The sequence below is a fragment of the Bos taurus genome, chromosome 7, assembly GCF_002263795.3.
Source record: "Bos taurus isolate L1 Dominette 01449 registration number 42190680 breed Hereford chromosome 7, ARS-UCD2.0, whole genome shotgun sequence".
Taxonomy (NCBI): Eukaryota; Metazoa; Chordata; class Mammalia; order Artiodactyla; family Bovidae; genus Bos; species Bos taurus.
In genome coordinates, this window is record NC_037334.1 from 75,110,448 (window position 1) to 75,172,774 (window position 62,327).

The 62,327-nt window shown below is 37.2% G+C and overlaps 3 protein-coding genes across 4 annotated transcripts; 2 read left to right on the forward strand and 1 right to left on the reverse strand.

The window, feature by feature from the left end:
* Positions 1 to 5,497: 5,497 nt before the first annotated feature.
* CCNG1 (cyclin G1) lies at positions 5,498 to 12,762 on the forward strand. The gene is given in 7 exon segments (NM_001013364.1): positions 5,498 to 5,699; positions 6,943 to 7,206; positions 9,100 to 9,353; positions 9,909 to 9,987; positions 10,068 to 10,166; positions 10,383 to 10,577; positions 11,540 to 12,762. Coding segments are annotated over 5 exon segments (888 nt in total). The 5' UTR covers positions 5,498 to 5,699; the 3' UTR covers positions 10,575 to 10,577; positions 11,540 to 12,762.
* A 7,459-nt stretch (positions 12,763 to 20,221) lies between these two features.
* On the reverse strand, positions 20,222 to 26,160 carry NUDCD2 (NudC domain containing 2). Its single transcript, NM_001040553.2, has 4 exons — positions 25,757 to 26,160; positions 23,553 to 23,601; positions 23,184 to 23,335; positions 20,222 to 20,420 (listed from the first exon to the last, which is right to left on the reverse strand). Exons 1-4 carry the CDS (start codon positions 25,943 to 25,945, stop codon positions 20,337 to 20,339), a joined length of 474 nt encoding a protein of 157 aa, NP_001035643.1. The 5' UTR covers positions 25,946 to 26,160; the 3' UTR covers positions 20,222 to 20,336.
* A 351-nt stretch (positions 26,161 to 26,511) lies between these two features.
* On the forward strand, positions 26,512 to 60,178 carry HMMR (hyaluronan mediated motility receptor). 2 transcript variants are annotated; one of them, XM_005209695.5, is made up of 18 exons: positions 26,512 to 26,615; positions 29,768 to 29,866; positions 30,351 to 30,433; positions 34,647 to 34,694; positions 38,443 to 38,631; positions 39,689 to 39,775; positions 39,860 to 39,960; positions 41,927 to 42,001; positions 42,132 to 42,310; positions 42,983 to 43,131; positions 44,555 to 44,769; positions 46,972 to 47,088; positions 52,864 to 53,010; positions 53,270 to 53,422; positions 53,508 to 53,607; positions 54,435 to 54,611; positions 57,777 to 57,939; positions 58,878 to 59,811. In XM_005209695.5, exons 1-18 carry the CDS (start codon positions 26,570 to 26,572, stop codon positions 58,895 to 58,897), a joined length of 2,148 nt encoding a protein of 715 aa, XP_005209752.1. In that variant the 5' UTR covers positions 26,512 to 26,569; the 3' UTR covers positions 58,898 to 59,811. The 2 variants fall into 2 exon arrangements, with proteins under 2 accessions (XP_005209752.1, NP_001193550.1); NM_001206621.1 differs by having other exon boundaries at positions 26,570 to 26,615; positions 30,354 to 30,433; positions 58,878 to 60,178.
* Positions 60,179 to 62,327: the final 2,149 nt, after the last annotated feature.

Here is a 62,327-nt window from a genome sequence, read left to right on the forward strand (position 1 = left end):
GCCCACAGTAGTAGCTATAATGGTCATCTGAGTTAATTCACCCATTCCAGTCCATTTTAGTTCACTGATTCCTAGAATGTTGACGTTCACTCTTGCCATCTTCTGTTTGACCACTTCCAATTTGCGTTGATTCATGGACCTAACATTCCAGGTTCTTATGCAATATTGCTCTTTATATCATCAGACCTTGCTTCTATCACCAGTCACATCCACAACTGGGTATTGTTTTTGCTTTGGCTCCATTCCTTCAGTCTTTCTGGAGTTATTTCTCCACTGATCTCCAGTAGCATATTGGGCACCTACTGACCTGGGGAGTTTCTCTTTCAGTATCCTATAATTTTGCATTTTCATACTGTTCATGGGATTCTCAAGGCAAGAACACTGAAGTGTTTGCCATTCCCTTCTCCAGTGCGAACTTATTATCCATCCCTAATCCCTCCTTCTCCTACCAAAGCAGCAGACCCCAGAGACACCTTCAAAAAAGAAACAGATGGCCCCTGGAGAATTACCCAGCCGATCCTTCCAACCACTATCGTCACAGAGAACAACAATCAACACATCCTACTGCCCAAAATCGTTTACAATTTTAATCTGAGACTACAAAACACAATGGTCTGGCATCCAGAAAGTCCTCAATAAATATGCATTGAATGCTGGACAAACAGTAAAAGGACAGCATGGGCAAAAAGGTAATGAGTATTGAAGTTGAGGAGTCAGTTTACAATGTTACAACTTTTTTTAATACTGTAAAATCAAAATTCAAGTTTTTTGTTAAGTATATTTGTATGTGTGTGTGTGTGTGTATGTGCCCACACACACACACACATTCAGTAGCTCAGTCAAGTGCGACTTTTTGCGACCTTATGGACTGTACCCCACCAGACTCCTCTGTCCATGGAATTTTCCTGGCAAAAATACTGGAATAGGTTGCCAAACACTGGGGTTGGTTGCCATTTTCTACTCCCAGGGATCTTTCTGACCCAGGGATTGAACCTGCATCTCTTGGGTCTCCTGTATTGGCAGGCAGATTCTTCACCACTGCACCCCCTGGGAAGCCCTGCTAAGTACATTTAGTAAACAGCAAAACAGTTAAGCATATTTAGCAACTAGGAGATAGACAAGATATTCCTCATTTCTCAAGATAATATCACAGTTGTTAATCTGAGGACTAAATAAGGTCCTGTGTGTTTAAGTTTAGCACATGGGAAATATGTAATAAATATAAACTCTTGACTATTGGCTGGTCTTTGCTTTGTGCCCTGTACTCAACAGAGTCTATGGCCATTAGACTAAATGCAAGCAAGTGGGAGATCTCCATCCAATGTCTCCAGGTACCTTTATATAACCAGGCAGTGGTTACTTGACAAAGTTTATTTTTCCAGTGACTATCTCAATTAATTGGAAAGGGTGACTTTATCTGAGGTAGCTAGAATCTCTCAAAGGCAAGATATAACTGAAATTACCAGTCTATTTTATTTTATATATATATATATATATATATAATTTTATATATTGTACAATTTTATATGATGTATAATAAATATATAATTTTATTTATATAATATATATTGTGTAAAATTTATAGATATAATTTTATATGATATATATATAAATTTAACTGGGCATTCTTTATTTTAATTTTGTTTTTATTGGCATCTAATCACTTTACAATGTTGTGGGAGTTTCTGCCTTACTACAGAGTGAGTCGCTTCCCAGGTGGCACTAGTGGTAAAGAACCCGCCTGTCAATGCAGGAGACATAAGAGACTTGGGTTCAATTCCTGGGTCACGAGGATCCCTTGGAGGCGGGCATGGCAACCCACTCCAGTATTGTTGCCTGGAGAATCCCATGGACAGAGAAGCCTGGAGGGCTCCGGTCCATAGGGTCGCAAAGAGTCAGATATAACTGAGCACACACACACACAAAGTGAATCAGCTATATGTATACATATATCCCCTCTCCTTTGGACCTCCCTCTGACTCCCCCCTCCATCCCACCCCTCTTGGTCACCACAGGGTACCAAGTTGAGCTTCCTGAGCTATATGGCAGGTTTCCACTCTATTTTACAAATGATAGTAATCTGATTTCTATGTATCCTTTTCCCTGCCTTCCCATCACCACCCAAACTATACACAATTTCTCAGTCCCAAACTATCCCAGAGATCAACAAAGACTGCGTGAAGCCATGATCTAGCAAGTTCTCTTCTAAGACAGAGCAGATGCACCAGAGAACATCTGGATACATGGAGGGGGCTGTAATAAGTAGTTTCCAGGAAGGATCAGGAAGTAGAGGGGAAGACAATTCAGCTGTGATCCCTTTGATCCTCAATTTTTTTGGCCCTCGTCACTGTTGGACAAGGCTACATTCCGAAGTTCTGGACATTTGTCAGAGAGCCTTAACAGAAGGAGAAGTGCAAAGATTCCTCCAGTCTCCAGGATAGAAACAGAACCAAGGAGGAAGTTCCCACAGCTAGGGCAGCATTTGACAAGCCATCATGTTTACCTGCTTGTTATAATTTTTTGCTGCTCAAAGTACTTCAACAGTCTGTAATGTAGAGAGTATGATTAAAGCCTCCTCTTACTGTATTGGATTTTTGCCCAGCCTTAAGGCCATTATTCTGAGCTTTGGTTCTTCCTGCACTTAACTGTTGATGGAGAAGAAAGTATGAAACTGACAGCTGAATATATCACTGAGCCTAGAAAATAGCCTGGAAGTCAGTCCTTTAAAAGATTCCCGATAGTCTCATCACTCAATCTACAAGTCTTTAAAAATAAAATCACAGTTAACAAAAGGCTCATTTTTTTTTCTTTTACAGTAGTACATAACTGTCTTACATTTGCACATTTTGCTAATTAGGATTTTTAAGTTATTTAAATGACAGTCTGTATTCTAATATTATCGAATAAAAATGACAGTGGAGGTGAGAGGTTAGGAGAAAAGGTAAAAAATGTTCATTTGATTTGATTTCTATTTAATCAATGCTTCTTCAGTACTACTGAAACAGTTTTTTTCATACAGGGAATTTCAGGTTTTAATAAAAAGTAATAATAAGATCATAATGTAAGAGAAACATTTTTATTACATAAACAGTGATATATTACCTAAGGCTGCTGTGAAAATTTTAAGTATAAAAGGCATAGAAATTAATACATGCACTTTAGATACTTTTATTAGTGTTAAGTAAACAATTCTACTGGAGATGGAAATGGCAACCCACTCCAGTATTCTTGCCAAGAGAATCCCATGGACAGAGGAGCCTGGTGGGCTACAGTCCACGGATTTGCAAAGAGTCAGACATGACTTAGCAACTAAACAACAACAATAACAAATAATTCTAACAATCTGATTCTAGAAGACTAAGTCTAAAATAGATAAAACAGAATTAAATACATCCTTAAGCAAAACATTTCAAAAGAAATGTTAGCAATAAAAGATACTATTTATCAAGTACTTACTGTGCTCTGGGCATAATGCCTACCTCTTTTTGTACTTTGTATTATTTAATCCTCCTGATAGCACTATGAATAAAGTGTATTTAGCTCCTATTTGTTTTTAAGAAACGACAATGGAAACTCAATGTGATTAAAAAGTTGCTAAAAGTCTAAAACCTAGTTAGTAATCTGTGACTTCAAAACAAATCGGTTTATATTATCCACAAAACCACACGTTCCACAAGGACAGGAACTAGTATATCCCATCCTCTACTGGCATACAATATGTCTTCAATAAATAGTGAAAGAGTGCATATATATATATATATATACCTATATTCCTAATTTGGTTCCTAACTGGTTCCTTTGTTACTAAAGGAGAAATATGTACATTTGTAAACTCATGCATTACTGTAAAAATAATTTTTTAAATGTTTTAACGGAGAAGGCAGTGGCACCCCACTCCAGTACTATTGCCTGGAAAATCCCATGGACGGAGGAGCCTGGTAGTATGCAGTCAATGGGGCCGCTGAGAGTCAGACATGACTTAGCGACTTCACTTTCACTTTTCACTTTCATGCATTGGAGAAGGAAATGGCAACCCACTCCAGTGTTCTTGCCTGGAGAATCCCAGGGACGGGGGAGCCTGGTGGGCTGCCATCCATGGGGTCACACAGAGTCGGACACGACTGAAGTGACTTAGCAGCAGCAGTAGCAGCAAATGTGTTAAATTGCCCTTTTATACTCATTTCATGAGTTCATTTTCAAGGAGGACCAAGGACCCTTCCTTGGTCGGACCTTTGACAAACGGAGCTTTGACAAACGGACCCAGTGATGCTTTAGCGACAATATTTTTCAGGCATTAACTTTTTCTCCCTGGTTTTCCCTACCCTTTTCTCCTCATAACTCTGCCCCCGATTCAAGGCTTGGTTCTGCGTCATTTGCCTGTCATTTGCCTCGGGGAAGCACCTGGCAGGGCAAACAACAGAGATGTCCTTTAAGATTCTCATTTTTTCAAAACCCAGGTAGCCACTAACCAGGAAGAGGCCATGAGAACAGAGACGTCAAAGTACATACAGTCCGTTAGAAATGATAACCAACTCCTCCTTCTCCAATCCTCAACCCCTTTTTAATGCAGATTCTTCGCATTTGTGAGAATAGGGGAAAAAAGGAGGGAAGGAGTCCAAGAACGCTTCAAACTAATTATTTTCCCACTTACCAGGCAGAGGCTCACAAGCAGAGATTAAGTTCATGGCCAGTAAATAAAAAGAATAATATCGCTTCACACACGGGATCTGTGGACTCAGATTTTTAATCATTGCAATCATTCTTGTCTACTCATTCCTCTTAAGGGTCAACCACATACCTTTCGTTTTAAGCCATTATAGAACTACCAACTTTTCTAATTCGTTCACAATTCAAATTCAGGAAATTCAGGAAGACCAAGAATCTATGTAGCCCAACTCCACTCTTTGATTAAATTTTACAAAAAGCAAAATAAGACAAGGAACCAGTGATTTCCAAAGCGCACATGGGGAGACTTCTAGAAACTTCACAAACCACACCACAGAAAACCCACCACCTCTCCATCTGTAATGAAACATAGGGGTTTCACTTTTTTGTTAGAACCAGCCACTGTGAAACACAGCAGAACCACTCTACTAAACGGAACTGAATGAAAACTCCCAGTACATTCTGGAACGATATTCTGGCCAATCCTTTTGCCAGCAGAGGCCTTACCCGGGCCTGGGTTAGTAAACGCAGCGGTTAACTCCCCCTCTTCATCGAAGACACTTGCGGAAATCCTCCAATGAGAGACGCTTAGAGGCAGGGGCGTGGTCTCAAGGGGCGGAGAATTTGACTCCGGGGATAATGAAAAACGTGTGCTGATTGGCCGGACATCTTCCCTCTACTGACCAGCCCTCTTTGGACAGAGGGAGCCATCCATCAAAAGACTTACACCAATTAGCGGGGAAATGCTTCCCACTTCCCCCCTCCCATCGCAGCGAGAAAGCCCCGCCCTCCAATATATTACTCTGAAGGCCAGGCGCGGCCCCTTCGGCTCCGAACTGACCCAGAGAAGGGCAGTGTCGTCTCGGCGGCGCTGCAGAAACCCCCACCCAAGACGGCTCCCCCTCCCCGGGCCTGTCCCCTCTTGCCCGCGAGTCCTCTCGCCTCGTAGGCCTCTCGGATCGTATATCGTGGGGTGAGGTGAGAGCAGGCCCGGGGAGGGTGGTTACCGCTGAGGAGCTGCAGTCGCAATCAAGGTGAGCTGGGATTTCGGGGTTCATTGCAGGGTGCAGCTACGGAGCAGGGTTGGGGGCGCGGGGTGGGGGTAAGGAGCCGGGGTGGAGGATTCGTCTCGCGCCCTTTTCCTCGGTTAACTTTAGACCGAGCAACAAGTTCAGGCTAGTCCGAGCCTGGAGGGGCGGGGCCAGATTAGACCTCCCTAGGCGTCTTAATGTCAAGTTGGCGTGGTCCCAGGCACCATCCCGGGGGCGAAAGAGTTGGATCCATGAAGACTGTGACTCCACATTTGTCCACCTCTTCCGTCGCTCAACCCTGAAGATGCTCTGCTTCCTGCCTTTCGGTTGTTGGGGAGAGGGACTGTCCATATAGCCTGTGCCTGGGGCATAGTAGGCGTTCAGTATTGCCCTAAATTAATGAAACTCCCAGGTTCCTCTTTCAGGATGGATTAGCCTCCTGTCCCCACTGCGTGTGCTCTTAACACCTGAGTTTCCTTTCGTAACATCAATGAAAGTTAACAGTTGCTGAGCACTGAGTGCCAAGCACTATGCTAAACTCTTTAGTTGAATCATCTTGTTTAATCTTAACAGCCATTTAAAGACGCAGATATTGCCTCGTTTTACAGACTATAAATAAGCTCGTTAATATTGTCCAGGTGTTTATTAGGCACCTATTATATGTGCTAGATACCTGTGTACCTGAAACTGAACGTGTTAGTCACTCAGTCGTGTCCTATTCTTTGCGACCCTATAGACTGTCGCCCTCCAGGCTCGGGCGTTCATGGAATTCTCCAGGCAAGAATACTGGAGTGGGTAGCCATACCCTTCTCCACAGGATCTTCCCAACCCAGGGATCGAACTGGTTTCTCTTGCATAGCAAGCAAATTCTTTACCTTTATTTCACATAAGTCTATGAAATGAGTAATAACCTATTAACAGATTAGGAACTGAGGACTAAGAAAAATTGACTAACTTGAATAGTTCACATTGTTACTAAGCGGCAGAATACATACTACCGTCTAATTTCAAAGTTTGGGCATGAAGATTAGCATTTATTTATTTATTTTGAAAAGGCCGTCTAGGAAGTCACAATTTAGGATGGATGTAACCAACTGGTTGGGGAGGGGGAGAATAACAGATGGCCCTTGGCAATGACTGAGACTCACTAATAGCATTGAGAGAGGGGATGCTTGTGTTATAAGGCACCTGGCAGGACAGGAAGGGCTGTTCTTTCACTCCTTTCTGGGCTTTGTTCTATATATAGATGATAGAGGTACTGACAACAACTGACTCTCAGAAACTGCTACACCAGCTGAATGCCCTGTTGGAACAGGAGTTGAGATGTCAGCCAAAGGTCTGCGGCTTGAGACTAATTGAATCTGCACATGATAATGGCCTTAGAATGACTGCAAGACTGAGGGACTTTGAAGTAAAAGATCTTCTTAGTCTAACTCAGTTCTTTGGCTTTGACACGGAGACATTTTCTCTAGCTGTGAATTTACTGGACAGATTCCTGTCTAAAATGAAGGTATGTTTAAAGCTGCATTACCCTGAGTATTTCATGATTTTGCTCAATGTGTTTTGGACATGGTATTGCCAGCTTTGGGCTGGTATTCATAACTTGACCATTTTTTTGTTGTTTTCGGCAAGTAACCAAAACGTTGTGGTAATTCTGTGTACTATAGCATTGATGAATATTCTTCCTTTTAATCAAGAGTAATGCATCAGCTATTAAACTTAACTTCTGACATTGAATAATAGTCTAATATCAAATCATTGCAAAGCCTCTCAGTAGGAGAGCTGGCTGTTGTAAAATTTTAAAAGTCTTGTTTGATAGTCTGGGTATTTTCATTTTTTTACTGTTGTTTTTAAGAAATGTGTTAAAGGCAGAATGCTAGATTGTGGGTTAAAAATTAGAATTTGTTTTTTTTTTTTTCCTTTTTGTTCATGCTGTCTACCACCTGGTCAATAGAGTATATTTTTTGATCTTTGTTCATATATAATAAAGTTCCAACTGGTTTAGCCTTAAAGTTACCCAAGTCATGCCTATGCTTGGCATTTCCAGCCTAAGTTTGCATATAGTAGAGAGTATCTTCTGAAGGAGCAGATACACAGTTGTACCCTGTATTGGATAAGCAGGACATCTGTGTAGCTTTCAGAGTTTAATTGTTAAAAATACATCTGACTTCTCTGTGTCCATGGTTTTTGGCAGATAATGAGATAATGTGACACTTAAAATGAAACTCATGTTTTATTCAAAGTACCTAACAGAATGCAACATATACAGAAAGAGCTCAATGTTTGTTAAATGGTTCAAGAAACTTGTTCACAACTCTCTTAGACACCATGTGTAGGCACTACCTTTAATTCTAAATGTGTCACAGGTGAATGACATGCATCTGTTCCTCAAGTATATTATAATCTTAGTGGGAGTAATGTTTGCACTTACAACTATCATTAGTACAAGGAATAATAAGAAAAGAATTACATTATACTTCAAACGAAATATAAATATATTGCTGAAGGGGTTCTAAGAAGAGGAGAGCCCAAATACTGGTAAAAGCTTTTTAAAGCTTCAGTTGAGCTGAAACTTAAAGTGGATAGAGGGCTTCCCTGGTGGCTCAGTGGTAAAAAATCTGCCTGCCAATGCAGGTGATTGGGGTTCAACCCCTGGTCTGGTAAGATCTCACATGCGGCCACACAACTAAGCTCATGTGCCGGAGCTACTGAGCCTGTGGTCTAGACCCCAGAAGCCGCACACCCTGGAGCCCATGCACTGCAACAGAGAAGCCACCACAATGAGAATCCCACACACCACAATGAAGAATAGGCCCCATTCTCCACAGCTAGAGAGAGCCCGCACAGCAAGGAAGACCCAGCATAGCCAAAATAAAGCTTTTTAAATAAACTGGATAGAATTTTGATTGTAGACATTCAGAAAATGATGGATAAATTTAAAAGCTTGGTAGTGAAGAGAGCTTTACAGGTACAGTAAACAGTGTCACAGTATTTAAAAACATTTCACAAGTATTACTACAAAGAAAACAGCCTGGGAAAACACAACATTCTGAAAAGAAATTTTGTGTATAAGCTGTAAGATATTTCAATCCTCATATGAGTCTTTGACCAAATAACTTACCACTTATCATTCTTCAGTGATTTAAAAAACCAGAAGAACTAAGAATTGTTATGTGCTAAAGGCAAACAGTACGCTGCAACTTACTCCATTTACTCAAAAATTGGTTCCAAGTGGGTGCATATGGTTACAGCCTACAGGTGAGGCATCAGTGGATCTTGCTAAGTCCTTTGCCACTGAGAAATTCACCTCACAAATACATTTTTCTAAGTGATGGGTCTGAGTTCTAGATTATACTTTTTTTTTAATTGAAATAAGGTAGAGATGGACTTATTGTCTTTTCAGGTACAGCCCAAGCACCTTGGGTGTGTTGGACTAAGCTGCTTCTATCTGGCTGTAAAATCAACAGAAGAGGAAAGGAATGTCCCATTGGCAACTGACTTGATCCGAATAAGCCAGTACAGGTTCACGGTTTCAGACTTGATGAGAATGGAGAAGATTGTATTGGAGAAGGTGTGTTGGAAAGTCAAAGCTACTACTGCCTTTCAGTTTCTACAGCTCTATTACTCACTCCTTCAAGAGAACGTGCCACATGAAAGGTATGTGAGCTTTGTTTTCAACAAAGGAGATGTAGAAACCAGAATATTGTCTGAATGTTACATAAAATCAGTATGCTGGGAGAATTTCAATCAAGTAAAATGACAGCTAAGCCACTTGAGTTTCACTTCACTCTCCAGCAAAAGTGAGGAGACATTCAGTCAAAAATAGCTTCTTGGAGTCTTTGAATTCTTAAGATGGTAAATTCTTTAACATTACATTTTCCATTTATAGGCTAGTTACAGAACCTAATAGGCAAGCATCGAACACGAATTTATGGAAAAAGAAATTTTCAATTCAAAAACAGATTTATTAAAATGAAAAGAAACCTTGGTAGTTGTAGAATAAATTTTTCTTTTTTGGCCCAAATTATTTAAAATTCATCTATGGTATCCTTAAGTTAATGTCTTTGAAGGAAGGAAACTTCTTCAAATAATTCATTTTTCTATGATAAGTGTGCATAATCTTCACTTTAAAATTGACTTCATTATTTTTCTAAAAATTTCTTTTGACTCGATGTAAAATTACCTACATAAAATTTCGTTTTCTCTTTAAAGGAAGAGTAGCCTTAATTTTGAAAGACTAGAAGCCCAACTTAAGGCATGCTACTGCAGGATCATATTTTCTAAAGCAAAGGTAAATATTTTATAAAGATTAAATCTGTTTATATACCTATTTTCATATTCAACATTTACTTTAAAATGTATCTCTTTTAGCCATCTGTGTTGGCATTGTCTATCATCGCATTGGAGATCCAAGCACAGAAGTATATAGAGTTAACAGAAGGAGTAGAACGTCTTCAGAAACATTCCAAGGTATGTCAAGGTCATAGCCTAAATCCTATTCACAGCTGTAAAAAAAACTAAACCACTTGTTCCTAAAGTAAAGTGAGATGTCATGTGTTTGCTTGAAACTTAAGTAACTCACCCTTAAATTTTTTTGACACGGAAAGACATGTTAATAAGATTGTAATTATTACTATAATGAAAACTATAGGACTATTAACATTTTTTTTTTAAATTTACATACAGATCAGTGGCAGAGATTTGACTTTCTGGCAGGAGCTTGTATCCAAGTGTTTAGCTGAATATTCATCGAACAAGTGTGCCAAACCAAATGTTCAGAAGTTGAAATGGATTGTTTCTGGGCGTACTGCACGGCAACTGAGGCATAGTTACTACAGGATAACCCACCTTCCAACAATTCCCGAAACAGTCCCTTAATTGGTAAATTTGGTTCGTAGTTATTCTCCACGTTAGAGAAAATTTTCTAATGCTATATAATTTTCTTCTACAATTCAAGAATATAAGTCTGAATTATTTTCAAAATAAACAAAATGGAGTTGGAATAGCAAAGGGGAAAATGACCTCACTGATCTAGTCAGCTAATATTTGAGGGCATGTACTACATTCGTGGAGAAGGAAATGGCAATCCACCCCAGTCTTCTTGCCAGGAAAATCCCATGGACGTAGGAGCCTGGTGGGCTGCAGTCCATGGGGTCACAAAGAGTTTGACCCAAATTAGTGACCAAGCACACTACATTCAAGGTATCAATACAACATCCCAAGAGTAAGGAATTATCTAAACTTTGATATATACGTTAGCCATTTCATTAAATTATCAGCTTACAAAGCCACATCCTCCTTAATAATGTAAACTTTAAAAGTAGCACTAAAACAGTGTTTTTTTCCTAATTGCATATCATTTTGTTACATGTAGACTCCACCTTTAGTTCATTTAAAGTTACACAAGCCTGAGTAAAGGAACAGGACCAAAATTTTGAACCATACATTGAACTAATTTGAGACTATTAGCTTATTAGGAAAATCAGTATGAACTCAGGTGTTACACTCAAAGAAAAATAAGTTAGGACAGGTGGTTTCTACACTGGGTCTTTGGAAACTGCCAGGGTGTCTCAGCACTGTAGTTGTGTATCATTGCTCTAATAGTTGAACAGTGGAAAGTATTTACATGCATAAAAAATGTAAACCTCCTCAGGAATATATGATAGACTTTCTTACCATCTAAGTTTAACTCACTGTGGTGATTTAACTTTCTTCCTACCAAAACTAAATGTGAACATAGAACACATCTACATAAGACATGATTATGAATCTTAGATATTTTAACAGGTAGTAAAATTTGTTTGGCAGACTTCTAATAACTTGGTTTTTTGTTTGTTAAATAGGATGATTACAGCAACAAAAAACTTCTGAAGCCTTTCTCCACAATCCTGAGCTGTGGATTCCATAATATTATAACGGATTTAAGCTGTGAAGCCTCAAAACATCACAACTAGATTAGCATCGGTGTTCTCAGATTTGGGAAAACTGCCTAATTAACATTACCCTATAGTGGAATTACTCAAATTTGAATTCACCTATGAAACATACAAATCAAAGTAACAGTATAAATGTGAAATGCAAATGACAAGCCTGGAAAGGTAAACTGTGAATCTTCATTTCTAACATTGATCCAAGTTTCTATATTGGGTCAATATATTGTATTTAGGTGGTGTTTAAAAAGGGTAACCTACTTAAACTATGAGGTTTACATCAAAACCACCATTTCACAAATGCACTTTTTAAGGCACAATAAGGGTCACTATTCTAGACAGTGAGAATAGTTAGTTTCTTGGCACCTATAATGCAAGTAATTATTAACCCAGAGATGTGGACCTTACTGCTACATAGAAATCACATTTAAATTTGAGGGCATTTATGTAAAGCAAAACTACCAACTCATTAATTTTGGCATGTTATCTTTAATATTTTTCTAGAAAACAGGTGATGTTTGTATCCATGATTTTAAAAGTTTTATATAAAATTTACTGCCTCAGTCTAGTCCCATCAAGAAAATTAGTTTTTACTGTACTAGTAACTCAAAACAAATTAGCGTCACTCTGAAAACTTTTTAACACTCCATCAGTTTTTACTGAGGACTGTTTTTATAAAACTTGGTTCTAACTTAGAATTTTGCTTAAAAGGAAGAGAATATACTTACATTAATTGCCCCTACTGTGTGCCAAAAGCAAGTATTAGGAAAGATAAGTAGGCATCTTCATAAGTATAAGGTTGCTGAGGTGTAGTGTTTGGAGATCTACAGGGTTAAAGTGTTGCAGAGAGTTACTCAGTGCAGTGTGTAGCCTGAATCCATCCAGGATGGCTGCACCCAGTTTTGACATCATTTTATGGCTATAGAGGCATCAGAAAATGAACCAAAGACCCACAGTGTATCTCATACTTGGTAAACCATGTTTTATGGATAACTTTACAGTTTTCCCAAAATACTGATACATTTCAATATTTTGAATACATCAGTGTTAATTTTGAGTTGCCAGAGGTAACCTAACCAACTCCCATTATGTTTTGGTACTAAGGGATATACCTTTCAATAAAGTTACTGAAATGCATTCCTTTGCCAGGTGGTTTTCTATTTGTTTCTCTTCTAACTATTTTGGCAATGTGATAATAGCACCACAATAAAAAGCTGTCTCCACTCACTTTAAATTTAGCACTAAAGTACGAGGCATGGTGGGCTTCCCTGGTAGCTAACTGGTGAAAAATCCTGCCAATGCAGGAGACATAGGTTTGATCCCTGGTCTGCGAATATCCCCTAGAGAAGGAAATGGCAACCTGGGAAACTGTATTCTTGCCTGGGAAATCCCATGGACAAAGGAACCTGGTGGACTAGAGTCCGTGGGGTCACAGAGAGTCAGACATAACTTAGAGACTGAACAACAACAAGATACATGGTAAGGAAAAAAGTTATGATAGTATAGCTATTACCTAATTGACACTTTGCTTTCTAGTGGTTTTTTAAAGATAAACACAAGATGATGACAAATATGCTTAATATGCATCAAAAACTTGCTTTATGCATTGTTGGTCACTTTTATTATTTAGGTTCCATTGTATGGGCATGCCAAGTCACTTCAGTCATGTCTATACTCTTTATGACCCTATGGACTGTAACCCGCCAGGCTCCTCTGTCCAAGAAATTCTTCAGGCAAGGACACTAGAGTGGGTTTCCATGCCTTCCTCCAGGGCATCTTCCCAACTCGGGGATGGAATCCGTGTCATAATCTTACGTCTCCTGCATTGGCAGGTGGGTTCTTTACCACCATCGCCACATGGACTACCCCATCACTGTTACAACTGTCCTTAATACTAAATCACCCTCAGATTCAGCCCATCTGTAGTTGTGTGACTTTCTTACCTAATTAAACAGGATTCCAGCAGGTGGTTGGTAATGATAGGCAACCACCAGGTATTGTATTAGTCTGGTTAGACTGCTTGTTAATTATTAATATATGATTTTGAACTGTTCATTTAACTAACAAGCTAGAAAGTAGATACTGTAAGGAATTACTGAATAAAGAAAAACTTATAAAAGAAGGTTCCTATTGTATTTGACTCAGGTTAGATTGAATAATCCTTGTTTTCATAAGTGCTGTTTTTTAAAATAGGCACTTTAACCTTTTCTAAATTATGTGGCATACTTTTTAAAAACTAGATATTTCTGATCTAACATTTGTGGTTAGCAGTGATGGTTTTTACTGTCAGGTACTATTGTCAGATATTTTAGATGAATCATTTCATGTTATTCTCCAAACTGAATGAGAGTATCCCATTTACAAATAAACCAGAACAGCAGAGCAGGTAAGAGATAAGCCCAAGGTCACATACCTGTACTTGGATGTGAGATTCAAATCCAGGCAATTGTGACTCAGGCTATGTTCCTAAACACTCTGCGCATTACTTCCCAAAATAGATTAAATGGACTTATGTGAAATTGTATCAAAGTTAATAAAGTATATTAAAAAATTATAAAAGAATTCACCAAGATATGAGTCTTAAATATGTATGCACCTAACATCAGAGCTTACAAATACAAGAAGTAATACAAACTAACAGCAGTGAAAGGTCATATGGACAAAGCTTCAGTTGCAGGCTTAAAAGATTCCACTCAGTAACGTATAGTACTAGAAAATCAACAAGGATGTAGGACTGAAAAGTACCAACAACCATATGGATCTACTTTATTTAAAATTCATCCCAAAATAGAATAATAAGCATTCTTTTCAAGTGAATGTGGCATAGTCACCAAGAGAGAATATATCCTGGGTCATAAACAAAGAAATGAACTAAAATCATATAAAATGTGTTCCCTGACCATAAAACTAGAAAAGAGTTAAAGGGACAATCTCCAAACACTTGGAAGTTAAATAAGAAACATCTATGAATAATCCATGCCTGTAAGGGAAAGTCTAAAAAGAGAATGTGTTTTGAACTTAATGAAAATATCAAAATACATGGAATGCCGCTAAAGCAGTGCTTAGTAATCATAGTATCAATCATTTTTGTTAAAAAAGGTCTCAAAACTAGTAAATTTCTATTTTAAGAAACTAGAAAAAGAGCAAAATAAACCCAAAGCAAGCACAAGGAAGTCTGAAGAAGGATGTGTAAAAAAAAAAGTGTATGAAACTGAAACAATAGGGCTAATTAAAATTTAAAAATTGGGGTTTGAAAAGAGCAACAGATAAACTTCTAGCAAGACTGATAAGAAATTTTAGGAATGAAAAGGATGGGAGAAAGAAGCAGGTTCAAAATTAGAAAATCAATATAATCCACCATACTAAGAGTCTAAAGGAAGAAAAAAAAAAGGATCAACTGATATAGAAAAAAGCATTTGAGAGAATTCCAGTCCACTCATGAGAAAAATCAGCTAACAATTAATAGATGAGAATTTCTTCAATCTGATAAAGGTCATCAATGAAAGCATACAGTTAACATAATGTTAGAATGCTTTCAAAACTAACATCTAGAACAAGACAGGGATGGCCATTTCCACCACCTCTTTTTTTCTAGCAAGTACAATGAAGCAAGAAAAGGAAACAAAAGACTACAAACTAGAACAGACAAAAACTTTCCTGTCTGTGGTTTATGCAAAAATTTCCAAGGAGACAACTATCAAAGTCACAGGATCAAAAAGTTTCAAAAGGAAATAACTTACAACATCTTCAGAAAATGAACACTTAGGAATAAATATAAGATGTAAAGGTTCTAGAAGCAGAAAACAATAAAATGATCTAAATCAGAGGGGCTAAATGAAGAGGATGCCCCATGTTCATGGATCAGAAGACATGCTATTCCAGTGGAAATTTCAGGACTTTTTGTTGTAGATAGATTAGCTGATTCTAAACTTTACATGAAAAAGCAAAGAAAATTAACACAGCGAAACCAATTCTGAAAAAGTTGAAGGAATCATGCTACCCAATTTTAAGACAAAGCTACCATTGTCAAGGCAGTGTTGTATTTGTGAAGGGAAAGACACACCGATTCATGGTATAGAACAGAGACCAAAAACACCCATATAAATAGCAATTGATTTTTGTGAAAAGTGCAAAAACAATTTAATGGAGAATGAATACCCTTTTCAACAAATGATTTTGAAACAACTGGATATCTATATGCTAAAAAATGAAACTCCACCTATATTTCACAGCTTCTCCAAAAAAAAAAAAAAATAGGTCACAGATCTAAATGTAAAAGATAAAAATATAAAACTTTTAGAAGAAAACATTGGGAAGAAAATCCTCGTAACCTGGGATTTCAGAATTCTTAGACATGACACCAGAAGCATGATGAATTAGCCTATATCAAAACAGCATTCAGGCTTCAAAAGGCACTGTTGAGAAAGTAAAAATCATACAAAAAGAAAATATATGCAAATCATATATGATAAAGGGCTTGTCTCCAGAATATATATAAGAACTTTTACACTTCAATATTAAAGAGGCAGATAACCCATTAAAAATGGGCAAAGGATCTGAATAGACATTTTTTTCAAGGAAGATACACAAATGGTCAATAAGTACAAGATAAGATGTTCAACATAATTAGCCATCAGAGAAATGCAAATGAAAACCACCACATGATACCACTCCACATTCACCAGGATGGCCAAGATCAAAGAATCACATAACAAGTATTATGGAGAAACTGAAACTCATACTGCTGGTGAGAATGTAAAATGGTGTAGCTGCTTTGGAAAACAAACATGATTGGAAAATAAACAATCCTCCTCAAATGATTAAACATAAAATTTTTGAAAAACTTGAGATTACACTCCTCTGTAAGGAAATAATAGATGTACATAAAAATTTGTAGTTCAATGTTTATAGCATATTCATAGTAGCCAAACAGTGGAAACCTCCCGGATGTCCATCAACTGACAAATGGGTAAATAATGTGGTAATCATACAATGGAATATCATCCAGCCAGACAGAATGAAGCACTGACATTCTAGAACATGGATGAACTTCTAAAACCTTATGTAAGTTAAACCAGAAACAAAAGACCACATTATGACTCCATGTATATGAAATATCCGTAACAGAGAAATCTGAGGTGAAAATAAGTAGTGATTGCTTGAGGGGGTTGGGTATATGTGTGGAGGGTGATAGTTAAGAAAATACAGGTTTCAGGGATTTCCCTGGTGGTCCAGTGGTTAAGAATCTGCCGTCGAGTGCAGGGGGCCTGGGTTCAATCCCAGGCAGGGAACTAAGATCTCACATGCCACAGGCAACTAAGCACCACAGTGAAGACTCAGCACAGCCAAAATATAAGAGAAAAAAATATGGGTTTGGTTTTTTTGAGGTGATGAAAATTAAAGTTGACTATGGTGATAGTTGAATATATGACTATACGAAAAACCACTGAGAAATTATATACTTTTATGAATAAAGTATATGGGATGTGAATTCTCTCTCAAAGCTATCTTTTAAAAAGGATTACATATGATTCTATTTCAATGAAATTCTTGAAAAAAACAAAATATAGAGGCAGAGACTAAAATCAGTGGACTCCAGGGTTTGAGGCTCGGAGTAGGGTATGACTATAAAGAGAACATGAAGGAGATTTTGTGGTGATAGAACTGTTCAGTTTCCTGATTTTGGAGGTGTTCACACATATATCTAGACTTCCCTGGTGGGTCAGATGGTAAAGCGTCTGCCTACAATGCGGGAGACCTGGGCTCAATCCCTGGGTTAGGAAGATCTCCTGGAGAAGGAAATGGCAGACCACTCCAGCACTCTTGCCTGGAGAATCCCATGGATGGAGGAGCCTGGTAGGCTACAGTCCAAGGGGTTGCGAAGAGTCGAACATGACTGAGCGACTTCACTTTCACACATATATCTATGTAAGTTAAAATTCACAAAACTACAAACAAGTTAATTTTACTTATGTTTATTCAAAATATATTTAAAAAAGTTTTAATGTCAAAAAGATAAACCAATTAAAAAAAAATCTCTTCCCCATTCATCCTTTAAGTTATTGGGCAAAATGAACAACACAGCTATCTTGCCAAAGGGTGTGCCTGGGCTGTAGTGGACAAGTGGGGCATCAAAAACCAAGCAAGTCAAACAGGTACCTCTGCTTAGCACAGGGTGTTGAAGGCTGAGCAGATTGAGAAAGGCATTCGCATGGGAAGATGACCTAGAATGGGGAACCAAATATATTAAGGATAACAAGATCAGGTATCTCACGTTGAAAGTTTTGTATAATGGGAGAGAGTAAAATGAACCCCATGGGGTCAGAAATCAATGTTTAAGTGTGAACTCATGGTTTTCAACATATATGTAGACATAAATGTATAGATGTAAACATATGCATAATACACACACACAAACAGCAACTGCTAACAGATCCTGGTTTCTAAACACCATTCTTCACAGAGAACCAGGACTCTGGAAAAATGTCTGATTCTTGGCCAAGGGTAGGGAAAGCATAAGAAGCCTGGAATATCTTATGCCAGAGAATGAGAAATTGCTCAAATAATAACGGAAACATGTCAAAAGGACATAAAAGCCATCTACAAGAAATTTCCACTGGCCAAATCTAGAAAAATTTTGAGGATAAAAGTAATGGGAATAATAGATTTTTACTCAATAAATAAAGTGGAAATAATGAGTGTGTATTATATAAGACATACATTTAAAGCTTGATGAGAAACAAGGTAATACTTTGAAACTACATCACACAAAATATACTTAAGTCATAAGCATGAAAGAATGGCTTTGTAGTGGAGAAGATGGGCAGACACCACTTCATCAATGATCTAAGTATAGCTGTCCCTCAGCTTCTGCAGGGTATTGGAGCCAGCAATCCCCTCAAACATCAAAATCCACAGATGTTCAATAACATGACATCATGTTTGCATATAACCTACATATAATCTACCCACATCCTCCCTGATACTGTAAATCACCTCTAGAGTTATAATACCTAATAAAATACAATGTAAATACTATGTAAATAGTTATAAACACAACATAAATGCTATGTAACTAGTTTCTTGTTGCAAGGCAAATTCAAGTTTTGCTATTTGGAAGCTTCTGCACTTTTTTTTTTTTTTTAAACTATTTTCTATCCTTGGTTGATTGAATCTGAGAGTTTGAAAACCACCAATATGGCAGGCCAACAGTAAACACTATCAGAAAAAGGGTGAACTGTAACCAGTAACTTGTGACAGGATGCAGTAAGAACACAGTATCACTTCTCTTCTGCAACGGTCAGATTCATAACCTGATTCTCATCGTGTAGAAATATCAGACAAAACACACCATAATAGATGTACAAAACTAGCCTGTGATCTTCTAAAGTGTCATGGTTATAAAAGTCAAGGTTAATATGAAGACTTTTTCCAGTCTGAAGCATACTAAAGACCCCTGATATCAAAAAGTGAGAAATGGGGAATTTCATGGCAGACCAGTAGTTAGGATTCATTACTCTCACTGCTGGGAGCCTGGGTTCAATTCCTAGTCAGGGAACTAAGATCCCACAAGTGGTGCAGCACAACCACAGAAATAAAACAAAAGGCAAGGCAAGATTCTGACTGGATCCTTTTGCTATAAAGAACATTACTGGGACAATAAGCAAACTTGAATGGAATAAACGTCCAGAATTAGGTGGTCATAATGTGTCAGTGCTAAGTTCCTGATTTTAATGGTTGTATTTGAAGCTATGTAGGAGATGTCCTTTGAAGGAAATACACACTAAAGTACTCAGAGGTGATGGGGCATCATGTTATCAACTTACACAAAAACCTGGAGAATCAGGAAGAAGACAAGTCTGTGTGCTTTACTTGTAACTTCTCTATACATTCAAGACTATTCAAAATATTTAAAATTAGAAAGGACAAAAAGGATGAAAGAAAAAATTTCAAGACAATTCTTACCTATATGCCTGGATCAATGAAGATCAAAAAGATATCACTGAGTTATACTCATTGACTGTGTTTCTTGTCCCTAACAAAGGATTCACCAATAACCAAATTTGCTTCAGTGCTTCCTTTTGCATTAGTCTATTCTTATTGATACGTTTTTAGCTACTTTTCAATTTCTTGACATAAAGGCATCTCTCAAAGAATAATATACTAATTCAGAAATTTTCAGTAACTCTTAAAATTAACTTAGAATATATTCATGAATTATTTTTTCCTTTCTGAAAGTTTTCTTCAGTAATACAATTTCCTTGTGTGAACTGGTACACTTAGACAAAGGGGTACACAATTCCTATTTAGAAAAATTTATTGAACATTATTCCTGCATCACAGTTATTGGAAGAAAAACTTAATATTCCCTGAAGGCACCCTGTCATTTTACATGATCTATACCCTAAAACTTTTTGTATTAAAAATACAGGCTAAATATGAAATTAGTAAAGTGCAGCATATAAAACATCATGCTGAGCAAAAACAAGTCCAAAATAAAAGTTACCACGTATCAATAGAATAGTTTCCACAGTATTTAAGATGTTTCCTATGTAAATCATATTTGAATGCAATTTTTAGAACCATATTTAAATGTATTTTGCAATTTGTTAACTAGGTATCCACATTTTTATTCCACCACATAATCTGTTCCTCTGATTAAGTTGGCAACATCTGCTAGGATCCACAAAACGCAGCAAGAAGGTCACAGTTATTTCTCAAGATTCGAGAAATCTGGTCCACCTTTAGTGTAGTTTCCTGAGATTTCTGCTCCACTGAAGTCAAAACCAGGATTCTAAAAGACATGGAAAAAAAAAAAAATTCAGATAAAATTAAAAGGAAAAATATAAATAAGCCAAAAAGAAAATGGTAAAAAGATATAAACTGGCAACTGACAAAAAAGGAAATATATTAATAAATGGCCAATAAACATGAAAAGATATCCAATTTCACTGTAATCGCCAAAATGGAACCTAAAACTATGAGATTTTTTTCAATTTTCATATTTACAAATATTTAGAAGATTAGTATGCATATTATAATGTTCACAAGTGTATGGGCAAACATATTCTTTACCATCAGTATATAAACAGATTTTAATAATTAGCATTTTTTTGAGAGCTTATTATAGGCCAGGCAGGGTTCTAAGAGGTATATATATATATACACTAAAATATTCAATTCTCGTAACAGTCTTATAGAGGAAGTACTACCTCTGGCTTCAGTTGTTTAAGAGGCATTTTACTTATTCAACAAACATATATTAAGTTGCTACTGTTTAGAAGACACCATGAAAGGCATGCAGAATTTAAGAGTGAACAAAATAGACAAAAGATCCCTGTTCTGGTGTATATTCTAACAAGAGGACAAATAATAAACCCTAAGCTACCTGGTGCATGGGCCAGCACACTTTTTTGTGAAGAGTCAAGTAGTAAATATCAATACTTTAGGCACTGAAGGCCACATAGTCTCAGTCACGGCCAAGACTTAATTCTGCTGCTGCTATATAAAAGACAATACACAAACAAATGAGCATAGCTGTGTTCCGGTAAAACATTTCCTTCAAAAGCAGGCAGTGGGCTAGATTTGACTGCTGGCTATAGTTTGTCAGCCCCATGATGCAGTGTATTAAAAGTCAGTAAGTGTTATAGAAAAGAAAAAAGATGTAGGGTAAAGTAAGGAAAATGAGGAAATTAGAATATTCAAATAGGATCATCAAAATATGCTTCATTGAGAAATTGCTGGAAAACAGTGAAGAAATCAGGTAAACTTTGGGAAAAGAGCACTGCAGTCAAAAGGACAGAGAAGGAATGGTCAGGCATGTTTAATAAAAGGCAGAAATGCCAGCATGGCTAGAGCAGAATGAATGAGAGGGGCAGCAGCAGGACAGGAGATCAGAGACGTCAGGGAGGACCAGATGAGTCTGGGCCTTGTAAAAGACTTTGTCTTTTACTTGAGTGAAAGAGTTCTGAGAAGTAATATTGTCTGATTTACATTTTAAAAGGACTGCTCTAGCTGCTATTTTCACAAGACTGCAGCTTGGCAAGGGTAGAAGTAAAGAGAACAATTAAAAGGTCATTAAGAAACACTTTCCTGGTGGCACAGTGGATAAAAATCTGCCTGACCAATGCAGGGTTCACGAGTTCAATCCCTGGTCCGGGAAGATTCCACATGCCAAGGAGCAGTTGAGCCTGTGTTCTAGAGCCAGGAAGCCGCAACTACTGAGCCCATGGGCTGCAACTACTGAAGCCTACACACTCTAGGGCCTGCAAGTCCCAACTAAGGAGCTCCTGTGCTGCAACAACTGAAACCCGTGCATCCAGAGCCTGTGCTCTGCAGCAAGAGAAGCCACCGCAATGAGAAGCCAGTGCACTGCAACTAGAGAAGAGCCCCTGCTTTCTGAAACTAAAGAAAGCTGGTGTGCAGCAATGAAGACCCAGTTCAAGCCAAAAAGAAAACCGGGTAGGGGGAAGGTCATTAGACTAACCTAAGCAAGACTTTAAAGGTGGTCCAGATGAGAGTGGTGGTAGAATGGTGGTGATGTGCAGTCAAACTCTAAACATACCTAGAAGGCCGTGACAGTAAGGCTCCTGACAAGCAGGGTGTGAGACAAAGAGAAGAGTGGAGGATGATTCCCCAATGTTGTTCCATCAGAACAACCAGTTTCTATCAGATGAGATGAGAAGGCACAATAAATGTGTGAGGGAAATTAGGAAGTTCACTTGGATATGTTGAGTTGGATATGTCTGTTAAACAGCCAAGATGTTAAGTAAACAGCTGAATACGCAGTTCTGACATTCTGTAAAAAGTCTAGGCTAGAGACATACATTTGGGAATCATCATCATTTATGTAGAAATTATCTATCAAAACTTTAACAGTGCTTTGATCCAATAATTCTCCTAGATAGCTATGTTAAAGGAAAATGTGAGTATTTTCAGAGATGAAAGCACAAACTTTGTTTGAAATAGACACAGAGAAATCTAAATCTCATCAAAGAGGAAGAGCTAAGTAAAAATAATACACTTAAACTAGGAAACACTCTAAAGCAATTAAAAGGAATGAATTTTATCCACATATACTAGTACGGAAAGAGACCTAAGACATATTATTAAATGAAAAAGCTACATGATGATACATACTGTGTGATCCTCCACTTATATTAAAAAAAACAAAACAATAAACTCAATGTATTGAGATGAGAATGAGACAGAGATACCGAATGGGAGATACTAAAGGGCCTTTCACTTTTTTACACGACGTATGTACTGAGAGAATTTTTATCAGTTTATTCATGAACTACTGATGCAAACTAAATAAATTTAAACTTAGATATCACAGTGGTACAGATAAATTCCTCTGGGGCAGCAGGGGTGGGGTAGTGAGGTTAAATCCCTATATAGAAAGGCCAGTCAGTTTTCTAACCATTAAACTGAAAAAATTTATCTGAAGAATGCTAACAATTTTTTAAAATGACGTTTGAGTTTTGATTTCAAGTAATAATTATTCTATGAGTTTAAGATGTTTAACTACACATATTCTTCAACTGATCTGACTTACTTCTTTCTGAAATCTCTCTAATGTAAGTTTTCTCTGCATTTGGTCTTGCACCCAAGGGTCAGCTGCATAATCAGATTCTAGAAGAGAAGTCCAACAATTTGCTGCATCTCTCTTCGTCTTTGTAAGAACAATACGGACCATTTTTCTATCCTCTAAACAAACAAACAAAAATCACAAAGAAATCAAAGTTCATCATTAATTTATATTTTCAGAAACCTAATTAGGAAATGTTGACATACAATTGTTTTCAATACATTCCTTTACTATAGCTTACAAAGTTGCAAATCTACAGCAGGGGGAAACATACTAATTTCCAAGACAAAATTAACTTTTAAAAAGATTCTAAGAAATGTAATAGATTACCCTTACCCAGAGTCCATGTTCCCTCATCAGCTATTGTAGAGTCAAAGAGTTTGCCCTGAAAAATAAACATATGAGGTACTAAAAGAAATTCCATTAATTTTCATAAAGTTTTCCGGATTTAAGACTTCCCTTATTTCCTATCTAATCTACATATAACTACTTAATTTGTTTAGAGTAGGGAGAACAAATTTTCTACCATTTCAACACATCGATAGGTGGCCAACCCTAAGTTCCTGCCTAGCGAGTAAAAGAGAACCTAGTTTACACGATGGAGTATATACTACAGTAAAGAACACAGAGCACTCTACAAAAAGATCAGGGCTCCTTAATTTTTAGAAGATGAAGAACTACTACTGATTGGTCAAATGTGATGTCAACATCTGAAGTGTGTTAACTTTACCAATAAACTACAAAAAGAACTCTCCTACAGATATTAAGGAAAAATATCTTAATATAAACTTTAAAAAAAACTGGTTCAATCTCTTTGTAAGGCAGTTTAGCATTAAAAGAAAAAAAAAAATGAAAGCACACACATTCGTATATACCTATGATGTCAGATGAGTTGTGACTGATTTTTCAGAAACTCTTGTTTTAAGAAAGAACTAAGTAAAATATAAGTTTAAAAGAGACTGCACCTGCTCAAATCCAATTTGATTTGTTGCTACTTACCAAATTTTAGCTTTCGGAAATGAAATTAACATGTCACATTAAAAAAAGAAAACAGTCTCTTCAGATGTCAATTCAGGGGGTGGGGCGGGGGGGTGTATGAATACTACTTGTATAAATGTACCTAAAATCCTAAAGACAGAGTTATTGCCAAATTCCCTGCTGCTGCTGCTAAGTCCCTTCAGTCGTGTCCAACTCTGTGCGACCCCATAGACGGCAGCCCACCAGGCTCCCCCGACCCTAGGATTCTCCAGGCAAGATTCTGGAGTGGGTTGCCATTTCCTCCTCCAATGCATGAAAGTGATGTCGCTCAGTCGTGTCCGACTCTTCACCACCCCATGGACTGCAGCCCACCAGGCTCCTCCGTCCATGGGATTTTCCAGGCAAGAGTACTGGAGTGGGGTGCCATTGCCTTCTCCGCCAAATTCCCTAGGTTACTGCAATTACTAAAGTAAATTTGAAATGTAATTTGAAATCACCATTCAGTAAATTATAAATAGCACAACTATTCAGAAAGGTCATCAAGAGCCAAGCTGACATAAATCAGTGTCTTTCACATAAATCTTCCTTTTCTGAGACACTCAAAACACTTTCATATTAAGATAATAATAGGAACATGTAGTGCAAGCTTATTACATATTAGTTATTACCTACTCCAAGCTCTTCACTCATAGATACCATGCTACTTTTAAAATGATCCTATGAGAAAGGTACTATAATTATCCCACTTTAGGGATGAAGGCTTAGAAAATGAATAATCTCTTGCCCAAGGTTACAACTGGGAAAATGGCCAAGCCAGGTATACTCTCAAGCAGTCTCCCTTCACCATTACACAACACTGCCATCAAATATCTGGGGCTTCTAAGCTGAAGAAGAAATCTAACTTCAAGTTAACTGAATTAAACTATACATTTTAACAAGGAAGAAATGGGTCCCAGACCCAAAGGATACTGATAAGAATAAAAGGGATATCCATTACTTTCTTCACAACTTCTTGACCACTGGCTTGAACACTCCACAAACTTACAGAATTTTTCCAATTTTAGATGAGAAAATAAATCAACGGACATCACTTCCAAATCCTCAACCCAACATCTTTATTTTCGTTTTTCATTTCCTATAACCTCCTATATATTTATTGATTTAATTATGCCTCCCTGCGTAAAGGAACAGTATCTGGCTCGTTCACCGCGGTCCTCCCAGCACCAAGATCAGTGCCTGGAGGTACAGATGTCAAAAAATATTTGTTTTCCTTCAACGATCTAGTTAGGCAGTTCTCAGTGAAGACCCGCAGAGGAGTTTCATTTGGCTTACAAACAAAGCAAGGTAAACTGGCTAGTTTCATGCCAACTTCAAACAACGAACGGCCCTGAGGTCAGGGGCTCCGACCAGGCCAAAATCAGGGCAATCTTATTCACCCTTCGGCCAGCCAGAGAGGCCTAACGGCCTTCCAGTAATCTTTCCATGGAAACCATGAACTTGAGGACTCCGGAATTTGGGGAGGCCGGGAAGAAAATGAGCACAAGCCCCGACCTAGCCGCTACCTTGAGGATCTCGCGGCCACCCACGGCCAGCGCTACATGCCGGCTCTGCAGGCCGCACTGGATATCCTGGGCGCGAGTGCCTGGCGGCACCTGAACTTCAATGAACACCTCCTCCAAGGTCTGGTACCACTGGCCCCACGGCGTTCCGCACGGAACCACCCCACTGCGCTCCTCAAACGGGGCTGACATACTCCAGTCGCCTCCCGGAAGCGGTGGCACCGAGCAAGCAGAGTTCACGCCCGGAATCCCCGCCTTGAGCCACACCCCGGCTGTCTCCGCTCGGGTCACTGCACATGCGCAGAAATGTAACCTGCGGTCTCCGCTTGAGTGCGCGTTTCCCTTTCAGTTGGCCATTGAGGAGGCCGACAGGACCCAGGTTTAAGGAACTGAAATCCAGAAAAGTTCGCATCTAAGGAACGATGGAAGAGGGGTGGACTCAGAGAAGTTAGAATTCATTACACTGCCACCAATATGACGTCAAAAGCGACGGAAAACTCGCTGGTGTGAACTGCGCTTGCGCAAACGCGGCTAATGCGTAGTTACAATTGAGTAACGCCAGTACTGATTGGACCAGTGAGCGAGAGGAGACAGTAGTAGCCTCCTATTGGATGGTGGCCTAAACGGGTCAAGTAATGTAACGCAGCGAGAGCCGAGGATGCAAGCTTTTTGGTCTTTGGCGTTCCGATTGGCTGACGTCGGTGGGCGGGAGTTAAGTGGGGCGATTTGAATTTGAAGCCAACAGGCCTAAACAACCCGCAGGATAGTAGCCGTAGACCGGTAGAGATCTTCGGTTTTGCGGAGCTGGTCGTCAGCATGTCCTTCCCTAAGGCGCCCCTGAAACGATTCAATGACCCTTCTGGTGCGTACGGGAAAAAGTGCTGGGGAACAGGATATGCTCTCACGCCCCTTGTCCTGCTTGGGTTCCCTTCATCAGAGGCAAATAGGCGATTTTTACGGCTGGGATGGGGCTCGTTAAATCGATCCATTTTCCTGAAACACATGCTAAACATTTAGTACTTGCCAGGCACTATTGAGGTTAAGGATATAACAGTGAGCGAAGCAAAGTCTCTGCTCCATGGAGGTTAATTCAGTTGGAGAATGCAGCCAATATACAATTAGTGCTGTGGAGAAGCTAAAGCCAAGGGAAGGGAATAGGAATTAGGAAGCATTGGTAGCTGTTGATCAAGTCCGGAGTCCTCACTTGTATATATGTGTGCGTATATACACATACATATATTTTACTATTGCTTTTGGTGTGGACTTGTGAATTTCTTTTGAATGTCCCATTCAGGCGTAAAAGAAGAAAGATTGGTAAAGGCAGTTTATAGGTATAAAATTATGGCAGTAGCACTTACTGAAAACACTATAGATGAAGTAAAGGGAGCAATTCCCCCAAATCCGTAATATTCATTATTTTATCCATAAAAGAATGGAAGCTTACATTTGCTCACTGTCATACAACTGAACTGGCAGAACAGGGGCCTGAAACCAGGCCTGCATGAATCCATCCTGTGCTCCTGAGCCCAGTGGATGCTAACTGTATTCAGGGACTGTGCTAAGGTCTTCCTTACTGGGTCTGGTTTATTCTTTCCAACAGCCAGGGGAGGCGTGTACAATTGTTCTCATTTTACAGGTGAGGAAACTAAGGGGGGTTGTAACTACTGAGCAGCCTGCAGGTGACAGAACTTAACATCACAGCTCATGATTTATCCATTATAATGTACACTTTTTAAGTCTCTCATTACATCTTAATTTCTGTCAAATAACATACAAACGGAAATGAGCATCACCCTGCTCACAAAGGAAGGCCAGTGAAGAATTGGATCAACACAAGCTTATTTTTTAACTAAAGACTTAAGGACCATATAATTTGTCAAACATTCAAAGAACTACTCTAAGTTATGTCATTGTGTCCTTTTAGGAGATTTGTTTGCTTTATAATATATTGAACTGGTTTTGACAATTACATAAAACTTTAGGCTCACAGCTTTATTAATAATAAGTGACCATTTATTTGATGCTTAGTGTGTGTATTAGGCACTGCAATGATTTTATGTTACTCCAGTAATTCAAACAACCAAAGTATGAGGTAGATACTATTTTTTTAGCCCTGTTTCATGAATGAAGAACAGTCTCACATAGAAATAACTTTCCAAGGGTCTTAAAGTTAGATTGGAAAAGGAGAGAGTATAATGTTCTTATTCATCATCTTCTCCCTGTGGCTACAAAGTACCTGGCCCATACTGTTATCATACCAGATTTACTATTGCTTTTGGTGTGGACTTGTGAATTTCTTTTGAATGTCCCATTCAGGCGTAAAAGAAAAAAGATTGGTAAAGGCAGTTTATAGGTATAAAATTATCATACCAGATTGACAGACAAATCTGGATTTGAACCCTAATCTAACTGATTACTATACAAAACTCTGTTCCCAATCCTACATCCCCAGGGACTTTCTGTTTTCTCTGCCACACTACCAAACTCTACCTTGAGGTAAATACTGAGGGTAGGGATGTGATTGAGACTGTCCCTAACTTCAAGCAGTTTTGTCTAAGGTGGGAGATGGATAAGTACATTAGTATAGGCCATTACAAAACTGCAGGAAGTTCTGCAATAGGAATAGTACGTGCAAGCTGCTATGGAATGGAGGTTCTAGCTTGATGTGGGCATTTGGAGAAAATGGAAGAGGTGACATCCAGACTGAGATCTAAAGTAATTAAGAGCCAGATCTCAAGTCATCTTTGCATAAGTACATGGAAATACCTTTGATCTGAGACTCTAGTTACATGAGGTTATACAGCATAAATTGCTGGAACATAGAAATACAGTCTAGTGTAGTTTGTACTTTGCATAGCATGGCTTTATAGATTTCCTAATGTACTGATATTAGACACAGATGGATCATCACTAAATTTTTATTCCAAGCTAAATCTTCAGGGCTAGACATTTTTAGTAGCATAATTTCTAAAATCTCAGTGACTCTCTTTGAATAGATTTGATTCCAAATATTTTATTTCTTAATTCAGTTCTTACTAACAGCTGTGTTTCTTGTTCTGACATGTTCATCTCAAGACTGGACATGTCCATCCCAAGACTGTCTTTGTTGTTTGCTGAGTTGTCTGTGTTCCTTTGACCTAACTGAAATAAATATCACTGGGAAGATAATGATACTGTTCTTCACAGAGAGGCCTACTTTATAATATCAAATGTGCTAATTTTACATTTGAAAATGAAGCATTTAAAAAAAATGTATTAGAGTATAATTGATTTACAATGTTGTGTTAGTTTCAGGTGTGCAGCATAGTGATTCAATTATACATATATTTATAGGTTTTCAGATTCTTTTCCTATATAGATTATTACAGAATATTGAGTAGAGTTTCCTGTGCTATATAATAGGTCTTTGTTGGAGATCTGTTTTATATATAGTATTATGTGTATGTTAATCCCAAGCTTCTAATTTATCCCTCCTCTCCACATTTCCCCTTTGGTACATGTTTGTTTTTGAAATCTGTTTCTGTTTTGTGAATAAGTTACTTTATGTCATTTTTTTAATTAGAAAAGAAATTTATTAATGTATTTTTACATTTATGCTACTCACTTTACTATTACTTTTTTTAATTGAAGTATAGTTGATTTATGATATTGTGTTAGTTTTACGTGTACAGAAAAGTGACTCAATTATATTTTTTCTGACTTATTTTCTATTATAGGTTATTATAAGATAGTGAATATAATTCCCTGTGCTGTACAGTATATCCTTGTTGTTTATCTGTTTTATGTCTAGTGGTTTGTATGTATTAATCCCATACTTATAATTTATCCCTCTACCTCCTACACTTTTGTAACTGTAAGTTTGTTTTTTGTGTTTGTGAATCTGTTTCTGCTTTGCATATGGATTCATTTGTATTAATTTTTAGATTCCACATATAAATGATATATGATTTTTGTAAAACATGTTAACATGTAAGTCACATTAGATGAGATTTTAATGTTTTATTTTTCTTCTAGGATGTGCACCATCCCCAGGTGCTTATGATGTTAAAACTTCAGAAGTATTGAAAGGACCAGTATCCTTTCAGAAGTCACAAAGATTTCAAAAGCAAAAAGGTAATGGATCCCAAAATAGAATAATGGTTATATGATCTTGTAAATTTTGAAGTTAAGGATAACATTATTTAAATTTAAAGATGCTATAACATTTCTAAAAATATGAAGCTACAACTATATTTAAATTTTCTTAATTGATAGATATACAAAAGGGTCGACTTCTGAATAACACTTTTATCATTACACTGTCATATAACCAGAAAAATTAAGTAAGACACTCACATAGACATGTAGTTTTCCTTTTGGTAATTACATTAATCCTCTTGGAGAATATTAGAGGGAATATTAGGAAAATCAAGAAAGTGTTAAAATGTGTAAAGAAATGTGTCATTTGTGCAACTAAGTACTTGAAAATGTACAATCAAGAAAACAATAATTTTATATTGCTTCACTAATAGTTTCTATAAGGAATTTGGGAATTGGTATTTTGTCTGTACTTCAAACACGTAAGCACGAAACATGATCTGTACAATTCATTTTATAGCAGAATCACAACAAAATCTTAACGTTGACAAAGAAACTACCTTGCCTGTTTCAGCAAGAAAAGTCAAGACTTCAGGATTAAAGGTGAGGTGCCCTTATATTCTAGCTGGTTCATCAACTGTATCATAAAAACATTTCTGAAAGGTATTATATTTGACTAGAGTAAGTTCAGTTTATAAATTAAGGTAATCAATAAATCTATAAATGAGTAAAACATTATCATTGGAACTCTAGTAAGTTTTACTTATCAGCCTATGTCATTACTAAATATATTGTGTTTAAATGTACCCTTAGTTCAGAATTACAAAATGGTCTCCACTTCTCAGTCATTCCTATAGATGGATAAGCTATATAATACCTAGTGAGCCCTTAAAAATTATGTAATGCTTTGATTTTTTGAGTTATCATGATTTGACTTTACAAAGTAAGGGGAGGGTAAATATTGATGAAGGAAAAGAAAAAACCATTCTAATGTCCACAAGGGTTTGCCATTCAGAAACTGCCACGGAGTGGGAGGAGATTAAATCCTTAATATCTTTATGTTAGGACTTGTGCAGGAGTGTACTGTTACTGTTTCCGTTAGTTCATAAAGCAAGTTGTACTTTCTTAATGACTTGTACAATTTGGTATTTAAATGTGAAAAAGATTCAGAGTTGGGAAAGAGTTCCCAAGCTCTTTGGTTAGAAAACCAAAGCTATAAGCTAAGCTTATTCTTGTTTATTCACTTGACAATTACCTAAATCTCTTATTCTATTAAAAAAAAAAAAAAAACAAAACTGTGGTTGTCCAGTATGAAAGTGGTAAACCACATGTAGCTACTTAGCACTTGAAAATGAAAAATTAGATTTTTAGCATTATTTGATTTTAATTAAGTCTGAATTTGGCAATAAGGGGTTCATGATCTGAGCCACAGTCAGCTCCCAGTCTTGCTTTTGCTGACTGTATAGAGCTTCTCCATCTTTGGCTGCAAAAAATATAATCAATCTGATTTCGGTGTTGACCATCTGGTGATGTCCATATGTAGAGTCTTCCCTTGTGTTGTTGGAAGAGGGTGTTTGTTACGACCAGTGCATTCTCTTGGCAAAACTCTTAGCCTTTTCCCTGCTTCATTCAGTATATCAAGGCCAAATTTGCCTGTTACTCCAGGTGTTTCTTGACTCCCTACTTTTGCATTCCAGTCCCCTATAATGAAAAGGACATCTTTTTTGGGTGTTAGTTCTAGAAGGTCTTGTAGGTCTTCATAGAACCGTTCAACTTCAGCTTCTTCAGCATTACTGGTTGGGGCATAGACTTGGATTACTGTGATATTGAGTGGTTTGCCTTGGAAACAAACAGAGATCGTTCTGTCGTTTTTTGAGATTGCATCCAAGTACTTCATTTCGGACTCTTTTGTTGACCATGATGGCTACTCCATTTCTTCTAAGGGATTCCTGCCCGCAGTAGTAGATATAATGGTCATCTGAGTTAAATTCACCCATTCCAGTCTATTTTAGTTTGCTGATTCCTGGCTGGTTTTAGAAAAGACAGAGGAACCAGAGATCAAATTGCCAACATCCACTGGCTCATAGAAAAAGCAAGAGAGTTCCAGAAAAACATCTATTTCTGCTTTATTGACTATGCCAAAGCCTTTGATTTTGTGGATCACAATAAACTGTGGAAAATTCTTCAAGAGATGGGAATACCAGACCACCTGACCTGCCTCTTGAGAAATCTATATGCAGGTCAGGAAGCAACAGTTAGAACTGGACATGGAACAACAGACTGGTTCCAAATAGGAAAAGGAGTATGTCAAGGCTGTATATTGTCACCCTGCTTATTTAACTTCTATGCAGAGTACCTCATGAGAAACACTGGGCTGGAAGAAGCACAATCTGGAATCAAGATTTCCGGGAGAAATATCAGTAATCAATCAATCTCAGATATGCAGATAACACCACCCTTATGGCAGAAACTGAAGAGGAACTAAAGAGTCTCTTGATGAAAGTGAAAGAGGAGAGTGAAAAAGTTGGCTTAAAGCTCAACATTCAGAAAACTAAGATCATGACATCTGGTCCCATCACTTCGTTGGAAATAGATGGAGAAACAGTGGAAACAGTCTCAGACTTGATTTTTGGGGGCTCCAAAATCACTGCAGATGGTGATTGCAGCCATGAAATTAAAAGACCCTTACTCCTTGGAAGGATGACCAACCTAGGTAGCATATTGAAAAGCAGAGACATTACTTTGCCAACAAAGGTCTGTCTAGTGAAGGCTATGGTTTTTCCAGTAGTCATGTATGGATGTGAAACTTGGACTGTGAAGAAAGCTGAGTGCCGAAGAATTGATGCTTTTGAACTGTGGTGTTGGAGAAGACTCTTGAGAGTCCCTTGGACTGCAAGGAGATCCAACCAGTCCATTCTAAAGGAGATCAGTCCTGGGTGTTCTTTGGAAGGAATGATGCTAAAGCTGAAACTCCAGTACTTTGGCCGCCTCATGCAAAGAGTTGACTCATTGGAAAAGACTCTGATGCTGGGAGGGATTAGGGCAGGAGGAGAAGAAGATGACAGAGGATGAGATGGCTGGATGGCATCACCGACTCGATGGACATGAGTTTGAGTGAACTCTGGGAGTTGGTGATGGACAGAGAGGCCTGGCGTGCTGCAATTCATGGGGTCACAAAGAGTCGGACACGACTCAGCAACTGAACTGAACTGAATTTTAATTAATGTGTTATTAAAAACTGATATTCAGTTCAGTTGTACTTCCTACGTGTTTTTGGAATAACTTGGATATGTGAATCTACTTTTTCATCTCTATGTTTTGTGAAGTCTAAATATAGTTAGATATTAGAAATATCAACAGAATCAAGTATCAGTTTCTAACTACACAATTAAAATTAAATAATAATAAAATTAGCCACCACTAAACACCCTGCGTGCCACAACTAAGACTTGGCACAGCCAAATAAAGTAAATATTTTTAAAATAAATAAATATAGTTAGATATTTCTATTGAAAATTTAGCACTTGAATTGATATGTACTAGAAGTATAAAATGGGCTTTCCTAGTAGCTCAGTGGTAAAGAATCCACCTGCCAATGCAGGAGATACAGGTTCGATTCCTGGATCGGTAAGATCCCTTGGAGAAGGAAATGCAACCCACTCCAGTATTCTTTCCTGGGAAATCCCATGGACAGAGGAGCCTAGCAGGCTACAGTTCATGGAATCGCAAAAGACTACTTAAGGACACTATTAGCCCCTAAACAATAATATAAGTATAAAATATACAGCAAATTTTGAAGACTTAGTACCAAAAGTATAAAATATCTTGCTAATAATTTTATACTAATGACATGTTGAAATATACTTTTGATATTTTGGGTAAAGTGAAATGTGTTATTAAAACTTTTTCTTTTAAATATGGCTATCAGAAAATTTGAAAACATGTGCATGGCTTACATTATATCTTTATGGACAGCACTGATAGAAGCATCCTTTTTTAGAAATTGATGTAAATTTCTTGACTTGAATTTCTTGGATAAACAGTTCTGAAATTTTAAATTAATTGCAGAATTCCCAAACCAAAACTAAATTACATACAAGTTTGTGTTAAACTCCTACATAATAGGCCTTCAAGGAAGGCCTATTTCATTTTCTTGACCTTCCTAGAAAATGCCATCAGGTGGGAAATTAAACATGTGACAGGCCAACCGCCATGTTAGAAATATATAAAATGCATTTTGTTCAAGATGTTTATGACTTCTTCCATCTGTAGATGGAAAAGATAGATATTCTGTTTTTGGCCATTATCTCACAAAGACTGGTGAATATAAAAAGATATGTAAAAAACACATCTTACTGAGAATAAAGGCAATGAGTAGATTAGAATCAGTTTGTACTATTTCAGTTTTTCTTCATGTCTTTGCATTTGTTTTATTTTTTGTTTTGTGGATCTAGGTTTAAGTTGGTATCTCTTTTTAAAAGTCTTTTTTTTCTTCTGAGACAGTATAATAAAATACTCAGAATGTATTATTTAACACTAGAAAAGAAGACCTGTTATTTTCACTGAACTTGTTAGCAAAAGTCTAATCTATTGGGCTAAAAACATTCAAACCTGAAATATTTTAAGATTTGAAGAAACTTCTCCTTCATTGGCTAGATAAATCACCTACAAAATATTTACTAGATTTAATGAAATGTTTAAAATAGAAATTAATCTTTTAGAACCCTTAATCTTTCCTGACTACTAAAAATCAAAATTGGCTATGATATTTGTGGCACTTAAAGCTGATTGTTACTGTTCTTTGATTTTTAAATAGAAGGAATCTCAGAAGAATGATAAAGATTTGAAGATGTTGGAAAAAGAGGTGAGCAATACGTTTAAGTTACTGAAAAACATAGACAAGGATTCTGTTGCTGTTTGAGGGGTCAGATAATGAAACATATGTACCATCCAGACTGGTACCCACAGGGTAACCAATCGTTGGCTTGGATACCATATTGTAGACCTTGATTGTCAATGTAGTATACAGTTAGCATACTAAGGGAGGGATATAAGATCATCTATGTCATGAAAAACTGATAAGTAAAGCTCAGTATTTTAGTTTGTATGTGGATCAAATGTTTACCTTTCCTCATAGCATACACTATTCCTACATGCTAATCTCTGTGTTAAGATAGTAACTACCTAGAGAATTGCTTGGTAAGCATGAAATCGTAGCAGGTTAGTTGAATTGCAGTGGAGTTGTGCTAACTTAATGCATCTCTGCACTAAAGTATATCCTTTCTCAAGGATAAAATGACCAACTGCGTGTGTACTGTCCGATACGGTAGCCATTCACCACACGTGACTATTTAAATAAGATTAAGAATTCAGTTCCACTAGTCGCACTTCACCTGCTCAATAGGCACTTGTGGAGAGGGGCTACCACACTGAACAGTGCATTTCTACCGTAGAATAAATCTTTTTGAGCAAAACTAACCCTAAAAACCTGCTTACTTTTTTTTTTTTAACATATATGTATATGTGTGTGTATGTATATGGATGAGTACCATTGCTTTACAATGTTGTGTTTCCTCCGTACAACATAGTGAATCAGCTATGTGTATACACTTGTCCCTTCTCTCCTGAGGTTCCCTCCCATCCCACCTCTCTAGGTCATCACAGAGCCCTGAGCTGAACTCTCTGCTGTACAGCAGCTTCACACTAGCTATTTATAAAAAAACCTGTTTACTTCTGTAAGCAGGGCCAGGCAGGTCACTGCCAGCTTTGCTTTTCTGGCAGTCTTTTTTCTACATTTCCACTACTGACCAACTCTTTCTGGTAGACATATTAAAATTTTCCATTGATTACAGTTAAATGTTGGCTTAGGCCAGGAATATGTCAAGATAACTTTGAAAATCTCTGCCCTTGTTTCTCTGATCCTTTATTGTATCTATTTTAATAACATTAGCTATCATTTTATTGAGGACACATGCCTGTGATGTAGGGGTAAATACTTAGAGATTTAATAACTAAGTGTCTCTGGAGATAGCTGATAAGGGAGTGGCAGTTCCAGAGTTAGAACTAGTCATTTGTATCAGTTACTTAATCTTTTAGAATAAAAATTTTTTACAAATGCTGCTATATATTATTTAACCCCCCCAAGTATTTGTTGTTTGTTTGGGTAATTTGAATTAAATATCAACATTTAATTTAAAAGCAAAATTTCATGGAAAACAAACTTAGATTTCTGACTACTGTTGCAGAATAAAAAGATCTCACAGGACAATTTCTGTCTTCCCCTCCAGGGGAATCTACTAGGCTTGTGCAAGGTTGCCTTCTTTTTTTTTTTTTAATTATATTTTTTAATTGACGTATAATTGACTTAATGTTGTACAAATCTCTGCAGTACAGCAAAGTGACTTAGTTCTACACATTTTACACAAAAACATTCTTTTTTTTTTAACTTTTTTTTAATATTCTTTTCCATTGTGGTTTATCCCAGGAGATCATACAGTTCCCTGTGCTATACAATAGGACATTGTTGCTTATCCATTCTAAAAGTAATAATAGGTTGCATCTACCTGGGTTGCCTTCTTTAGATGTCGCATTTGCTGTCAGTCCTCACCTGGCTCTTTTATATTGTCTACTTGGTCATGTAGGCATTTGAGTTTACAAACCCTTCTTTATACTTCTTTAACTGAAAAAAGTGTGATGTAGATAGTCTTAAATGTTCTTTTTTCTGCTTTATAGTACTATGCTATGGACATTGATTGTAAACCAATAATGTAAGAATAAAGACTCTTACAGTTGGGAATCTTAAATCTCCTTCAGTTCCTAGCATCTAGTTCACAGTCATATATGTAAGTGGTGCTTGATATATTTTTAGTTAAGTATTATTGGCTTAGAATACTGAGATAAGTTTGAATACAAAGCCAGTAAGAGTAGAGAATGCTTTTTTTTTTTTTTTTTTAATTCCCCGCCCCTAGAGAATGCTTTTTATGTGACTTAATATAGCTGTGCTTTCCTGATACTTTTATACCGAGCATAAAGTCTATTTTGAAGTGAAGTGAAAGTGACTCTTTGCGACCCCATGGACTTTACAGTCCATGAAATTCTCTAGGCAAGAATACTGGAGTGGGTAGCTTTACCTTTCTCCAGGGGATTTTCCCAACCCAGGGGTCAAACCCAGGTCTCCCACATTTCGGGCAGATTCTTTACTAGCTGAGCCACAGGGGAAGCCCAGGAATACTGGAGTGGGTAGCCTATCCCTTCTCCATCGGATCTTCCTGACCCAGGAATCAAAACTGGGGTCTCCTGCAATTGCAGGCTGATTCTTTCCCAACTGAGCTATCAGGGAAGCCATAAAGTGTATTGTGGTAAATGTTTTATATGCACTAGAAAAGAATGTAAATGCACTTGTTGGTTATAGTGGTCTATATACATCAATTAGTTCAAGTCATTTAATAGTTTTCTTCAAATCTATTATTTGTACTGATATTTTTGTGTGTTTATTAGTTCTGAGAAAGGTATTTTTAGACTTTCAGCTCTGTGGATTAATTTCTTTTTAATTCTGTCAGTTTTGACTTTGTATATTTGTTACAATATTACTGTTGTGCATGAAAATTTAAGATTATATCTTCTCTTAAAATAACCTTTTGACCATAAAATTTCTTTGTTACTAGTAATAATGTTTGCCTTAAGTCTGCTTTGTATAATATTAACTTAGCCATGCCAGCTTTCATTTATCTAATGTTTACATGGTAAACCTTTTCTGTTACCTTTATTGTCAGTCTGTCAGTCCTTAGATCATTTCCTTCAGCCTAAAGAATTTCCTTTAATATTTCTTGTTGTGCAGTTCTACTGTTGACAGATATTCTCAGCTCTTTTTTGCTTTTTCCCTCTGAAAAATGTCTGTATATCACCTTCATATTTAAAGGCTATTTTCATTGGGAATAGAATTTTATATTGGCAGATTTTCCCATACATTTTAAACATTTTATTATCTTCTGGCTTCCACATTTCCTGTTGACAAATAATGTGTTTTTTATTTTCGTTTTGGTTTTTACCCATTAGTTGCATCAGTATGATGGCTTGCTAATGCCTACCACACCCTACCCATAAGCCCTGTTCTGTTTTCCCAGAAATAAAGGTGTTTAGCATTTTAAGCTGTAATTTGAATTCCTATAATTAGAACTAGAGAAAAGAAGAACTTTTATAGGTAGCAATGCCTTAAAAGTAAATAAACAGTATAATTACACCTAGAAGTTTATGGCAGTTTGAATTCTCTGTTCTTAAAATGCTTACAGATTTTCAAGATGTGTCATAAAGTAAATATGATTGCTCAAACAGCTAAGACTATTGAAGAACATCATATCACAATCAGAGGTTTTTCTAGAACTTTAATGTTTTGATTATCATTAGTACCTAGTACTGGAGGAGAGCATGGAAACTCCGTGTAGTATTCTTGTTTGGAGAATCCCCATGGACAGAGGAGCCTGGCGGGCTACTGTCCATGGGGTCACAAAGAGTTGTACACAGCTGAGGGACTAAGAACAGCACAGGACAGCATCTAGTAACTGTATTGGCAGTAATACGGGAGTTATTCATTTCATCTCCTTGTTCCTGTCCAGATCCGGATTCTTGTGCAGGAGCGTGGAGCTCAGGACAGGCGGATCCAGGATCTGGAAGCTGAGGTGGAGAAGATGGAAGCAAAGCTAAACGCTGCCGTCAGGGAAAAAACATCTCTCTCTGCAAGTAATGCTTCACTGGAAAAACAGCTTATTGAATTAACCAGGACTAATGAGCTCCTAAAATCTAAGGTATTTGAACCTCATAATCTTTACAATTGAATAAAAAACAATTATTTTTTTTTTTTCCTCATAGAGCTGTTTGGGAATTTTAGGCCTAATTTAGTCATTTAACGTCAATAAATGTACATTAAATATTAAGCCACTCCCAATAGGAATTATTATTGCATCTTGTTTATTATGGTGCCTGGCACATAAGAGAATATAAACAATCATTTACTTTTTGTTTTAACATCTGACATTTTCTCACCCTCTTTCAAAGTCACTCCCAATTAGTAAGACCACTAATAACGTTTTAGAATTTACATCTAGAAGTATCTTTAAAGATCTTTCTCTGCAATAAATAATAGCATGATAGCAGGCCTCTGTCTTAAATCTCTTTGGGAATACAGTAGAAAATGAATAAATGTGTGGACTAAATATGCTCAGTAGATAAATTGTGTTTATCAATAAACTAATAGATCTTAAAGGACTTAACATGGTCATCCTCCTTTTTATAGAAGTGGCAGGAAGCTGTAAATCACCGTTCAGCTTAATAAGAATCTATTATTCAGGGCCTATAACATGCTGGGCTCTTTGCTTACAAAGGGAGTAAGGATGCATAAGAATTAAGCACAGGCAAGACAGATTCCTGAGCCTCACTTAGGGAGATTATCATTTATTAGGCCTGTGATGGACCCTGTAGTCTGCATATTTCGAAGTAGATGAAACAATGCAAATGCAGTTTGTTAAGCAAACACACTTGAATTAACCAATTTTTACAGACAAAACTCTGCAAAAATCTTGTTTTAGAGCCACACAGTAGACTTCCCAGCATATACAGATAAATAATCACTGAAGCTGATTTCAAAAGTAGACCAGAAAGTCACATAAAGGAAAAGGAGGGACAAGAATAGAAGTAGTATAAAGCCAGTAATCCTGGTGTGGGTTAAGGATACTTTTCTCTACTAAAGTATGTTGTAAGCAAATAGTAGTCTCTATAATAGATAGAATACTCAATACTTAAGTGATTTTTACACAACTTTAGTAGAAAATATTTCTCAATTTTTTATGTGTTTGCTCTACTCAGTTTTCTGAAGATAATAACCAGAAGAATTTGAGAATTCTAAGCCTTGAGTTGATGAAACTGAGAAACAAAAGAGAAACCAAGATGCGGGTGAGTGATACCTTAGGTAAGTTTTCTGGAGCTGGGGATCTGAACAAGTTCTCATTTCCTAAAACAGGTATTTCTGTTGTGTAGAGCATGATGGCTAAACAAGAAGGCATGGAGGTGAAGCTGCAGCTCACCCAGAAGAACCTCGTGGAGTCTCAGGAGAAAATAGTACAACTTGAGGGGAAACTGTGAGTGACTAAAAGAAAAGAGGTTACGTTGTGTAACCAGTTTTGTACTTGGCTTTCTTGGCTGGTTATTACTCCATACTCATCTCACTGCCTGCCTCTACTTGCCCTATTTCTCTTCCTAAGTAACAGCTGAACCCTAATCATTCCTCAACATTTTATGCTGAAAAGAAATATGAATGTATTATGTTTGTACATCTTCTGTATCAGTGTTGAGGAAAGGCACATAATCTTATGGAGGTTGTAATGAGACTGAAACTGAGAAGCATTGATACAGGAAGCTATGAATAATTTACAATCCTAGACTTCTTTTAATTACTCAACTGTAATTTGCATACAGTAACATGCAGAGATCGTAAGTATTCATTTTAGTGACTTGACAATTGTGTACTCCTATGTAACCACCACCCAAACAAGATAGAGAACACTGTCATTCCCTCAGAAAGTCCCCTCGTGCTCCTTCCTGCTCCCTGTTCCTCCCCACAGTTACCCCCCACCCCTGCACCCACTTTCTGACTTCCATCATTGTAAGTTAATTTGACCTTTTTGGGGATATTTATCATCACATGCATGCACATATGTATATATGTGGCTTCTTTTTTTTTTTTTCCTGGACATGCTGCACATCTTGCAGGCTCTTAGTTCCCTGACCAGGTCTCAAACCCATGCGCTTTGTATTGAAAGTGCAGAGTCAAGATTCATCCATATTGTGTGTATTACATGTTTCTTTCATTTCTGAGTAGTATTCCACTATACGAATATACCTCCATTTGTTCATTACTCTCCTATTGATCAGTACTTGGGTTTCCAATTTTTGACTATTGTCAATAAGACTACTATATTTACCTTTTTGTAGACAAAGGTTTTTGTCTCTCTGAGTAAGTATCTAGGAGTGGAATTTCAAGGTCATAGTATGTACGTATGTTTTCTATGTTGTTTGTTTTGTTGTTTATTTATTTATTTGGCTGTGCCATGTCTTAGTTGCAGCATGCAGGATCTTTAGTTGTGACATGTGGGATCTAACCTGGGCCAGGGATTGAACCTGGGCCTTCTTTATTGGGAGCATGGAGTCTTAGCCACTGGATCACCAGGGAAGTCCCATGTAATGCTTTTTCAAAAGCTCAAAGAGTTTATACAATTTTACACTCCCACTTCACAATGCATGATGGTTCCATTCATTCCATATCCTCACCAATATTTGTCCTGGAGGCAGGCATGGCAACCCACTCCAGTATTCTTATCTGGAGAATCCCATGGACAGAGGAGCCTGGTGGGCTATAGTCCATAGGGTTGCAAAGAGTCAGACACGACTGAATCGACTTGACAGTCATATATGCACTGATATTTGTCAGCCTGTCTGATTTCAGCCTTTCTAGTGGATGTAAAATAGTATATCATCTATGTTTTCAATTTGTTGCTGTTAATGTCAGACATCTTTTTTATGTGCTTATTGACCATTCATATATGTCCTTTCGTAAGACATCTACTAAAGTCCCTTGCCCCTTTGTCAATAAGTAACCGAATAAAAGGCAGCCTGGAAGAAAGGCTTTGAAGCACACAAAATTCTATTTTGTATGTGTGGTGGGTGGGGATTCTAAGAAAGCTACAGGAAAGGTGGTTTCTAATACACTCAGAGTGTTACAGATCTATAACTGTATATAGACTCTCATCATCATAATCCTTTTGTCAGAATATATTTGGAAAGCTTTCTCACTTAAAAAATAAACAATAAACTTGAGCCTCCTACTTGCATAAATTGTCAACGTGAGCGGTCACACAAACTAATGGTTAGGAGTTTAGAACCTAGAGTCAGCCTGCCTGAGAGAACAGTATCTGGCACAGAGTAAGCATCTCTGTAGAGTAAGCTTACTCTGTACCAGAATGAGGCTTACCCTGTACCAGAGATGCTTACTCTGGTACAGAGTAAGTATGATTATTGTGTATATTAATGTATGCATTTTTTTTTTAGTGTTTCAATAGAGAAGGAAAAGATTGATGAAAAATCTGAAACAGAAAAGCTCTTAGAATACATTGAAGAAATAAGGTAATATGAAGAGTAGTTTTTGGACTTTGTTTTATTGAAGTGCGATGAATACATCATTTTCATCTCTTTTCATTTAATGTTGCCTCTGCTTAAATAGATGTGCTCTTCAATATAATTTGTTTTAATGCAGTTGTGCATCAGATCAAGTGGAAAAATACAAGCTAGATATTGCCCAGTTAGAAGAAAATCTGAAAGAGAAGAATCATGAAGTTTTAAGCCTTAAGCAGTCTCTTGAGGAAAATATTACTATATTGTCTAAACAAATAGAAGACATGAAGTCTAAATACCAGGTGCTTGAAGAAGAAAAAGGTATTCTACTGTCTATAGTACTATTTTCTTTAGATAAATACTACCTATGATAGTTTTTAAAAGTACTGATATGTTATAGCAACTTTAAATAATTACATAAACAACAATGAAAATTTTGTTTTATGCCTGGGAATTTTTATCTTTTATGATACTTGTTATCTGTTTATTTGACTATATTGCTTATCTTGGTTGAAATATATACATTTGACCTCCTCATTGGGTAGCCATTTAAAATTGGTAGATACATAGAGCTAGGTTTGAGGATTTTATTATATAACGTATATACTGTTTTATATGTAATAATGACAGGAACTTCAGAATTTTTTTTCCCTCTTTGAAAGTACTTGACCTCTATGTGTGTGTGTGAGTGTGTGTGTGTGTGTGTGTGTGTGTGTGTGTGTGTGTGTGTTCGTCACTCAGTCGTGTCCGACTCTTTGTGACCCCATGGACTATAGCTCACCAGGGTCGTCTGTCCATGGAATTCTCCAAGCAAGAATATTGGAATGGATTGCCATTCCCTTCTTCAGGGGACCTTCCCAACCCAGGGATCGAACCTGGGTCTCCCGCATTGTGGGCAGATTCTTTATGCTCTGAACCACCCTGGGAAGCTGGGTTTTTCAAAGGTAATATTAGTATCTAACTACACCATTGTTAATATTTTTCCTTTTCTAGAAGACCTCATCAATAGGAACAGAGAACGGGACGAAAATCTAAATTCTGAGATACAAAGCTTAAAAGAGAGGTCTATTCTTGAAAAACAAGAACATGAAGAGCTACAACAAAAAGTATTGCAAATGGATTCACTTCTGCAACAAGAGAAGGTAGTTTACAATATTAAAAAAGCCTAGTGCTTCTCTTATGTCATACATTTCCCTGTGTATCAGAAAACCTTTAAATTGTATATATCCTTTGATCCAACAATTCTACTTTTAGATTCTTATCCTGAGGAAGTAATCATGTCTTTGCTGCATATTTAACTGATGTCACCACAGTCATTCATGATTTGAAAAATTTAAGCAACAGTTGAAACAATATAGGAAAATTGTTTTAATTTGTTTTTCAGCACATTCTTGTGTTAGATTACTATGTAGGCATTTACAGTTCTGTGGTAAAAGAGTGTCTAATTAGACAAAAAACAAAATGTAACTTTTTGAAATCCAGATTACATGAACATTTTATATATCAATGAGAAACACAGGAAGTTCATTAAAAAATCATAATAATAATTCTGGTGATCCAGTGGTTAAGACTCCGAGCTTCCACTACAGGGGTCACAGGTTTGATCCCTGGTCAGGGAATGAAGATCTTGCATGGCTCTCAGTGCTGCCAAAAAAATTTTTTTAATTAAACAGAAAAGTTTTTTTAATGGGCATAGGATGGAAATAGAAAATTCTTAGCAGTAGAAATTCAGATAGCTTGTAAAATGAGAAGATGCTGTACTTGTCATAATAATCAAAGAAATCTTTTGGTGTTTTTTTCCACTTCCAAGATTGGCACAAATTAAAACATTTGGTAATATAATATATTGGTGAGAACTAGTCAAGCAAGCAAGTACTCATGTGAACTAATGTGAAATATTATATTGTTGGCAATCTGCAATGACAAAGGAATTAGGTAGATCTGTATATACTGACTTGAAAAGACCTCAACAACTATTTTTATGATATTTTAAATGACCTTTTTATACATAGTGTATTTAATTTATGTTTTAAAATAATGTACATATATAAAAAAAGACCATAAAGCTTATAATGCAAAATGTAGAGGTTATCTTGATTGGAATGGGGAGTAGTCAAAGTCAATTTTTCCTTTTTTTGTAATGTTAGAATTTTTTTTGCAATGGTGATTTACTTGTATTTACTTATTCTTATTTACTTATATAACTTTAAAATATTTCTATATAACATTGGAATCATAATACTCTTTATATAGTATCATATGAGAAAAATATATGATAAAAGCCAATTGTAGAATATAATTTTTGTTGTCTAAGAAGTGTGTGTTGCATAGGAAAAAAACTGAAATAACATTTACCCCAATCTTAACAGAGGGTAGGATATAATCCATGACAGAATGAATATGAATCTCTCAAGTTTCTCAGAGGCTCTTGAGTTTAGTGTCCATACTTCATTAGTTGTACTTCTCTCTTGTCCTTAGTAAAATCTCACAGATTATTAAATTTAATTATTTATTAAATTGTCAAAACCTTTCAGATGATTTTGCTGGCTTTCTATCTATATGCAGGAATTATCTTCTGGTCTTCAGCAGAAGCTCTGTTCTTTTCAAGAAGAAATGATTAAAGAGAGAACTCTCTTTGAGGGAGAATTAAAGCAGGCCTTGGATGAGCTGGATAAATTACAGCAAAAGGAGGAACAAGCTGAAAACCTGCTTAAGCAACTGGAAGAGGAAGCAGAATCTAGAGCTGCAGAACTAAAACGCCTCAAAGAAAAGCTGAAAGGGTTCGTATTAATAGGACTTCATGTTTATAATTAAAAGTTATTTTCTAGTACATTCTCTTGGGATTCCCATACCAATCGTGAGTGGTGAGGTTGGAATTATTTTACAAATAAGAAAATTTTTTTTTTTTTTTAATTTTATTTACTTTTGACTGTGCTGGGTCTTCATTGCTGCATGCAGGCTTTCTCTGGTTGTGAGCAGGGGCTACTTTCATGGGCTCTAGGGCACCCAGGCTTCAGTAGTTACAACACATGGGTTCAGCAGTTGCCATGCAGACTCGAGTGTAGGCTCAGTTCTTGTGGCACACAGGCTTAGTTGCCCTGCAGCATGTGAAATCTTCCCAGACCAGGGACTGAACCCATGGTCTCCTACATTAGCAGGCAGATTCTTAACCACTGGACCACCAGGGAAGTCCACAAATAAGAAAGAGACACAGAGAGGTAAAGTACATGTGCGGGAAGTACAGATAGAAAGGTATGTGACAGCCCAAGTCAGAAGCCATGCCCTTTTCTTATTTAAAGTTCAAAGAGGGAGCCACAAACACTTCAGAAATAGCAATCAAAAACCAAAATGGGGAAGAAACAACCAGAACTGGAGGAAATCCTGAAATTAAAAAAAATGTATCATTAAAAGTAGAAAGCCTGAGATCCAGTGCCTTTTTTTTCATTTAATTTCATATTGTTTTCACATTATATGCCCTCCACATTTATTTACAGTATTCAAGTTGATTCTTGAGTTCAAATTGTAAAAATACTTGAATTCTTGGGATCTCAGCAGTAAACATTTTCTAGAAAGGTAACTAGACATAACCTTACAAAATCATCACTTATATCACAACTATGTATCTATCTCTTATTAGGTGCTTTTTTATTAATCCCTTTTCTATTTTCTTTTAGTGGTTAGTGATTTTAAAAAACACCAAATTTTTTTATCTATGCCTGCATTTTGGGAAATAGTACCAAAGTGTAATTAGGGGGATTGTTTCATCCTGCAGCCAGCCTCAGGGAACAGGTACATTAAGAAACTTGAGTGGATGATGTCAATTTCAGAAAGAAAAATGAGATAATCATTTATTCTAACTCAAAGAACTCAGTTCAAAGGTCAGGAGATAAATATTTTATTACTAGATCTGTTAGTTAAATGTGTGATTCTGAGCAAGACTGTCTTAATTTCTTTTGTTTTCTGTTTCATTAGATACAAAATAAAGGAGTTTTATGACATTATTTGTAAGATCCTTTCCAGTGTGGAAATTTCAGGATTCAGAGAAAAAAGTTGACAAGATTCCTCTAGGGAGCAGGAAAAAGTATTTTTATTTTAAATCCTTTAGTAATAGTTAATTGCTTTTAGCTGTGGGGTGTATTTTTAAAATCCTATGCTCATTCCAGAATGAATTTGAATAATTGTGTATCCTGTTTCAGTGTCCAACTTAGCCTTTAAGCGAATAATGCTGCTTATAGTTTTAGTTCTATGTGTTCTTTAAAATACCTCTTATAAGCTCATATGCCTGTCAAATAAAGTTTGTCACCATTGTAGAAATATGTAATATTCATATATTTGAAATCTGTATAGATTTGTAGTCTATAGTTATAAAGATGACTTAAAAGCCATTCTGTCTAGGCAAAATAGCCTCCTCAATAAGTTGTTGAATCTTTAAATAATTAGTAATTTATTTTGTGGGTTATTGGTATAGTCACAATAAATCTACATAGTCTTGTAATTATTTTTTCAAAAGACCTTCGTTTTAAGAAACGAAGTTACCTTAACTCTACCTAGTGTTCCCTAAATATCCTAATTCAGAGAATTAAATTTTATTCAACCCAAGAGCTTCTTAACTTATAATCCTTCACATTCTTCAGTCTTGGATGCTGCCAAGATTCTGTCTTAGAGTCTTTTTAATCTCATTTCTTCCCCAAAAGTGTTTAAACTACCTACATAAGTACATATGGTATGAAAATAAAAGTAAGTAAATTAGGATAAAAACAAAAGTAAAATAAGAATGGGAAAGATAAGATGAAGCTGCATGTAAATAAACATGCTAGCAGATATAGATCATGAATGTAGATCTAAGCTGTCCAATGTGGGGTATATGATTCACAGTGTCGAAGGTATATCCTAGTCTCTTTCTTAAGCTAACGGTATATTAAATGGTATATTAAATTAAGATGCAGTTAGCATCTTATCTTTTAACCATTCCTTTTTCTTAGGAAAGAAGCTGAACTGGAGGAAAGTAATGCTGCTTATACTCAGGCCACCCTGCTTTTGCAAGAAAAACATAACAGTACAGTGCAGAACCTGGAAGATGTTACTGCTCAATTTGAAAGGTATTTTTATGAGGAGCCTGCTCTCAAACATACGTGAGCAAGCAAGGGGTGTTCACCTAGGGACATCTGTCAGCAAAACTATATGAATAAAACAATTGTTATTACTTTAAATTCCACAATGCCCAATCATAAATGGGCATTTCATGTTACCTGTAGTCTTAGAATATATAGTAATTTCCCTCTCCCGGTACCCACTTCAGATTTCATACACATCTGTCTGACTCTCCTGATGTCATCATTTTCCTCACGAAGAATCCAAATGCTTTTATTTCCTCTTCATGGAACCTATAAATGTACCTGCATCTTTCACCCTATCTTCTTCCCACCTATTACAGATGAGGTATCTCATTCCTTAACCTTTAGTGACCTCTTTCCATCATTCATCCCTTATCTCTTAATTTTCAACCTTTCTTCTAGAATTTTTCCAGTCAGTATTAGAACATGTTAATGTGCCTTCGTCTTTAAAACACAACTTTTTAAATCTCCCTTCACCCCCCACTTCTTTCTGCACCTTTCATTCCCAATACTGTTCTTACCCCCAAATCCTCCTCATGTTTATAGCCCATCTTTTTTTCTTTATTTTATTGAAGTATAATTGATTTACAGTGTGTTAATTTCTACTGTATATATAGATAGATTCCTTTAACTATTCCTTTCCATTATGGTTTATGTCAAGATATTGAATATAGTTGCCTATACTATATAGTAGGACTTAGTTGTTTATTCATCCCATATATATGGCTTCCCTGGTGGCTCAGAGGTTAAAGTGTCTGCCTGCAACGCGGGAGACCTGGGTTCGATCCCTGGGTCGGGAAGATCCCCTGGAGAAGGAAATGGCAATCCACTCCAGTATTCTTGCCTGGAGAACCCCATGGATGGAGGAGCCTGGTGGGCTACAGTCCACAGGGTCGCAAAGAGTCGGACATGACTGAGCAGCTTCACCTATATACTAGTTTATATTTATAGTTTATAATATAATCTCATAGCCCATCTTCTTGATAGATATTATAATGTATCTACTTCCTATCCAGTCTACTTATTTTCCCTTTTTTAAAGAAAGTTTATTTTGGAGGGCACTACAAATTACAAAGGATAATACAACAAACACTAGTACATCACACAGTCTCACACTGAGTGTATTAATGTTAACATTTTTACTTACTGTATTTACTTTATATAATTTTGGATGGAGGGCTCTTCTTTTATCTATTTTAGTATATTCAATAAAAAGATACAATGTGTACAGAAATCCTAAATCATAAAGGTAAATTTAACATGCATAAGCTCATAGAAGACAACCTATAAACCAAAAGAGTTTCAACAGCTTGCGACCTATATGAATCCTCCACTGTCCCATCTTCATTCCTCCCCGCAGCAGGTAACACCATCTCAAAATCTACATCAGTTACTTCCTTGCTTTTTTCCTGTGTATAATTATATAATGTATGTCCATATGAATAATACCTAATTTTGCTTTTTCCAGAACTTCACCAAAAATGTCCTAGTAGTATATGCCATATCCTGGGACTTGCGTTTTCACTCTGCATTATGTATGTTTTTAGTGTTGAATCACAGTATTGCCTGAGACTATAGTTGGAGCTTAGTCCAACATGACTAAGTTGGACTTAGTCATGTCCAACTCTCTGCAACCTCATGGACTGCAGCACACCAGCCTTCCCTGTCCTTCACTATCTCCTGGAGTTTGCTCAAACTCATGTCCATTGAGTCGATGATGCCATCCAGCCATCTCATCCTCTGTTATAGAATATTTGATCTTATCAGTCTACCACTATTTATCCATTCTGGCTTTGGGCTTTTGGGTTGTTTGCCATTTCTTTCATTTTATTAACAGTACTGTGAATATTCCTGTGATCTCCTCTTGCATACCTGTAAGAATTACTCTAAAGTCACATTTAAGTAAGTGTTCAACTTCAAATTTTAATTCCAAATCATTTTACAAAGGGGAGGTGAAAATCTACACTCCCACTAGTGATGTATGAGTTCCCATTGATGTACCTCCTCTCTGAAGCTTGTTAGACTTCATAAATTTTGCCAGTATACTAAATGTAAAAGGACCTCTTCTTGTGGATAATTCATTTTTCCTTTTCTGTAAAAAGCTTATATATGACTTTTATTCATTTCTCTAGAGCATTATCTTTTCTTGGTTGATTTGTAGGGTTTTTATCAGCAATATGGGAGGTAGATATCTTACAGAGTGTGGCTTGTCTTTTCATTTTCTTTATGGTTTCCTGTGATGAATGGCAATTCTTGATTTTAGTGTTGTTAAACTTATAGAGTTTTATGTGAACACTTTTACATACAAAAACTTCTTTCTATCCTAAGAACTTAAAGATATTCACCTTTTTTTTCCCTAAGTTTCAAAATTGCACTTTTCATTTTTCCACCTAGAACTGATTTCTGTATGTGTAGTGATAAAGGGATAAAATTCATATTTCTTTTTCCATATGGATAATCAACTGCCTAATACCCATTCATTAACTAGGACCTTCTAATCTCTCTGATGTGTTCCTGCATCTGATATATTTTGACATACATAGCGTATATATATGTGTGTGTGTGTGTGTGTGTGTGTGTATATATGTACATGTATGTGTGTGTGTATATATATATATATATTGTTTTTTGAATTTTTGGCCATGCTGTGTGACATGAGGAATTTTAGTTCCCCAACCAGGGATCAAACTCAATCCCCCTACAGTGGAAGCACAGAGTCTTAACCACTGGCCTACTGGGGAAGTCCCTATATATTTTAATTTTTATATGTCAGCATACATATAATTAATATACATATGACAAACCTAGACAGCATATTAAAAAGCAGAAACATTACTTTGCCAAAAAAGATCTGTGTAGTCAAAGCTGTGGTTTTCCAGTAGTCATGTATGAATATGTGAGTTGGACCATAAAGAAGGCTGAGCACTGAAGAATTGATGCTTTTGAACTGTGGTGTTGGAAAAGACTCTTGAGAGTCTCTTAGACTGCAAGAAGATCCAGTAAATCCTGAAGGAAACCAACCTTGAATATTCTTTGGAAGAACTGATGCTGAAGCTGAAGCGCCAATACTTTGGCCACTTGATATGAAGAGCCAACTCATTAGAAGAGACTGTGATGTGGGAACGATTGAGGGTAGGAGAAGGGGACAACAGAGGACAAGATGATTGGATGGCATCTCTGATTCAATGGACATGAGTTTGAGCAAGCTCCTGGAAATGGTGAAGGACAGGGAAGCCTGGTGTGCTACAGTCCATGGGGTCACAAACAGTTGGACACTACTGAGCAACTGAACAACAACTATATATATCTGTATACATATATAATTTTTAGTGCTGTTCACAACTCTGGAAAGAAATTTTCCTTCTTGATACTTTGAAAACTAGTGCCTTTAGAGGCATTCTGTGATGTCAGTCACCATTAGTATGCGAGTAGCATTAAAATTTATTTCTTCAGACCAGACCTCTCCCTTCATCCCCTACTCATATATTCAGCTGCCTACTTGACTTCAAGTAGATCTCTCACTGTTGTCTGGTATTAACCCCACCAAAACAACTCTAGATCATCTTTGTCTCCCTTTGTCCCTCTCGTCTCTCATTCTTGTTGATCACAGTCGGTGACATCTCCATCTTCTGAGTTTCTCCTTCCGTAAGTCTTGAGTCATCATAATCATCTTTTCTCCCTTTCTCCCAACGTTCAATTTCTTTCTTGAGTTTTTCCATTCTGCCTCCAAAAGAGATCTCACATTTTTCTTTTGCCAATTCCTTGGTCCAATCCTCCCTTAGCACTCATCTGGGCTGAAAAATAATCATCCTCTGGTTAATCCTCCAGTTCAGCATTCCTGGCCCTCCCCAGTCAGTTCTCTGCATATCTCTGGAATAATTTACACACTTACTTAAGAGACCTTTGAAGTATGTTCTTTATCATTCAGGTAAGCCCACTGTGCCCCACCAGTAAGGACTCATGCCTCTTGCTTCTGCTCCTGCCTCTCTTGTTCTTTTTTTTTTTTTTTTTTGGCCTCTCTTGTTCGTTAGACTCTTGTCACAGCTCTTTTTTTTTTATGCTTAGTATTTTATTTATTTGTATTTGGCTATGCTAGGTCTTCATTGCTCTGCGGGCTTTTCTCTAGTTGCAGTGAGTGGGGGCTGCTCTCTAACTCTGGTGTGTGGGCTTATCAATGAGGTGGCTTTTCTTGTTGAGGAGCGTGGGCTCTAGGGCACTTGAGTTCAATAGTTAACAACACAGGCTCAGTAGTTGTGGCGCACAGGCTTAGTTGCTCCACAGCATGTGGGGTCTTCCTCAGACTGGGGATTGAACCCATGTCTCTGGCTTGACAGGCGGATTCTTTACCACTGAGCCACCAGGCAAGCCCCAGTCCCAGCTCTTAGTGGACTGTGTTCTACCTGCCTCTGAGCACATACACATCTTTGCCCTCTGAAATACTTTCCCCAATTGGCTCGCTAAATCCTTCTTATCCATCACACCTCAGTTCAGTTCAGTTCAGTCGCTCAGTCGTGTCCGACTCTTTTCGACCCCATGAATCAAGGCACACCAGGCCTCCCTGTCCATCACCAACTCCCGGAGTTCACTCAGACTCATGTCCATCGAGTCAGTGATGCCATCCAGCCATCTCATCCTCTGTTGTCCCCTTCTCCTCCTGCCCCCAATCCCTCCCAGCATCAGAGTCTTTTCCAATGAGTCAACTCTTCACATGAGGTGGCCAAAGTACTGGAGTTTCAGCTTTAGCATCATTCCTTCCAAAGAAATCCCAGGGCTGATCTCCTTCAGAATGGACTGGTTGCATCTCCTTGCAGTCCAAGGGACTCTCAAGGGTCTTCTCCAACACCACAGTTCAAAGGCATCAATTCTTTGGCGCTCAGCTTTCTTCACAGTCCAACTCTCACATCCATATGTGCCCACAGGAAAAACCATAGCCTTGACTAGACAAACCTTTGTTGGCAAAGTAATGTCTCTGCTTTTGAATATGCTATCTAGGTTGGTCATAACTTTCCTTCCAAGGAGTAAGCGTCTTTTAATTTCATGGCTGCAGTCACCATCTGCAGTGATTTTGGAGCCCAGAAAAATAAAGTCTGACACTGTTTCCCCATCTATTTCCCATGAAGTGATGGGACCGGATGCCATGATCTTCATTTTCTGAATGTTGAGCTTTAAGTCAACTTTTCACTCTCCACTTTCACTTTCATCAAGAGGCTTTTTAGTTCTTCTTCACTTTCACACCTCAACTTAATTGTAAATTCCTCAGAAAAGCCTTTTCTGAATCATGAAGCAAAATGTAGGTTCTCCAGTTTTATCAGCTAACATGTTCTGTAGTTTGCCTTTAAAACACTTAGAACAAAGTTAATTATGTAGTTATTTTTCCTTTTATTTTGCAACAACCTGAAGAGGCATTTTTTTCTATCACCCGCAAGATAATAAAGTATGACAGTAGGTAGAGGGATTGTGTGGGGTTTTTGTTTTGAGGTAATTTCCATGTTTGGTAGTTGATTTCTTTTTATCTTTGTTCATAGATTCCGCCCATACTAGGCACTTGACTCTTTTCTTTAAAGGAACCGCGTATGTCATATAAGTTCGTGTTTAGTATTAACTTGACTTCAAAACATTGAATTCTTACCTGTGCAAATGTGAAAATACATAAGGTTTTGTTTGTTTTACCTAAAAGTGTATAAAATATAAACCAATCAGCTATAGATTTGTCATGCATATGTTAGAAAAATCCTTTAACCTTGTTTTTTAAAAAATAAGCTATAAAGCCTCAACAGCAAGTGAGCTAAAAGATCTTAAGGTGCAGAACGAATCACTTAAGGAAAAACTGGCCAAGGCTGAGCAAAGTGCAGAGGATGTCCGAGATCAAGTATTGGCCACTGAGAACTCAAATCAAGAATATGCAAGGTATGTAGGAGAAATAAAACCTACCCACACCTGTGGTCTTAGAACCATTAGGACAATTGGATGTTGCTGCAAGCCAGCTACTAAGTGATGCAGAAAACTGTAGTCCCATGGCTTGCTTTGGGTGATCTTCAATGGTGAATTATGAATTTACACAGTTTAAAAAGTATAATTCTTAACAGTTCTTTGAGATTCTTTTTTTAAAAAAGGTAATTTAAATGGCTATAACTTTCTTAATGGACTCTTCTCTCTCAAACCCAAGGATGCTTCTAGATCTGCAGACCAAATCAGCACTTAAAGAAGCAGAAATGAAAGAAATTACAGTTTCTTCTCTTAAAAGAATATCTGATTTGCAGAACCAACTCAAGCAACAAAGCGAAGACTTTAAGAAACAACTGGAAGAGGAAGAAGCAAGGTAATCTAGGTTGAAAACTAAAATGCCATGCGTCTCAAGTTATTTTTTCTAGTAGTGTGGTTTTTAATTTAATTTTCCCTTACAGAAAAGCTGGAAAAGAAAACTCAATAGCAGAATTAACTGAGGAAATGAATAAGTGGCGTCTCCTCTATGAAGAATTATATAATAAGACGAAGCCTTTTCAGGTCTGTTAATTAGGACTTAACTTATTTGTATTTGAGAATTCATATTGTTCCGTATCACAGTCATGGCAGTGACATGGTTCTTCTGAAAGATCATTTTGCTGCCAGTTTAACTTCCTATTACAGAAGGTTTATTATAGATGTTACTACATTATTATGCATACATTTTTAATATAGGCTTTATAGGCTTAAATATTACCCCTTAATGAGGTTCTTAAAAGTTAATACCTTAGAAGGCTCTCCTGATATGAACTTTTGATAATCTATGTAAATTTATGACACTTATTTTTTTATGATCTTTCTCAATGTTCCTCTAATTAACGCTTAAAGGATAAATGCAAATCTGGGTACTTACAGTCAGAAGACAGTATTGGTTATAATATGTTGTGGTAATACAGATTAGCCCAGCTAGCAGGTCTTTTCATTGTTTCTTTCTTTCTGTTTCATTGATCTTTGAAATGAAAAATAACTTTTTATTTTAAAAAAAGACAATTTATGGAGAGCCCTAAGAGTAAGTCAATATAATATATTTTTGTTTTTTGCCTTTTTTGTTGTGGTGGTTGTTGAGTTTCTTGTTTAAATATTTATTTACTTATTTGGCTGCACCAGGTCTTAATTGCAGCATGTGGGATCTAGTTCCCCAACCAGGGATCAAACCTGGCTCCCCTGCATTGGGAGCCTGCAGTCTTCTGCAGTCTTAGCCACTGGACCACCAGGGAAGTCCTGTCTTGCCTTTTTACTTTCTTTCATTTTATTTTCCTTGTAGTTAATACGAGTTAAGTAGGATTTAATAGTTTTAAGTCTTAACTTCACAAAAAAATCTTTTTCAGCTACAACTGGATGCATTTGAAGCAGAGAAACAGGCTTTGTTGAATGAACATGGTGCGGCTCAGGAACAACTAAATAATCTAAGAGATTCATATGCCAAATTATTGGGTCATCAGAATCTAAAGCAGAAAATCAAGCATGTTGTGAAATTGAAAGATGAAAATAGCAATCTCAAATCGGTTTGTAAAGTCACGTTTACTTTTGTTGATACTGGGGTGGGTGGTTTTTCTTTGATCAGGGTAATACTGACTTCATAAAATGAGTTGGCAAGTGTTTCACCTTTTCTATTTATGGAATAGTTCGTGAATTATTGATATTAATTCTTTACTGAATGTGTAGTGGAATTCAGTGGTGAAGGCATCTGGACCTGGACTTTTCTCTGTGGATGGTTTTTGATCAATAATTTAATCTCTTCACTTGTTATAATAGTTCTATTCAGATTGACTATTTCAACTCAAAACCCATGGGATGCAGCAAAAGCAGTTCTTGCAGGGAAGTTTATAGCAATACAGTCCTACCTCGGATTGACTATTTCTTCTTGAGACACTTTCAGTAGTTTGTGTCTTTCTAGGAATATGTCCATTTCATTTTCTGATGTGTTGATTCACAATTGTGTGCCATATTCCCTTACATTCCTTTTTATTTTGATAATATCAGTAGCAATGGCCCCTCTTTCATTTCTGTTTGTAGGAATTTGAGTCTACTCCCTTTTTTTTTTAAGTTCCTTCACTTCAAATGTTTATAATGGCTTTAAACCCTTTTTTGGATAAATTTGATATTGGGTTACTCTCTTGGGCAGTTGTCGTTGCCTGCTTTTCCCCAGTATATAAATCATGCTTTCCTGTTTGCGTACTTTGTAATTTTTCGGTTAGAAAATGGATGTTTTAGACAATATATTGTAGCACCTCTGGGTACTGCTGTCCCCTTGCAAGTATGTTGTTATTTTCTTGTTTAGTGAAGTCTGTTGGTCCTCCCCATCCCCCCAGTTTGTGCCTCTGATGTTGCTTCTGAGGGAGGTTCAGTTTGGGGTGTGTACACAGTCACCCTGAGATGACGCTGGTTTGGGTAAGGCTGCCTCCTTCTCTCCCTGATCACACATAGTTGCTGGCTTATCCCCCTGTTATTTTCAACATTGCCCCAGGTCATAAATTCCTCTACAGATTCAGTTCAGTTCAGTTCAGTTCAGTTCAGTCTCTCAGTCGTGTCCGACTCTTTGCGACCCCATGAGTCAAGGCACGCCAGGCCTCCCTGTCCATCACCAACTCCCAGAGTTCACTCAGACTCACATCCATCGAGTCAGTGATGCCATCCAGCCATCTCATCCTCTGTCGTCCCCTTCTCCTCCTGCCCCCAATCCCTCCCAGCATCAGAGTCTTTTCCAATGAGTCAACTCTTCGCATGAGGTGGCCAAAGTACTGGAGTTTCAGCTTTAGCATCATTCCTTCCAAAGAAATCCCAGGGCTGATCTCCTTCAGAATGGACTGGTTGGATCTCCTTGCAGTCCAAGGGACTCTCAAGAGTCTTCTCCAACACCACAGTTCAAAGGCATCAATTCGTTGGCGCTCAGCCTTCTTCACAGTCCAACTCTCACATCCATACATGACCACAGGAAAAACCATAGCCTTGACTAGACGAACCTTTGTTGGCAAAGTAATGTCTCTGCTTTTGAATATGCTATCTAGGTTGGTCATAACTTTTCTTCCAAGGAATAAGCGCCTTTTAATTTCATGGCTGCAGTCACCATCTACAGTGATTTTGGAGCCCCCAAAAATAAAGTCTGACACTGTTTCCACTGTTTCCGCATCTATTTGCCATGAAGTGATGGGACCAGATGCCATGATCTTCGTTTCCTGAATGTTGAGCTTTAAGCCAACTTTTTCACTCTCCTCTTTCACCTTCATCAAGAGGCTTTTTAGTTCCTCTTCACTTTCTGCCATAAGGGTGGTGTCATCTGCATATCTGAGGTTATTGATATTTCTCCTGGCAATCTTGATTCCAGCTTGTGCTTCTTCCAGTCCAGCATTTCTCATGATGTACTCTGCATAGAAGTTAAATAAACAGGGTGACAATATACAACCTTGACGTACTCCTTTTCCTATTTGGAACCAGCCTGTTGTTCCATGTCCAGTTCTAACTCTACAGATTAATCCAATCTAATTCTGGTTCCTTTGTTGGAACTGTGTTTTAGGTCAGTGATTGGCTTTGTTCTGGCTACAGGAGGGCTCCTCCCACCTGTCTTATTCAACACTTCTCTTCTACAAACTAGTCAGCTTACAGTTTAGCCCAGTTTTTAATCACTTCCCATTCCCTTGCACCACACAGCCTCTACTGTTCTTAAGGGCACCCTTCAGCTTGAAGTGCTCTAAGCTCTGTTGTAAGTGAAGTCACTATCTCTGGGAATAAATTAGGAGCTCTGTGTTCTCCTCCTAGTCATAATTTCTGAGACAAGGCTTCAGATCTGGATTTGGGAACAATGGCAAGCTTTCCTCTGAGTGACACCTATGTCCCTGTAGCTGGATGTTTAGTAGACTTGGGGAGAGGGAGATGAGCAATCTGAGGGTCTCTCACTTTGCCTCTGTTGGCTTGACCATCATCTCATGAGCCAGGTAAAGGGTGATCAGGGTCTGGGTATTTTCAGCACTCTGCACCTTGGTTTCTTGAAAGAAAAGACCTACACACACACCTCTCAGCCACATTTTCTGTGGTTCAGATCAAGGAAGAGGCTAGGGGCAAGATGAGAGATGCTGACATCCTGCTCCTCTTGGCAGGAGAAGCCTCTGACTGGGAGCAGGGAGAGGAAGGAACCCTCTGCTCCGGTCTGCAGAGGTCTGATGTGGAGTCTCTGCTTTGCTAAGCAAGGACTAGGGTGAGAGGGAACAGGACTGGTTCAAACACAACAGGACATTGCCTTTTTTAAAAAACAAAAAGCACTTTTGTGGATCTGCTTGAATTGTTTCTTCACTTGCTATTTTACCTTAAGGCTATTTATAGAGGCTTTAAGTAGTTGCTTTTTTGGTAATTTTTTATGTCACTAGGGAGCAAGTCATCAGAGCTTCTCATGCTGTCTCTCCAGTAGTGAATCTCAGCATTTAATTTGGTATTGAACTTTTATCAGAAATACAACTTTGTACCTATAGAGGGACAGGAAGATTTAAATAACTTGTTATCTTCTTTGTCATAGTTGTTCATTTTGTAATTTATAGTCTGAAAGCCTGTATGCAGTAGGCTTTTGCCATCAAGGTTTGAAAAAAGAGCAACTGTGGAATTGTCAGTAATGTCGGTAGCACATTTCACCAACATGATCTTCTATAATTATTTACGGACTGTATTTTTTCTTATGATAGGAGGTGTTAAAACTCCGTGCTCAGCTTACTAAAAGAAAACAAAGTGAAGCAAAACTTCAGGAGGAATTGAATAAAGTTCTGGGTATCAAACACTTTGATCCTTCAAAGGCTTTTCTTCATGAAAGTAAAGAAAATTTTGTTCCCAAAACTCCATTAAAAGAAGGTAAGAAATGAATAAACATACAGAACTGTCATCTTCCTTTGGATTTGCTTTCACAGCACTGAGCAAGTTATCTATCTTTATGAACTGTGAAAATCTGTTAACAGTTTCTGATATCTTATATCTTTCTTGAAAACTTGTCGTACTTCTTTCTCTATTTTTTTATATTTATTTACTTATTTGTTTGGCCATGTGGCTTAGTTGCAACACGCAGGATCTTTAGTTGTGGCATGCAAACTCTTAAGTTGCAGCATGTAGGATCTAGTTCCCTGACCAGGGATTGAACCCAGGGCCCCTGCGTAGGGAGTGTGGAGTCTTAGCCACTAGACCACTAGGGAAGTCCCCTTGTCTGCCATTTTTGCTCACACCCACTCCCTACCAGAAATAATCCCTCTATCACACCCTTGACATTTTGTAACCTAAACATCCAATTTGTAATTTTGGAGAAGTAGATTTTTGTTTTTTTCTTTTATTTTACTTATTCCCTTTATTTTTGGCTGCACTGGGTCTTTGTTGCCGCTCTTGGCCTTTCCCTAGTTGTGGTGAGTGGAGGCTACTCTTCACTGCGGTGTGAGGGTTTCTCATTGCGGTGGCTTCTTTTGTTGCGGAACACAGGCTCAGTAGTTGTGGCACACAGGCTTAGTTGCTCCTTGGCATATCGAATCTTCCTAGACCAGAGATTGAACCCGTGTCCCCTACACTGGCAAGTGGATATCTATCCACTATACTACCGGAGAAGTCCATTTTTCTCTCTCTTGACTACAATCTCTCTATCTTTGACAATAAACTGAAATTGGCTGAAATAGCAAATGAAGAAATATAAATAAAATGCTAGTATTGCTTCATCTTCCTTAGAGAAGGTAAACTGCTTTTTATTCATAATGACCGATGCATTAGTTTTAATTTAGAAAACTAACACTGCTGTTTAATACTCCTTCCAGGCAATACAAACTGCTCCTGAGCTCTTAGTGGAGCTTCAAGAATCATGCAAGTAAACATCTGAAAAACCTGTTGAAGATTATTTTGTTCTTACTGTTTTTTATTATTATTATTTTGCTTACTATTGTGTTTATAATATTTTTAATACTCTTATTTAATACTAACTTCCTGTCCTTACATAGGTGAAAGGAAGTTTGACCGTTTTTACCAGTGTTCTCTGACATTCTAGTTACAATAGTCAGTACTTCCTCCTTGATGCTCACCCTTATTATCTCATTCTTAATGTTCTGATGCTTTCCAGCTTTGCTCACTCATCCCATCAAATCAGTAGTCTTTTAAAAATCATTCTCATACTATCATTTCCCTATTCTGAAACCTTAGGTTTTTTTTAATTTGATGCTGAAGACCTTTTCTAGTCTGAATCTCTTATGCTAGGCTAAAATACCTTGGCTTGTTCTTGCCTCTACTTTAATTCTCCTAATAATGTTCATTCTGTCCCAACCATCATCCGTTTATCCAGTTCAAATAAGAAATAGAGGCAAGCTTTTTTCCATAGTTATCTCTTACCAAAGCCACTGAGTTGGTTAATAATTTGCAGATTTCTAGACCCCATCCCAGTCCTCTTAAATTACAATCTGTTTTGGTCTAGAAATCTGATTTTTTTTTCTCATAAACAGCAGTTAATTCTAAGAAACTCAGCTTGTAACCTCTTTTTTGCCACACCACACACCAAGTGTGGAATCTTAGTTCCTGACTGGGGATCGAACCCATGCTTCCTGCATTGGAACCACAGAGTCATAACCACAGGACTGCTGGGGAAGTCGCTGCTCATAACCTCCTTAGAGAATTCGTCTAGCTGCTTAACATCTGTTTGATTCCTGGGTGTTTGATTAATATTTATGTATCATGAAATAAAATTACATGTTAAGTCACTGACCCAATTATACAACTTGTATTATATGAAATCACTTAATGCTTCTATTTAAGGTGCATTTATTGTCCCTGCCCTCCTCTCCCCATATTGTTTGCAGAACCACTAATGGTATTAATAGTATACTACTTAGAAAGTGGTCATTCTCCACCTAAAATACCTGATCTACACAGTTGGTATATTATAAGCCACCTTTTTGTCATGTTTCCCCATTGATGGACCAACAGCAACTATTTTAATCAGGATAACTTTTCTTAATAAATTATTTTATTAGATCTTAATACATAGTTAAGTTCAAAGGAAATGTAGAAATTAGAAAAACTGTCAAATAAAATGGAATCATTCAAGATTTCTGCTTTTAGCCAAGATGAAGTAACATGGATCAGATTTATTGCTCCTCCCACCCTACACACACACACACACACGCATGCACGTGCACCCTAAAACTCTCCAAGAAAGACAAAATAAATAAAAGAATGATTTTCATGATGTTAAACATTAAAAAAAAAAAATCCCTAAGACATGGGGAAAATCAAGGTGAATCCTACAATTCATCCATGTTTACAGCCTTGAGAGAGTTTGCAAACATACATAAAAGGGAAACCCAGGCAAAGCCCAGCCAACTAACCGAGTTGAAAAGCCCGAAGTGAGATCTGCTGGGGAGACCAAAGATACTGGAGACTGCAGGACAGAGTACTGAAAGGCCAAATTGCAGGAGAGAATTGTGGAGATACACAAAGGGTCCCTCAAGGAATCACCTGCATACTGACTAGGTAGGCATATGAGGAAACTTCCTGAAGCCTGGGGAAGAACCATCCCCCGAAATTAAAAGTAACAGTGCTCAAAGCTCACACAGGCTAGAAATACTGCCTGTTCCCACCAGCCTAACTTGAAAACCTCATGATTTATAGGGAACTGACTAGGATATGCAGAAGGGTTCAGTACTGGGGAATAATTAGTCCTAAAGTGAGCACTCTGGTACCACTTAACAAATCTTAAAAAAGGAAAACCCAAGAGGATCGATCCTTTCTAAGAAAATTATTACAATTTTGGAACAAAGCTCAAGAAACTGCATAGGTTTATAAAAATGTCAAGCACCCAAGAATGTAAGTTTTACAGTTTCTTAACATCCAATCAAAAGATCACTAGACATGCAGAGAGGCAGGAAACATCATCTCCTGAAGAGAAGATTCAATCAACCCAGAACTGAATTATCAGAGAACATCACAATGGCTATTTTATATATGCCACATATATCAAAACTTAGTGAAGATATTTAACATTAAAAAAGAATCCAAATTGAACTTGTAGAGATAAGAACTACAGTATATAAGAAAAAAAAAAAAAAAACCCTCAATGGGAGTACAGAGAGAAGGCATTGCAAAAGGAAAGATTAGTGAACTTGAAAACATAGCAATAGGCACTATCCAAAATGAAACACAGAAATGAGGTTCAAAAAACGAGCAGAACACCAATGTACTCTGGGACAACTTCAAGCAGCCTAACATATATGTAATCAGAGTTCCCAGAGGAGGGAAGGAGGGGACAGAAAAATCACTTCTGAAGAAGTAATGGTGGAAACGTTTCCAAATAGGAAAACTAGAACCCTAGGAACAATAAATATGAAACATCACAACTGCTGAAAAGCAGTGATAAAGAAAAATTGTCAACCTAAAACTATCTCAACAAAAATAGTTTTCAGAAGCAAGGATGAAAAATTATTTTCAGACATAAAAAAAACTTATTAGTCTCTTTAAAATATAATTGACTGTTAAAAAGAACAGCAAGAGTATGGTCTGTAGTTTAGACATATTTTAAATTACATAATGACAGCAATAGCTCAAAGCCTAGGAGGAGAAAAATGGAAGAATATGATTGCAAGTTCTTTATACTATATGTAAAGTAGAATAATGTTACTTGAAGACAGACTGTGGTAACTTAATAATACATACTATAAACCCTAATACAATCACTAAAATAAAGCACTTGTCAATAAGTCAACATATAAAGAGTCAATTCAAAAGGCAGAAAAAAAGGAAAACAACAGATGAGTCAAAAAGAAATTAATATAAATTTAATCATATTGACAGTCATATTAATGTAAATGGTCTTTACTTCAATTAAAATGCAGAAATGATCAAATTGGATTACAAAGCAAGATGACTATATGCTGCCTACAAAAAAGCACTTCATGTATAATGACAGAAATAAGGTGAAAAATACAAGGATGTTAAAAGATACACCAAGCTAAAGGGATAGGAAGACCTAGTCCCTCCCCCTGACAAACACCCTAATTCAACAACAGTACGGAGACAGATTCACTTTGGAAATGGGGAAACAATAGTCTCTCCAACAAATAACGTTGGGAAAATTGTATATCCAAATGCAAAAGAATGAAATTGGAACCTTACCTTACACTATACACAAAAATCAACTCAAAAAGGATTAAAGGCTTAAACGTAAAACCTTAAACTAAAACTACCGTAACAAACCATGGAAAACACTTTTATGACATTGGTCT

What these genes read in the sequence shown, in the direction of transcription:
- NUDCD2 (NM_001040553.2), bottom strand. Translation starts at nt 25,945, where the DNA reads ATGTCAGCCCCGTTTGAGGAGCGCAGTGGGGTGGTTCCGTGCGGAACG. An exon ending in GTGGCCGCGAGATCCTCAAG is followed by an intron (nt 23,602 to 25,756) that starts GTAGCGGCTAGG and finishes TTTATTTTTCAG; the next exon opens with GGCAAACTCTTTGACTCTAC. An exon ending in TAGAGAGATTTCAGAAAGAA is followed by an intron (nt 20,421 to 23,183) that starts GTAAGTCAGATC and finishes CATGTCTTTTAG; the next exon opens with AATCCTGGTTTTGACTTCAG.
- HMMR (XM_005209695.5), top strand. Translation starts at nt 26,570, where the DNA reads ATGTCCTTCCCTAAGGCGCCCCTGAAACGATTCAATGACCCTTCTG. An exon ending in TCAAATCAAGAATATGCAAG is followed by an intron (nt 53,011 to 53,269) that starts GTATGTAGGAGA and finishes CTCAAACCCAAG; the next exon opens with GATGCTTCTAGATCTGCAGA. An exon ending in CAAAACTCCATTAAAAGAAG is followed by an intron (nt 57,940 to 58,877) that starts GTAAGAAATGAA and finishes TACTCCTTCCAG; the next exon opens with GCAATACAAACTGCTCCTGA.